At 37.9% G+C, this 68,533-nt stretch overlaps 2 protein-coding genes across 9 annotated transcripts; one reads left to right on the top strand and one right to left on the bottom strand.

Moving 5' to 3' along the window:
* Positions 1 to 10,253: 10,253 nt before the first annotated feature.
* Positions 10,254 to 56,175, bottom strand: AP3S1 (adaptor related protein complex 3 subunit sigma 1). 8 transcript variants are annotated; one of them, XR_012627147.1, is made up of 8 exons: positions 55,931 to 56,160; positions 52,443 to 52,534; positions 49,910 to 50,021; positions 42,003 to 42,074; positions 31,768 to 31,875; positions 22,448 to 22,590; positions 17,407 to 17,470; positions 10,254 to 10,737 (listed from the first exon to the last, which is right to left on the bottom strand). XR_012627147.1 is itself a non-coding variant. In XM_074856520.1 (7 exons), exons 1-6 carry the CDS (start codon positions 55,997 to 55,999, stop codon positions 22,462 to 22,464), a joined length of 582 nt encoding a protein of 193 aa, XP_074712621.1. In that variant the 5' UTR covers positions 56,000 to 56,160; the 3' UTR covers positions 10,254 to 10,737; positions 22,448 to 22,461. The 8 variants fall into 8 exon arrangements, 7 of the variants coding, with proteins under 7 accessions (XP_074712621.1, XP_074712623.1, XP_074712622.1 ...); XM_074856520.1 differs by lacking the exon at positions 17,407 to 17,470; XM_074856521.1 differs by lacking the exons at positions 10,254 to 10,737; positions 17,407 to 17,470 and adding an exon at positions 21,285 to 21,791.
* Positions 56,176 to 56,260: 85 nt separating this feature from the next.
* On the top strand, positions 56,261 to 60,256 carry ATG12 (autophagy related 12). Its single transcript, XM_074856527.1, has 4 exons — positions 56,261 to 56,465; positions 56,623 to 56,759; positions 59,382 to 59,444; positions 59,814 to 60,256. The coding sequence occupies exons 1-4, from the start codon at positions 56,297 to 56,299 to the stop codon at positions 59,871 to 59,873; spliced, it is 429 nt and encodes a 142-aa protein (XP_074712628.1). The 5' UTR covers positions 56,261 to 56,296; the 3' UTR covers positions 59,874 to 60,256.
* The last annotated feature ends 8,277 nt before the right edge of the window (positions 60,257 to 68,533 follow it).

The following is a 68,533-nucleotide window of genomic DNA, read 5'->3' as shown; positions in this document are numbered from 1 at the left end:
GAGCTATGCCTCCTGAAGCATGTCACTTTCTTTCCCCTTGGTAACTAAGTTTCTCTTAAATAATTCTGAGTTACAGTGTTTTACTCCATTCTCAGTTTCTTTACTTCTCTCTGTTCACATTCCGTACATTATGGGATCAATCCTATTGCTAGAGAATCTTCTCAGACAATGAGTAATTTTTCAAAATAATATTTGGGGAGATATCCCAAACAAACTTGTTGGACCAAATGCAGCTATACAGGACTCTGCCTCTGAATAGAACAACTGCATGTATTCACTTTGATAGTTTTTATTTCTCAAACTGGGAATATTTTCAAAGTTTAGTTAACACAATGGTATTTTAAAAGAAAGCAAGTGAGCCAAATCCCTGACAGCATGCCACTTTTGTTATACTACTTAATCATTCTTCCCTTCATTCACGTAATAGATACTTCAGTTGCATAAACATATTTTATTGTATCATAAAATGACGATTTGGGATCGCTTCAAATATCTTAATGGTTCCTTGTTGTGGGTAGAATGTAGCAGAAATAATGATGCTTGGAGTGCATCCCAAGAATTATCTCAGTACTCCCCAAATTCATTGTGTCATGTGTAAACAAAGTGGTGTGATCATAATAGGCAAGAACTAAAGACTTCACCATGGGGAATGGTGACTTCATTTTAACATTATGACTGTCCTGAAACTACAACCAAGCTGACTGTTGTCCAACGACTGTGTTTATTGTTATGGCCATCTCTGTTGCTGTGCTGTATCCCTTATTACCCTCTGTATCCCTTAGCCTCAGAGAGGGTTGTATCAGATATGTTCCCCACTACCCCAGCACCTCACGACTCAACGGACCAGTTGCTACTACAGCACAGGGGAGATAGGGACAAGCTAAAAGGTCGTCTAGGAAACATCTTCCACTTGCACAGTCATCAGCTTTCCTTGCCTGAGCTCTCATTAGAGCATTGCTTATATATCCAGTACTGAAAAACAACTCAAAATCTTTATTCTAGAATCATAGAATGGTTTGGGTTGGAAGGGAGCTTAAAGGTCATCTAGTTACAAACCCCCTGCCATGGGCAGGGACAACTTTCACTTGATCAGGTTGCTCAAAGTCCTGTCCCACCTGGCCTTGAACACTTCCAGGGAGGGGGCAGCCACAGCTTCTCTGGGCAACCTGTGCCAGTTTCTCACTCAGTAAAGAATTTCTTTCTTATATTTAATTTAAATCTACCCTCTTTCAGTTTAAAAGTGTTACCCCTCATCCTATTCCTACGCTCTCTGATAAAGAGTCCCTCCCCATCTTTCCTGTAGTCCCCTTTAAGTACTGGAAGGCCGCTATAAGGTCTCCCTGGAGACTTCTCTTCTCCAGGCTGAACAACCCCAACTCTCTCAGCCTGTCCTCATAGGGGAGGTGCTCCAGTTCCCTGATCTTCTTTGTGGCCTCCTCTGGACGCACTTAAGCAGGTCCATATCCTTCTTATACTGGGGTCCACAGAGCTGAACACAGTACTGCAGGTAGAGTAGTCTCTCGCTAGAGTGGAGTAGAGCGGGAGAATCCCCTCCCTCAACCTGCTGGCCACACTTCTCTTGATGCAGCCCAGGATACTGTTGGCTTTCTGGGCTGTGAGCGCACATTGCTGCCTCATAGTCAGTTTTCCATCCGCTACTACTGCTCCCAAGTTCTTCTCTGCAGGGCTGCTCTCAAACTACTCTGCCCAGCCTGTGTTTGTGCTTGGGATCATCTAAGTATCTATCTACCAGTTGTGAAATAATGATACTCACCAGCAGTCCAAAGCGACCAGCAGGACTCAGGAAGCAAAACAAGCCTATTGCCTTATCTACCATCAAACCTGCCACAGAAAAAGTATCTATCTAATCACACACAAATGCCCCACATGCAGAAAACTGAAGGTACCCAGTGTGGTTGGTGGAGTGGTTTGCCACACCAACACTTACCATTGCCATGGCTGTTGTGCCAAAAAAAAAGGCTTTCCTGAAATTAGCAGAAGGGGAAAGAGGTGGTGAGAACTGAGTGACAAATTTGGAATTGGAAAAAAGTATGGGATGAAGGTACTGTGAAGCATGAATTTTATAGGTAAAAGGAAGGTGTCCATGTAACTCTAATTGAGGAATGTCATAGATATCACCAACTGAGACAGCATAAATTTATAAGAATCCCTTTTTAGAAGTTTAGCATTGTGCTGCTGTAAGTATATATCCATTGTTATTTTTCTGCTGGCTAATCCTGAAACAGATCTTAGGATATCTTTACAAAATGCCACATTTTTTGCACACACTTGATTATTTAAAAGAAAAACATTGAATGTGAACATACACAGGTGGTTACAGGCATAGAAAGATTCTCTTATTCTGTATTGCAAATACTGTCAGCAAAGCACTTTTGTTCTCAATTGCAAAAGAAAGAGGCAGACAAGCAGTAAGATGACATTTGGAATTTTTAAGTTAAAAACAAGAATTCCAGGAATGGTCCAAACAATCAGAGAACTGGAACAATAGGCTTCCAACAGGAAAAAAGAGAGAGAAATTCTGAACATCTGCTCACTTATTTACATTACATGTTTCAATATGTGTAGAAAGATTGTTGCCTCAAAACCAGAAGAGAAACTAGTAAAGTTCTAATGTTATACCTTTTATGCTAAAAACTTCATGCAAATACACTCCTTTCTAGTTAACCTTTGCTTACTCTTCCAGAGCCTCTCAGAACTGAGCTGGCATGCTCAAGGTGGAATCCTTAGCTTTACTTTTGCCTACTGTAAACAAAAGTTCATAGGTACAGCTGTTAGCACACCTACTGAGGCAAATCTTGCTGCATAGCATAGCAGGGTAGAATATATGTGTATCTTCATCAGCAAACAGGAAACTAATTTTAGTGAAAAATACGAAAATCAAACTTTGAGTTAATATGAAGTAAAACACTTCAAAATTATTGGACTGTATTATTTCAAAATTATTTCAATTTTGAAGTGGTTTAAATTGTTCACATTTTAATTTATAGTCATTTTCTTTGTATTATCTTTTTTAATATCAGTTATGAAGCAGTGAACAAAGAAATACCTGAATATAATTTCCTAACCTTTGTATTTAATTTACTGAATAAAATTTAATAGACCCAATATGCCTACAGTAATTCTAATAACAAAAGTAATTATGAACAGAAATATAATACAATGATAACTTAAAAATATATACTGTAAAAATAAGGAATAAAAACATATCTGCAAAGCTCTAAATTAAAAGTGAAGCATTAAAATTTGGCAAAAACACTTCAGCTAAAGTGAAAATAAAAATATGTAGAAATGCTGGAAATTTTCACCAATTGCATTTGTTTTTGCAGCCAGCTATGTGCTTTCTCTACATACAGGCATTACTGTCACCACATGACTCTTGGTACGTTAGGAAATCTTCAGCTCTCTGGTATCAAGGAGGGTGCAATTTCATTTTACGTATCTCTAGTGGCAACACTGGTTTTAAAGTTTCCCATCCTCCTTCAGTCTTGATTATTTATTCCTGCCCTCATGTAGCTGTTCACTCCCTCCTGTGCTGAGCCAATGTTATGGTCTGTGAGAGCAATGGGAAATAATACAAAACCCCCCATCCCCTTAAAGAGGAAATATAGAGAGAGGAAGAAGGGAAGCAATGATAAAGTGTTGATTGTGCTCTTTCCACTCATTTTTAATTAATTATTTGCCTCTGTAAAATTCATGTAAATATTGTCAATGCCTGTACAGTATCACTCTCTGAGTGACCATATGGCATGGTACTCTTCCCACTTAAAATCTAGACATCTGACAAGCCGGAGCAAACCCCAGGTTAGCGTAACAAAACTGGATTCTTATAAAGAATATTAGGATAAAGTCTAATTAATGTAAGTGATATGACTTTGACTCCTAAACTTTGTGTTTAGACTCTGTTGAATTAAGGAATTAATGACCTGCATGGGGGTTACACCCACTTCTAGGCAGCATTGGCTGAAGAAGACGCTTGTTAGTTATAGTATTAAAACAAAGAAGGAATTCTCAGAGAAGCAGATGGGAAAGGAACCGAATCACCTTTTTCTCAGTCACATCAATATTGCTATTCCTCCTGACCCCAGAAAAGACAAGAAAAAATACTATTCTCCACCTTTGAGGTCTCTGGCTGTAAAGCATTATAGGAATCCTACATAAATTATCATTGATTCTTAACTTATTGTATGTTGTTATAGAACCTACAATGAATACTTCATGTCAACGATGCTTATATAGTCCTAAGATTTCTACAGCAAAGGTAATAAGCTTGAAGAATATTTTGCAGAATCTTATTCAACTGAAGAAACATGGTGTAATGGATGGGTGTTTACTTTTCAGCTGAAGTCACTGTAAGATAAAAGACTTTATCCTAATGCAGATATAACAGAGAATGGAAAAAGTAAACTATCTGTCTGTGAAAAAATGTAAAGGATTTATGGAATGGTTGGAGAGACTTCTGCACAATGTATAGGCCAAAGCAAGCTTTTGTTTTTGATCAAGAGACAGGATATGCTGAAACAGCTACAGACTCTTTGCCAGCACATGGTATGAAAAACACATCAGTTGGTGGAGACACAATTCTGACTTTACCACGTGTTTGGAGACACTTGATCCCAGACCTATTCACTTTTGTGTTTTAGCACTTCAGCATTTATCATCTTAGGCTCTTTAACAGAGCTGTACCATAGTCTTAGATATATTTAAACAAACCAGCTGCATGCCCAAACTTCTCAGAAAGATTATACAACATATACTGCCATATGAGTGTCAGAAGAAAGTCCACCATTTGAGTCTCTACCTATCAGCTTGCTGTTGCTTAAAATAGATGACACAAGATTCAGAAAAACACATAAAAATTGCTCCAGTAAAATGGATGATTCATTCAGTTGTAATACCAGGAAAGACAAGAGGTCCCTTTGGGTTCAGTGATCCTACAGTTAATTCATCTGGGTTTGATAGGTGAGAGTAAGACTGTGGTCAGAGGCAGCAGGAGGTTTTGCAGACCGGAAATCATGGGATTAGAGAGTCTTGAGAAGAAAGCTTAGTTCAAGTTTTATGTTCCATTATTGTTCAGTAACAGATAAATGTTCTATTATTATTCAGTAACAAATAAAGCCAAACCCCTCAAAACATAGCTAAACTATACAGTAACAGGGCATGCTGTATTTCACAGGTCAGCAACTCTTTTCTATGCTCTGGGGTCATGGAAAAGCAGAGATACTCTTTGAGGGCATATTGACATACTCCAGGTCCTATAAAAAACTAAGGAGCAGCACAAGGTTGCTGTCTTGAATTACCCTTTCACATTTTCTGTATTGCACCTGTTTCTGCATCTCCTCTCAGGAGTCTCTTTTCATTTCCACTTTTTCTTGTGGCTTATCTGCCTTACCCTTGCACTTTTTAATTGATTGCTAAAGCTGAATTCTCCCAAGACCAGAGAAGAGAGACAGGAGACACTCTGACACAATCAGACAGCACAGATCCTTAGACTGATGAGCAATCTGTCAAGCTGTCATACATGAATGTCAAAACCTAGGAGGAGACCTTATAAAGGTCATGTGTTATGGTAAAAGCTATCCAGTTCTGAAGGGCATCTTATGACATGGACAGAGCAAGTGGCTGTCCCTCTCCAGGCAGGTAAGTCAAAGTAGTAACAAGTAGAAGCAACAACTTCTAAAGGCTACTAAAATGGCACAATGGACATGGATAGTCCATCCATTTGCCGAACAAAATATCTGGTACAAAAGGAAAGAGAAGGGAAGAAAATATAGGGCTTTTGAGCATTAAAAAAGCAATCAGAATTTTTCACCTGCACAGAGCAGTAGATTTTGCTGTAGTCTTATTCAGAGAATGAGTTATCTTAGTTGAAATAGATACTTAATTTTCTCCATAAATAGAGAGAGAGAGAGAGAGAGAGAGAGAGATATTAGATAGATAGATAGATGGATAGATAGATAGATATTTAATTCTCCATAATTTTGAACTCCGTTGATGGCAAAGGGCTGTCTATTAAGTATCTTTGTCATAAACAAATGACTGAATCAGAAATACATTTGATCTGTAACTGCTGTAACTGCAATTGTTAAAAGTTATTTTGTGAGCTGTAGGAAATGCACATATAATTTTGAATTTTTGAAGTTAGTTGTTTTTATGTTTCCATTTCCATGGTATTGTACTGAATAGCTTATACTTTTGGATCCAGTTCAAATAGCCACTTTTTTAAGCATACAGTCTTTTTTCTTGAGACTCAAAATATAATTGCTCTAGCCACATGAAGAAAACTCTCCCAATGTGATCAGCATGAAAAAACCTCTTGAGAGTAATCAAGTTACATCACTTACAGTGATGTGGATTATATAAACCAGATTTTAATCCTAGAAAGAAATAGTAGAAAGGTCTTAAAATAAACCATTTTGTTATATGAAGATCCATAGTGACAGCAAAAATTACGGAGGATGGAAGGAAATAAATTCATACAAGAAGAATCAAGATTGGTATTCATATAAGGGTTAAAGCACTCATTTTCTCCTTAGATGAAATTATAATAACATATGCAATGTGGTTATGATATCACGACTCCCATAAACACAATCTATTAGATTTTTTTTAAATGACTGCATATACCAATGTTTATTTATTAGAATACAGTTGGCATGGCTGAGTGATGGAAAACAATTAAAACTTTCCAAATCTTAAATAGATTTATCTGGTCCTAAATAATAACTCATCTGGAAAGTCAGAGATAGTTTATGTTACTGCATTAAAGAGGGCAAAAACTTCAAGAAAAGTATCTGTAGAGCTTGAATTTTGTTCTTTATGCATATATGTAATTAAGGAACTAAGAGCAGACACTAAGCCCATTTACTAATTTACAAATGAACCCTCCAGCTCAGTGGCACAAGAGGGCAGCCTGTTGGCTTTTATGATAAACTTCATACCCACTGAATTACCCAACTCTAGTAGATTACTCATTTTTTTATTTATCTGGGTTTCCATAATGCAATCATTACAAGCCATCCAAATATCTCAATAGCTTATGTTATGCCTATCAATGCTAAATGGCAGATAATCTTACTAGTATTATCAGCATACTTGTCCAAAGAAGAAACTTTTTTCAGTCTCTCCTTCTTCTCACTTTTGAACCTGTTGACCCATTTCAGCCTGTTTGGCAAAACTAGACATCTCAAAGATATTTAATTACCCAGATGTTACTTATCTACAGAAAGAGAAAATAAAAACTGGTGTTCTTGCTGGGGGAACAGCTATTCCCCGTTCCCTTTGGCGTGGGGTTGCTGGCCATTCATCCCATGTGCATTGGCTGACCCCTTGGCACATGGCACTGCCTAACTCATTATCTCATTGCTAATTCTAGCTTGTGTTTCTCCCCTCACCTTAGAAACACAGGGGAAAAAAAAAAAACATAGAGGCAAGTGCTGAACTGGATACACTGCCAGCACAGGAAGATCTCAAGTTACTGAGATGCAGATCTCATGGGATGCTGGAATGGAAACTAGCTTATTGTAAGAAAAGGTGTTAGGTGACAGAGCATACAGATTTGGAGGCAATCAGGCTTCATTAATTCTGCTGGTCATGGAATAACTTGTCCTCCCTTCTAGTTTACTTACTGTGTTTCAGCAAGTATGTGGAACAACTATTCTGATAGCATCTTCTGAACTGGGCAAATATTTAGGAACTGCGTTCTAACATAGGTTCTCTTTTACTAGTTGGTATGCATTAGATGGTGGTGTCATGCGATACGGCTGCTCAAAAGTAATGCTTGGCTAAAGTAGTTCAGATAAGAATGGGTGATCATTCCAGTTCCAGGAAACAACACATATGTCCAGCTGTGTGTAAAGGAGGAAACAAATACATTTACAAATTCCAAATAAGGGAGGTTTCAACTTCAAAAATGTCCCTGTTGCAACATGTAACTGCCTTCCCACCCTTAAAATAGCTCAGACAGATAATTTCTCCCTTTTACAGTCATTTGTTTACCTCTATTTAACAGGAAATCTGATGAATATCATGCAGCTGCCTGCATTCCCCTTGCAGCTGGAATAAATTTAGATTTATTCAGATTATTTAGGACTAGAAATATTAGTACACCATCACTCTTCTCAAAATTGAATGTACCAAACTGACACTTTAACCAACATATGTTTTGTTTGCCTTCATAACTGCCAATCAGCTTGGCAATGGACCAAATCCCAAGTTAGGGTGTGCCAGTGCTCAGTGAAATGTGAAAAGCACCAGGTCAGTAGGAGCTTCAGGGTATGCAGCACCTTCCAGAACCACCTATTTTGGTGTCATGGATGTTTGCATCTTGTCACTGAGTGGTTAACAAGGGTATACTTGACCACATGATATGCTCAGGAAGACACATTGACCCAGGCACTGGTTGTTGGGCTTGCTTTAACACTTAACCCTCATTTCTTTCCTCAGCACCTCTAGTGATCATCTTCTCATGTATTACCCTGCTTTGGTGGATAGACTCTCGAAAGCCTAGCTCTCCAATCCACTGGAGAAGAAGCTGGGCTGTGAAATCCAGACAGCAGGAAGGCACTCCAATCCTTTTTTCTTGTTCTAAACCTTGTTCGACATTTGCATTTTTCTGAACTCTGGAAGCCCAATTCACAGAAGTAGGTAGATGGAGACCAGCAATTCCTTGTATTAAGGCAGAGCCTCTTGTTAGTACATTCATCTACAGCTGTGTAGAAAACAGGCAGGTATTTTTTCTGTGTGAAGAGAATTTTAATTTTGACTGCTTCTCTGAGGACTTTACTGTTTGGAAACAGAAACTGCTACCTAGAAAAAAGAACAGTAAAAGCAGAGCTCAAAGCTAGTTTATGACCTAGGCTTATGGCAATAGTAGTTAGGTGTTCAAATGCCTTTTAAACATGGCCTTATGGACCTTCTTGTCTTTGCACACACAGCCATGTTTTGAACCACTTAGGAATGTTATGATTTGTGGTTTGATATGGCCTGTGGTTTCAAAATGATGCTGAGTTTGTCATTGAAATTATCCTCAAGAGACAGATAGATCTGTTTAGATCATTCCTTGCCAGTCTTTGCACTCTTTAGAGGAGTTTGTGCAAACTTTAACATCTAAGACGCTTCCAGAATTACAGCAGTTCCAAAAGAACACAAGAGTACAAAAATGCTTGGAGCAACACTGGAAAATTTGATCACAGGGTTCAGCCCTCCATCCTACTTTCAAGACCCTTTATGAAACTTGCATAAACCTTAGTCCAGTTAAATAAATACTCAGTTAAATAAAGTTACACTAACTTCACAGCAAGATCTAGCTTTCAGTTTCAATCATTCCTGTCACAGTCCTATGCACTGCATAGGATGCAAGGATGACAAGAAAGCTGGTTCGATCAGTACTGCTCAGTCTCAGAAACATAAATTGCAGGTTTATTGGTTTCCTTCCCAATGCTCAGCTACACAGACTGATAGCTCCCACTGATTCTGTGTGGAGTCCTGAATGGTTGACACTGCTGAAAAGTTCGACTCTGTATTTTGTTAAAACTAGTGTGATTTTTTTTTTGAAACCCACATCCTCTATGGTCAGTGCTCTGGATTTCCTGATCCCACCATTTCCTGGTACCAAAGACCAGAAAGAGCAATTTGCAGATGGTATAAACTAGCAAAATCAAGTCCGTCTTGTAACCTCTCCCTACAACCTTCATACCCTAAATTAAGTTAGAGGAATATGAAGAGTGATATAAAGATATAATTTTTTATATAAACAAATAATGGTAACCATAAGCACAGCCACCTTTCTCCCTGTATAACATTAACTGCCACCTGAAATTAAGAATCTTCTCTATCTTTTGAAAATATTGGAATTTTGTTATTGCATTATACAGAAAATAAGAATGCTCCACTTGTATTAACTTGAGATGTTACATACTGAAACAATAATCTTTTATAGTGGTTTTAATACAAGATAGATGAATGTGGTGGATGATGTATGTTTTCAAACGGAGAAAAAAACATGCAAATTAAGTGAAGGTCAAATTTCTTGTGGTTGAACCCATGAAGGAAATACAGAACATGTTTTGTTTGTTGGATCTTGGGGGAACACACTGTTTTTATGGTGGAGTAGTCATATTACACTAAAGCAGGCATTGTAATGTACTACATTTCAAAATCACATATTTATAAAATAGGGAATGTACTGACATCCAACATAGTCACTCTCAATCACAAAAACTGGAAACACTTCTGAAAAGTGAAAACTTGAAAAATCGCACCTTTATTTTTTAGTTGATAAAATACAAAGGAGGAAAAACCCTCCACTGAATGCTGATATAAACCTTCATATCACTAGGATCTAATAGTGAAAATCTATCATACATGACTTCCTTACATGAGTCTAAATCAGACGGGTCATTCAAAATGGCTACGTTTGAAACATCCTGTCTTGCTAAACCCCACTACCCTCTTCATGATCCAGGTCTTCATGATGCAGTATTTCACCTTACTTGTGTTTCATTAGAGAAATGTATGATAAAAATAAACATTGTACATCATCTTTATTGAATATGACTTGGCAGGCATTTTGTAACTTTTACTAGCGAAATTAAAAAAGATGATATCTTAAGACAATTACAGTTCAAAAGTGGTTAGGAGGAGAGGCTGGAAACTTTTCAAACTTTGAAAATTGTTCCTGTTGCATTCAGGGAGAAAACCAAGATCCTCCAAAATTTCCTGCAAAGAAACAGAGAATGAGAAGCTCAGAGTAGAGAATAACATTTTGTTATTGGCTCTACTATTTGACTGCACAGCATCAGCAGTCCATGCATAGGTGCTGCTTTGGGAGGTCCTTTGGTTTTAACCAAAAACTGCATGCAGTGAGCACCCTCAGCAAGAATTCCTATCAACTCTGATTCACTCAGTAACAGCTGTGGCTGCAACTAATCACTATTTTCCAAAACTCCAAATTTCAAAATTCCAAATTTCCAAAACTCAAAAATTCCTAACCTGCTGAATGATGCTTCTCTTCCAAGATAAACAAGCTGTTCTGCATTAATTTATGAGTGGTTGCATTTGGGAATTACTATGTAGTAGGGAATTACGACATTTCCAAATAAACAATGATGCTGAGCATGAAAATGCTGGCCTCTGTTTGTGATCCATTGAAACACAGATGGATCTGAATATTCCTAAAGGAGAAGTAAGTCAAGCTCGTTAGTTTTAGGGATACAAATAAACACAGTGTGTTTCTAATCATATCAGTGAGTCACAGGAGAGTGTTGAATTAATAGGATACTTTGTGAGCCTGAAGTCTGTCAACCTCTTCAGAAAACAGTGTGCTTGTCCCTCATCCTTTCCCCAAGCGCAGATGATCACTAAACAGCATTAGTCCATCATCACATACAAAACAGTTTAGGTTATAATTCTTAATCTCCTTTATACAGGTACATTTATACTGTCACTAAATAAGCACTGCACAAGGAAGTAACACAGCCTCTTTGCTGGTTGTGCCAAGTGGTATGAGTGCTGTGTGTGGTGGAGCTTAAGAAGGGTACTACTACATAAGTAGATCTGAAAACATGCGAGTCACACCTACTCAGATCACCTCAAGCTCAAAAACATTTAAAAATCTAATTTTCAAGATTATCCTCATAATAAAAGGTACAGAGAAGAGAACATATTTAAACAAAACTCAAACTTCAAAACAGGGATTCAACTATGGTGGTCTTCAAAACTTCTTACAGATCAACGTTTTTCAGGCAATTACTTCTTCATTAGGGACATATGATTTTTCAGATTAGAAGTACACTTTAGACAGCTACAACTCAAACTTCCTGATTGCTTAACTTTTGTAAGATTCTATTCATTAAGAAAACACAGGAAATAGAATAGAGGTTACCTAAATTGGAAGTTTTGTGTGGGTATCTGTTTTGGGGGGAGGTTGTTGTTTTAAACTGCAGAGACACCATGATAAATTAAGTTTAATGATGACAGCTGTGATTATTCCTCAGTTGCCACATTATGGTAGACCATGTGTACGTTGCACAGTCGTCTTAGCAAAACTGCCATGTAAGTAAGGCTGTGGTTTATTCAGCTTGGACAAAGTACCTTTTCACAGTTAGAAAAAGAGTTTAGAGAAGTAGTAGGAAAATAAATTATTGTCCTTTTATCTATCTATCTATCTAATCTCCCCCAAGACCACTCCTTCACACTAGTTTAGAAATTTCACAAGTTAACAAATTTCCAGTAGATCTCTGATCCCATTTTCCTCCATAAGGATCAACAACTTCCTTGCTTCACATTCCTCTCTCTGCTAGTCCCTCTACCCAAACAATTCCATAACCAGAAAGACACATGAAATACCATTTAACTGTAAGCTTATACTAAAACAATGCACTAATAAAACTAACACAACTTTTACATATTCACTCCAAGACAAAGAAGTTTTATAGTTCTCATTTGGAGCTGCATACTTTGGCAAATACACTAGCATAACTCATGCAAATTCTCTAACATTAATAAAATTTATTTTATTCTAGAGCAATTACTGTATTCACAAAATAGAATAAATGCAGGTTTCGTATTAAGACTTCATTTATGGTGGAAAAGTCTTCCACCTGGAGAAACATTCCAGAGCAGTCTGAAGAGAAAATTTCCCCCATAGTCCTCCGCAGTGGCTTGATAGGATCTATATTGTTTATCCAATCAAATGGCTCTGCAGCAAAGTCACAGCCCTTCCTGATTTTCTTATCTGGCAGTCCTCCAGCAAACTTCACCCTGTGCAGCAGAGTCTCCCAGTAGCATTTTCATTCTTACTCTCCCATCCTACATTCGTGAGTCATTATTTCTTTTTTTCTTCAGAAATTTCTTCATGTGCCTGTTCTTCCCATGACTTTCTCCACCACCTCTCTCTCAAACTATTCTTCCCAAACTGTCCTCAATTCCCATTCTCTCCTTTTCAAGGAAGTCCCTTTTTTGTTTCTACTCCTATCCCAAAGTTTTCCATTTCTTTCCTTTGAATTCATTAAATTAATGTGTTTTGTCAAAAACAGACTCTTGCCCGATTCCAAGCAAGGAAGCTAAATGGCCCCTCATGCAGAAAAACTGGAGTTACAGTTGCCTTTCCAGCTAAATGGGGTGTCTGCAGCTCCGCGTGTGTGCTGTGAGCCAGCAGTTTAGACAATCTGCCTAAACCCTGTGAACCCTAGCTGTCCATCAGACCACCTATCAGACAATGCTCCACTTGAACTGCCTCCCCAAAACTCTTACCTGCTAAATCTTTACAAGGAAGGATAAGATCTCTAAGAAAATTCTGAAGGATGGAATAGATTTTTTTTATACTGAAACTCAGAAACTCTAGGGAGGGGAAAAGAGAACAACTTTCTTAAGGTAAAGGAAACATATGGTGTAATAATTAACTTGGGGACAACATAAAATCATATTACAATATATTTGCACTGGCCCTGTGCTGCAACTCTGTGTGCTAAATAGGTCTTTGTTTGGTCATTAGTCACTGAAACTCTCAAACACTCAGCACAATGTTTAAATGTAATAAAAAGACCAAATAAGTGGAAAGTCACTGGCAGCACATCATCTGGCAATGGACTGTCTCTTTTTTCTTTACTGTTCTCCCTAACTTGAAACATCCCACATTCAGCCTCCCCACTGCTGTCCAGACACAGCTCTGCTTTTGCCATCCATCGTGGGGTGGGTCTGAAGTGTGAAGCCACAGCAGCACATCCTCAGCCCTTGTAGGGTTCTCAGTGTCATGGGGCTGCGTGCAGTCCCCATCTGAACTGGAAAGAAAGGGGAAGAAGAGCAATTGCATGACTGAACCACAAGAAGCAGGCAGACACACACACATGCTGGCATTGCAGGGCTCAACAGAGGCTGCAGTTTCCTTAGCTCTCCTAATCAATCCAGTGCTAGTGGTGCCATCTCCAGCAAACGGAGATACAACCCACAGGACCAGCCTGGGAGGAAGTGTGTGCTTTCACTTGGAAAACTCACTTATAATCCCTTTCGTCTCCATGAGTGATTCTAGTCCTTTCAAATGGTGCAATCTTCCCAACATATTTGAATGGCTATTTGGAATTTCATTGCTAAAAAATGATGAGGAAGGCCAGTGGGAATGACAAGGAGAGGCATTTGAAATTCCACAAGCATGTCCTCCTAAGAACAGGTATGACTGCCACAGTGCACGTCAAAGAGCGAGTGGACATTATGCACCATTACAGTCAAACTCAGAGAGGAACACATAACAGCTGAATTGCTAAGTACACCTCTAAAGTATGAAACGACCTGTTATTTTCATTCTTGTTTTTGATCAAGAGACTTTGTGTTGCTTATATGCTTTTATATTTCAGTTCTTAGGAATCTAAATAATACCTAAAAACTTAAAAAACTGGATACCAAGCAAACTTAGTGACTTTGGAATATTGTTTATTCATTTCGTGGACAGGAGAGAAATTTTCTTAAAGGGAAATACCATTTGGGAATCTCAGACTCTTGTCACTGAAATGAACATATCTACTGAAGGAATCCAACCCTCCTCTCCTTTTAGCCTGTAATTTACCTAGTAGGTAGTACTAGGGTAGGTGGCTAAGGGAAAGGGGAGGCTAGGGATCTCATCTGTTACCACTATGCACCTTGAATATTCACACCACCAGCAGCCCTATTACATGTTTTGAGTCAACAAGCGCACAAACATGGTGTAAGTAGTATCTTAGGTTTGCAAACACTTTGAATACTGTGTAGTACTAAGAAACAGCAAGTTTTCTCTTTTCCTATATTCAAATCCATTTGCTTCCTTCTTGTGTCTTTCTGTTACTGCTTCCTCATCACTCAAGCCAGATTTAGATACCTGTTTGTCAGAAAAGTAAAATTAGACCAACCAGCAACTGCCAGAAAAAAACCACCTATTTTAGAAGCAGTTTAAAGCTCACTGCCTTTAACTGAAAAAGATCTGGTTTTGCAAAGGTTTGTCAATTTTCCTATATATATCAGTTAACCTAACAAATTATTTCACAATTCTGTCACACATTTATCCCTAGATTATAAAATAACCTGTTTTAGCTCCTTCTTCTTTTACAACCTTATCCTTTGTTTTCCTTCTGGCTTTTCTTTTGGGCAGCACTGTTTTTAAGCTGCTCTGCAAACTACCAATTTCTTTTCACCCAAACCCTCTCCTGAATACTTCCTTCTTGGAAAAACTAAGTGAGATTTAGCAGGAAGCCCTTCATTGTACATAGTTATGAAAGAATGAATCATGTCTTCATGCATGATGCAAAGCCCTATTGAGTTACTACCCTATCATCTTCTCTTCCCTCATCCTACTACCTGTCTTACTATTGTCTTGGTTTTGGTTGGGATAGAGTTAATTTTCTTCAAAGTAGCTCCTATGGCCTATGTTTTGGATTTGTGACCAAGCCACCCTAGATAGCACATCTATATTTCAGTTACTGATGAGCAGTGCTTACACAGTGTCAAGGCCTTTCCTCACGCTGCCCTATCAGCAGTTAGGCTGGGAGTGCACAATAAGCTGGGAGGGGACACAGCCTGGACAGCTGTAATCCGTGTTATGCTAACCGACAACACTTGGATATGAGTATTTTAGTAAACTGCAATCTAGCTTAAACTAAAAAGATACTATAGTGCCATTAAACTACTGAAATGGGCTATAGCAGATTCCTAAGAACTGAAATTTCCAGGGCCAAGGGGACTTATTTAATGGAGCGATACTTTTCAGCTTTAGGAATCTGTTGCACTGATGCCAGGAGGAAAAGGATGAGCACTAACTATTTCTTACCTTGCTACAGATTTCATGGATTACTCTGAACTGTAAAATGTTTTGGCTGTTCCTACCTGCTCTTGGTTTTTTCCTGAAGATCATCTCAGTGATAGCACCTCTTGCTGGAGAGCTGCAGTTCAGGCCTTTGTGCAGCCTCATACCACCTAAAAGGACACCTCATCAGGTTTCCTCAGACAACTAGTCCTATACTACAAACTCACATCTTACCCTCTGGCAAGAGGCTCTCATATTAACCTTCTCCCTCCTGCAGGACTCCAGCATGCAGGTCTATATAAGGGCTTGTCCCTAACCAAAGTTTATCCGTCCTTGTTTTTAAGTGAGTGGGAGAAACCTGAGCCAGGATGCACATGCCTATATTAATAGGTTGTTATATATTTCTATATAGCAACATATTCTATATCTTGCCAGGGCAACCACATCTTGAATGAGTGCACAACACCTTGCAGAGGGACAGCAGCCAGGATGTGCCCTGCTGGACTTTGCTGGAGGTATCTGTGATGATACCTGTCCTGAAGACACAAAAGAATGACAGTCAACGAGCCCTCCCTGGTGAAGCAGATTTTGTACAGAGACGCAGGCAGGCTAGTCTACGACACGCGAGATGCCAGGGTGTCTCAGGGAGGAACAGAACCATGAGTTCTGTCCTAGGGTGACCCAAATGATTTCTGACTTCAACACACTTGGGAACGGGATGACTGTTTCAATCATGAAAGATCTCTGCTGTCCTGACACACATCAGCATAACAAATTACTATAAAGACTATTTTGAATGCAGAGTCCATACCAGTTTTGCTTCTCTTTATGCACTTTGGCAGACTGCTTGGTCAAATTTGTTGGAATGGACCTTTGGTGGTGACGATGTGGGTGCCACTTAACATGGCTACACCAAAGGCAAAAGTTTCTTAGATGTCTTGTGTAGAGTACTGATCATGCAGGTATCCTGCCATACACATGGGTCATGCAGGTACACTGCAGACATCTGAAGCTGTGAAATTCAACTTGTGTCTCACAGCAACTCTGCTGGCTGATTGCTGAAAATTGTACCAGAAGAGAGTCTGTGGATTGGACTGTGAAAGCCAAAAAAACCCAGGAGACTATACACTTGTCCACCCAAGCATCTCACAGTCACCGATACAGGCCTACTTCTAGCTCCACCTCTGGTGACGTTTATAGTCCTGTTCGGAAAGAATCCAGATCGGGATTTGCTCCACTCCTGGTGCAGTCTCGTTGACTGGCTAGACAGCAGAGCCAGCCAAGAAAGAGACACTTGGAATCTGTGTATGCTTCCGAGTTTCAGAAGAGCCAAACTGGGCAGGAAAGCAGTGGAATATGGCTCAAGTGCCTGTCACTCTACCTCATGGGATGGATGACAGATCAACTCAAATGTCTCTAGCACTCAGCCACAGGCACACTCAGTCTGCACAAAGAGGAGAGGTATTGACCTCTGGTTCCTCCCTGGTCAGATCACACTGTCACAGAACTCCTAATGCACCACAAGCCCGAAACCTCTGCAGACAAGAAATCCGGTTGCTAAGCGGACATTGCAGTGTGACCTTTGCATTTCTACCATGAAATGGAGGCAGTAACATTACCTGAGCTCATAGAGCATTTGGGGCCAAACACTGGACACCAAAAATTGCAAGGATGGATCATTTCCTTAAATGAAGAAAGGAAGAGATATTTACAATTTGCTATGATAAGCATAAAAGTAAATAACAAAAGATTATTTTTTGTGAAGTTAACTGTTCACCTTTAGTCCATTTTGGCAGTACTTGGCTCATGCTTGCTTTCCTTGCTCGTAATAAAATTATGAATACTCTGTGAAGTTGAGAAATATATTTTGTGCAAGACTTAGGCTCTGTTTTTCTTTAACAGTTATAAACAGACAATTTGATCTGTGACATCTTAATTTCCAGTTCCTTCAGTATTTTATGCCCCGCATATGCTATAATTCAGTATCAAAGAGCTTTATGAGGTAACCCTGAGAACATTAGCAAGTTCCCATTCAGCTATCAGCATAGGCCTAAGTAAAACTCAGGATACTTTCAGCATATATTGGAATGTGCTACTAGAAAGAAAATGTCAGACGTGCTCACAGGAAGGCAGCGTCAATTTGAGTTTCTGGCTTGAAGCTGTTTCTCCCTTGCAACAAGTCATACTTTCCTTCACCCATTCCTGTCAAGCAGAATAAATCAGAGCAGCAACATCTGTTTAAGAAGAGGAATTTTGTACACGCTTGTAATGTTGTAATATATTCCCTCTTCCCAGAATATATCCAAAACAGGGGAGTGCATTGACACAGTACCTGTACCATCTGGGCTGTCAATACCACAGAGAGCATTCTCAGTTGATTCTAACATGAGATGCTTCTCTTTTAGCGAAAAAGAGTCAAAAGATTTTTTCAGCAGTACTCACTGCCCCTGCCCCAGTGGGACAACGAGCTGCTCTGTTTCAAGTCTATGGAGGCAGCTGGGAATGCCCATTTTGTGAAACTCTTATAATTTCTGCCCTTTCTCCATTTGTTTAGAAGAATCCATCTTGCAAGAAGGAAGAAAATTATCTGTCTGCTTCACTTGAGCCTTCAGAGAATGTCTTTGGCTTCTGAAAGGAAAATGCTTCATATTTTTTATCTCAAAACTTGATAGGGAATCTATATCCCAGAAAAAAAATTTTCTTCTCAAAGACAAAAAAATTACTTGTCAGAACTAGCAGTTGCTCTCACAGGCTAATCAGACTTAATCTCCCCATTACTAAGTTTCACAATAAATAGCTCTGAATTTGAAAGGTGTAATTCATCATGAGAGAGACAACCACAGTTTGGAGACAAGTGATCTGAACAGCCACTACATACAAGCCTCAAGCTTGCTTTCTGAGGACACTTCACCCTGCATCCCCAGAACACAGACAAATGTGGAAAATAATTACCGTGTGGACTATTGAGACAAGTAACTACCTGTGATACAGGGACTTTCTGACAACAGAAAAACAGGTGTGGGGAAATGCAGGAAAAATAGATTAGTTAAGACATCCTGAAGGTTTAATTACTAATTTGTATTATTAATGTTACAGTCACCTTAAAATTAACTCTGTGCATTATTTATCAAGGACTATCAAAAAGTAGTACAGATAATACTTGCTACAGTTAAATAGCTATGATCACATGAAAACGTCTCTCCCCAGAGAATTTCACTAGCAGAGAAACTGAATAGGAAAGAAAATCTAATGTGGGAAACCAACACATGAGGTGCCTGTCTCAGATACCTTAAGTACCAAATAGTCTCAGCTACTGTTTAACAATGTTTAATTTGCAGTTCTAAAAAATGCCCAAAGTTAGGAAAAATGCTTTCAATGATTCATTTATAGATGCTGGTGCCCTGATGAACATCACTTAAAAAGCTCTATAGAGGTAGAGTATTGCAAATTCATTGCCTGGCTTCTGAAGCTAAAGGATGACTCAAGATATCTTCTCCTTTTTAACAAAAGCTAGTGCAAAAAACTGATGTTTATATACACATATATATACGTATGTTAAGCATTGGGGGTTTTTTGCGGTTACAAAAGCATTAAAAACATTTAAATTTATAATCAAGAACTTAATCATTTACAACCCACAGCCTATTTCCATTTTAAATCCTAAGCAGTAGTTAAGAGGACACTGGTGAAATAGGAGAAAGAATTCAAAAGGCACATCATTCTCATGAAGGTGATGAATACAAGCAGATCAGCATTGTGGAAAACCTCTGAGTATCCGCAACACAAGGCAAGCCCTAGAATGTCAAGAGTAAGAATACCATTTCCATCATTTCTATCAGTCAAGTATCCCATCATCTTCTGACTAGTTTTAGTTTAAGGCCTGGCAGTGTCAAATGACATGGCAAGAGAATAATATCTCCTCTGACAAAATACAGATACTTCTCCTGCAATGCAGTGGCAAATAGGTTCAGCTACCCTGAAGAAGTCCACATTGTCATACCATCTGTTCTGATTAAAAAAAACTCCACCTACCATTCAGGCTTTCTGTACAGTACCTCTTCTGTGTGCGAGAGAGAATTTCTCTTTGAAAGAAGTGCAATTTTACTGTGAAAATCCAATAAAGAATTTCTTCTCATCTAAGGGTTTTTTGAGTAAAGAAGCACCAGTTGTTAGTCACAGCCTTGCATTAAATATTTGCTGGCCAGTCACAAACAGAGAAGCTTCTTGAAAAATCTGCTGTCTATGGAAGAGTTGTCCAGAGAAGAATCCTTCCTGGCAGAAGCCATGTTGTCAGGTAGGAGAAAGGTAGTATAAACAACAGTAATGCAAAACACAAAGCTTAAAAAAAAAGCTTTAAAATAGTCATATAATTGTTAAGAGATAAGATGTAGGTCACTAAAATGAATGAAATCCTAGCTATTATTGACAGATAAGAGGTGAGAATTTAGTCTGAAATATACTTCATGTCAAGATGCATCTCAGACATTCCTTCTCTACAGATTTGGAAAAATATTTGATTCAAATAAACCCAGAAAAGCTTTCTCTGTGATGAATGAAAAATGTTTTAACCACATAAGCTTACAAATCTGAAAATGAACCAGAGGGAAAAAAGTGAGACAAAACATAGAGGAGTTGGAAGAATATCTGAAATTGTGACCTCCTTTCACAAATAGCCAGAAGAACTCTCTGTAAGCCAGCTGTTTCAAAATTTCCTATTTATGCTTCAGCAGCAGCCCTAACTAAATCCTCACAAGGGGAACAATGTGGAAGATTTTCAACATCTTTACTTTGAATGTCACATGGTCTATACATTAAACAGAAAAATAAAAGTTGGCAAAAGCAGGTGAAATTATTGTAACAGTTCCAGATTTGTACTAGCTAAGCTGTGTAACTTGGGAATACAATGAATACTCTACTTCATAGGGAAAAAATGCTGCATGTTTCACTCTCTCAATTCCTTCAGTGGAAATGAGAAGGTGGCAGTTTTCTACTTAAACCCCGCCTGAAATTTCCTGAAGCCTCAAACTAAGAAAGTTAATTTGGAAGAATGAATATTCTTTAAGCGGTATGAAGAGGACAATTGTGTTATCAAAAGCATTTATAAAATAGTGTTACTTGATGCTTATTAAATGTAATATGAACAATATACATGAAGTTTCTTCCCCCCCATAAGAAATACATTAAAATTCCTTGGATTGTATCAGATTTTGTACTTCAAAAGTAATTTCTCTTTTATGTTTTTCTTTCTCAAATGGTCTCAAAGGACCATGATAGTTACTATAGATTAAGCAAAGAATATGATGTGATTCCAAGTTTATCCTATGGATAAGGATATCTTAAGGAAAAGAATGCTTGGTTTACATCAAATCCAAATTTCTGAAGTAACACAGAACGTTTCAGACTAGTCCTGAAATATGTTGTCCTTGATACACTATTATTGTATTTTCATATACCGTATTGACTACATACTTTTTTGGAGAATAAAACTGTACGCGAATTCTTAAATATCCCAATGATATTTTTATTGTTCATTTAAACAGACTTGTACATCACACACAGCTTAAGAGCATGATTATAAAAACCAATCACTATCCCCCTTTATTGTTTTTAAATCACAGAAGAGTTTAAGAGCTGAGCAACTTACACAGAGGTGATAGCACTTAGATTTTCTGAGGTCTTGACAATACTAAGTATCTCATAAATCTAATTCTTAAAGTAGAGAATCACAAATGTCACCAGGCACAGAGGCCCTACTAAAGTATCCTCATTTATCTTTCCAGAGTGCCTTTATCACATTACTTGATACATTCACATTTACAGTTCTGAGCTGCCCAATCTCCTCAGCCCATTCTGTACTTGTCGCAACACACACAGCAACTGCAGAGACAGTTTTTACCAAAACAAAGTCAGACCGTCAGGGAAAAGTCTATCTGACTGTGTAAGTATCTTCTCAACATCTATATGTAAACAGAAGTCATTGGATCTTCAGTAAAGGCAGTTTTTCCTTCAGAATAATAATGAACAGCTTTTGTGAGAAATGTAAAGAGCCAATATGTTCAATGCAATACCCCCATGTAATTCCTTCAGAGATTAAACTACAACATTAATGCTTGCTACAACAGTATTTATATATAGGCAATTGGCTCCATAATAGGAAATAACATGATTTATTGCAAAGAGTAGATTTCAGACAAACAGGTATTTAGAAGTCCAGTTTGTTAAGGGTTTATTAAAACAAAACAAGAGTTTAATGTTTTCATGCAAAATTTGCATTAAGTTTTAAATAATCATGACAAACAGCAGAAGTAGTTAAAGAATGCACTAATTATAGACCTTAGTGAATATACAAAAAAACTCAGCATTATAGGTTATACAAAGTAAAGAACATCTTAAATACTTTCCCAAAACACTGCAGCAACTGAGACACAGTGATATGCCTTACAAGGGCATAGGAATGTAATTTAGAAATCACACGGGAACTATCCATATCCTTTAATTTCACAAACAAGACAAAAGCAACATTCAACTCCACACACTGATTTTTCAAATTATGTCTATACAGTACCTTGAGTTTTATCCAAATAGTAAAAGTTAGACATGTCATTTATTTAGTAAACAATTATGCGGTAAATCTCTATTACATTTTTTCGTTGGTTTTACCTGGCGTAGCCATGTTATTTAAAAGAGGGCAGGTTTGGCACTTTTATACTGATGTCACCAATATTAATATTTCTTGGGATCTCTGGCAAATTCATATTCTTTACAGCTGAAACAGCCCGGGCTGGAGCTCCTGCTAAACCAGCCTGTGTATAAAGTGAGGAAAAATGCAAGTCAGGCAAAGCTGATAAAAAGAAGATTTACTAGCAATATACACAGACAACTAACTTTTCAAGTACTTCCATGGTTACACAATTAGAAAGACCAGATGGTAATTGTGTTTGGAATGAAATGGGTTATTTTGAAATATTAAAATCAGAAAGAGAAAACAGTTCACACATTCCTTTTTATATGGTAAAACATGTAATGTCAACTTGATGGAAAAGTATGCGGGGACAAATAGGAGGCTTATCCAAGCATGCGTCATGTGTAGGTTATAGAACAGACAGTCTTGAGGTATTTGAAGTCCAATGTGCTGTCTTTGTTTCTTACCTATTCTAAAAGTTCATATGGTTCACAGCTGACTAACACTGGTTACAGGTTCAGAATATGTAACCTCAAAGTAACCTGCTACTGAATGTCAGCTGAACCATATTACTTATCTAAATGAATATACATAAAGTATTTCAAGGTGGCTTAACCTAAAATGAAAAAGATAAACACCTTACATTTGTGGGTGATATAGAGCATCCAGAGAGATCATTCCTACAGACCAACTGGAGTAATCTGTTGTCCCACATATCTAATTATATGATAACATATCTGTGGCCCCCAGGCACGCTGGAACATTACATAATAACCTGGTTATGCCAAATTAAACACTGAAGCACCTATTTTGTATTAAAGTCCTCTACTATACACATTCTCTCTTCATCTAAAGTCAGAGCCTTTCTGTATAAATATGCAATTTTTACAATATAGAAGTAAGTTCAATACTGACTTCCATTCAGTTCTGCTTTTCAGATAAAATAACTGCCAAGTTTACCCACTAGGGTATGTTACTGAAATGCTAACAAAGATGATTTACAGCTCAGAGGTCTGAAGACATAGAGAAAATGATCCTTCCCTATTGCTTCTGAAGAACACCTCTTCAAAACATTGTTATTTTAAGGGCTACTTAAAAAAGGCCAATAATTAAGTTGTTACTGTATTTGACACTGTGTAGAAACAGTACTATTCATTTTAAGCATGGAAACATTTCTCCTAAAAGTTCAGATTCTCTAAGCATATTTAGAATTAGCTGTGTGATTTTACTTCAGGCTTGCCACAGAAGTGTAAAAATAATTTTTGTTCTTGCTGGGGGAAAAAAAAAAGCCTGGAAGATTTTAAAAACAGAGCTCTTATTAGCAGAAAAAGACATCATATTCCAAATTCTGTGAACATGTAGAAAAATTAAGTTTTTATTTTGATGTTTTACAAGTAGGATTAAAAATATTAAAAAAGAAGAAAAAACACAAAGTGATTTTCAGAACTACTACAATTTTAGAGCGTGGCATCTTGCAGGCCCACTAAAAAGGAACCATCCACAAGAAACAAAGCAACATGTTTAAAACTGGTTAAACAAAAGACTAAACCTGTAGAAATGTAATGTCTTTCATTATAAGAGCATCAAAGACTTAAGAAACCAGTGCATTCGCAGATAATATAATTCTGAGCAAGAAATACAGCAAAACAAAAGAAGAAAAACTTCTGGAAAAGTTTGTGTCATATTTGATTATTAAATAGTGTTGGTAGGTGACTACCTCTCAGCATATAACCTTTTCAGATTCTGATTTTCACTGAAATTCATTGCAATTACAGGGTATAGTTACTGAGGAGTACACCTGACTTCCGTGGCGTCCACCCGCACTACTGCACAAAGGGAGACAGACACCCTATATACTCCTCAGATAACAACTCTACTTTTTGAAGGCTGTTCAAAAAAATATCTTCTCCTTTTTACTACTCTAAGAAATACATGTAAGGTCAAATTAACATAAGATTTCCACTGAAAACCCTACCTACTGTTCTCCTTGTCCCTTCAAAAACATAACCTATAGTCTAAATAAAATGGATTCAAGTTTTCAATTTTGAACTAACCCTTTTATATCATGTGGAAAGGCTAAAGCATCATAAATCCCTAGATTTTAGTCACAGGAGGATTCCCAGTACCAGGAACAGAGATGAGAAAGCCACAAGTCATCTGTTATAACATCCCCCTGCCAGACACTCACATATGAGACATGCCAAAGTTGGGAAAGGCATATGGGGGTAGAGGAGAAAGCTCAGGAAATCTTAAATCTCTAATGCAACCAAATAATTTGCTCTCACTTTGGCCCTGACATATTCCAAAGTATCAGTTCTCAGAAGTACAGGCTAAGTAAAACTAAAAAGGTGCAAAAAAGTATTTTCAAAGCCTCTTTTCTCTTGGCTTCCCCTAACATCACCAAGTCTATCATGTCATTCACTTCAGAGGCTGTTTCAACTGCAGTACCTTTATGAGAGGGAAAATCTGGATCTAACGCTAGTAGTATTAAGAAATGCAAGTATCCCTGAATCTACAATATCTGTAAGAGGCAGTATTAGACACTGCAATTTCTTGCTATTTAGTAAAAAACAGTGCAGAAGATATGAAGCTGCTCAACACTGTCCTTTTATATTTGAGAACTTGGAAATACTGATTTGAAATCAGGAGGTAACTACCAGTGAAGTTTAACAGATAAAACAATAAATGCATTTCCTTTTTATTTGGTTCTATCCTTTAAATTCTATATTCAGTAACTGGAGAAAAAGTGTAAGCACAACCAGAAGTGGGGCAATGTAAACTGTTTTCCATAGAGAAGATGAAAATACTAATAAAGTAGTAACAAAAGCAATGAATTATACAATTTGTAACTCAAACAATGGGAAATCAGAAAAATATTCTAAGTGATGGACATGGTCCACACAAACAGGCATGGCTGGCAATTCAAAAGAGAGATGCCTTCTAGGTGACTAGGATGGAGATTCCTTACCCTAATTTAATGAAAGTTAATTATTCTTAATGGACAAATAAAAAGTTTTAGTATAACTGGTCATTATTTTTACCTACCTGCAGCTATCCTCTTTACACAGACTTACAGTCCCTGCCTCCCGCCCCAATGGCATAGGATACAATGGAGACACAATTGAGAATTATTTAAAATACCACAATGACATGACCATTGCCCTTCCACCCCCCTACACAGTCACGACTTGCAACAGTCACATTTCATGAGGACCATTCTGGATCAGGACCAGCAAAGATCCCTGACAAAAGTACTATGAATTTCAGATTACCTCTTTTTTGCCAGCGAGATTGTCTTTCACTATCATATGCTGGAGTAGAGATTTCAAACTATTACATTCTCTTCTCCTGTAATTCTCTGTATTAAGTGGGTTTGTAATTCAATGTATACATAATATGCATAGGAGAATGCTATTTATCACAATTAATGTCAATCCTATCAAGCACAATGCAGTCATACAGTATTTTTAAGAGAGAGCAAACACTTCATAAAAAATGTCTAATTGATAAAATTACTGAAAAGTACTTAAACTCACAAACTCGATAACTAATACATTATTTCAAATGCTATTGTATCTGAATTTCTTTTTAACATGTCAAACAGTGAACTAGTATGCAAGTCCTTCCATTTATCTATAATTTCTTTTACAGAAAGTGAACTGTATTTACAAACACAAAGGTACTACAGGAAGTACTTCCAGCTCAGTGTGCTTTTAAGAAATTTTATAGAGGTACCTGATTAAAAGAGCCATCACTGTAACATTGAACTGGACAAGTTTCAACTGCCTTTTTTATCAAATAATTCATCAGGTAAGTTGGTGAGGTGCAAAGAAAAAACTGTTTCACTTGGAAAAAAAAAATACGTAGCAAGCTTTAAACATGCAATGAATGATGAACTGTCACAGCGAGCAAATGACCTAAGCAAGTGAAAATGAAACTTCTTAAGACACATCAATGAAATTTCAGAAATACAGTACAAATTGCATACAGCTAGCATTACAATAAACCCATACACCACATTTTTGCCACAGCTGCTTTGTATTCTCAATTTGTTATTGAAGGTTGTACTTCAATGTTGAAACACTGTATATTAAAATTTTAGGTTCACTTATTGCAAAAAATGGTTGTAAACATGTTCATATACTTTTAGAGTGAAAGAGCAATGCCACATATGCAAAACAATAATACTATTTTAAAGATTGAAATAGACATGTTTAATAACAGAACTTAATTCTACTGGTCTTAGTCTATCAGGTAGGAAATATGAGCTGTTGTTAGTTTACTTAGGTCATTATTTATCCCTACAGGAATCAACTTTCTTCAGACTTATCATCACCCTTTCTCATAATGCCCCACTGATAACTTTATATGAAAGTGATCCCAGAAACAATGTTTTACTCTTTAAAAAGAAATTCAGATCAACTGGAAAAAGTACTGCACATCACAAATGTGGTTACTATGCACATACAAATAGAAGAAAAATAAGATTCAAACCCCTTTCCCAAACAACTTTACACAGAGCTAGCTATCACTAAAATAAACATAAAAATATACAGCCTACCTGAAAACAAAATAATGAAAGCTAATGCTTTGCAAAATAAGCCACCCTTTTCCAGATATTTTGGAGGTACTAGGACCTCTCTGCTGCTGGTGTTTCATACCAATGTTTCTTTCCAGAACAAGTATGACTTCAAAGCAGCAGGGTTATGAAATCATGAAAGGATGCGATACATAATATAAAGGAATGATCATGTCCCCTGCTTATGAAGTTAAATAAATGAACATAATTAGAGAAAAAACAAAATGAAGTCTGCAAGTATATCAAAATGAGGCCAAACAGATAAGAAGACTTAAGACATACTCTTAGAAATTTTAAGCACTTGAATCACAAAGAGAGTAATGGATGGGAATGATTAATTATTTGCTTGTTTGCTTTTCATTGCCAGACCCAAAAATAAAAACAGAAAAAGAAAAGTAGCTTTGCACAAATAAAAAAAAACAAAACAAAACAAAACTGAAATCAAGCTCCCTATTGTTACAATGGAAATACAGATTATATGTTACAAGTGTTGACATATTAGGCAGAGGAAGGTCATTTTGCTTGAATTTCTTCATGTTCTATATCATTCTTCAAATTTAGGTAAAATGTTTCATACTACCCAAAAATATTTTAAGCTAATGCTTTACAACTTAATACAACTAAATCCAATTACAGAATTATATTTGTGAAATCTTAAAGTATTATATTACTTTATCCTAGCAAGATCATGTAAAAAAGAGCAAAGCTATTCAGAAATTAAATAAACTTCATCTGCTTAAGATTCCAGCTGTTTAAAATACCTGCAGTTTGAATACACAGATATTTAAAATAAGTGGAAATGAATTTTGAAGTACTGCAATTAACCATGACTGACATTCAAAGCATTGAGCTGAACTAAACGTTTCAAATGAAAATGACGGGGGACAATGATCATAATCTGAACGTCAAACATACATTCTCCTCCTCTTTTTTCAGTTCCTTGTTAATATTCATGTTCAGTGACTGCAGTTACCAAGATATCTTAAAGCAAAATCCAGTGATTCAGATCGCATGGGCAGCAAATGTACATCTGAAGGTGACTACATGCTGAGAGCCCTTCTCATTCTACTTAAGGTTGAAAGATCAACTTTGGTATTTCTACATCATCTTTACAAATTGCACTGATAATTTTATTCTCTATGTATAAAACCACTTGAATTTTGGTTTTGGTAGGGTTTTTTTTAATATTTTGTTCACCTGAAACGTTCTGAAACTTCTCTTTGCAAGCAGGTAAAAGTTCTTTGTTTTCATTTGGCAATACTAAATTGTGAAACAAAAGAGTTCATATTACCTATTTCAGATTATCAGGTACAAAATTCTCCCAAATAAGAATCATCGTATCATATTTTGTTATCTGTGTGTTCAATTTATTATTCAGATTAGTTTGCAGTTTTTTTGTTAATATTCATACAAGTTCATATTCCTTTGTTTCTTAAACAATGATACAAAGAAAAGTTAAATTCTAAAATGCAGGAAGAGAAATAAAATAAAAAATATGATGTCAATGGAAAGCTAGTAAAATACACTGTAGCCAATAAAAAGATGAGGGAGCTACAAGAAGGAACTAGCACAAAAAGTAGGCTACAAGGACTAGTATGGGTATTTTTACACAAAATTTTTGAGTCTGGCCTACATAATTTATTGCCTTTGACATCATTTTGCTTTCCCTTTTTGTTAAAAGTACATTTTTTTCTAAAAGTCAGCAATACCTTTGTCTACCTGTCCTGTCTGGGAGACTGAAAGATAAAGGTCTGTAAGAGAGAAGAATGGAAAGAGCTAGAAAAGATCAGGAGGTTCAGAAAAAATGAGGTCCAACTTAAAAGTCTAAATCACACACAGTTGAACACTCCAAATAGAGAAGAGGTAGCCCAGGTTTAACTACAAAACTTCCAGAGGCTCTGGATAAATCCCAATGACCCCTCACCCAAAAATTCCCTCCCTTAGTCACAATGATTCTTTGGCTTTAGGAGGATTGACCAAAAATCCATTCACAAATAAACACTAAACTGAAAGGTAGGGAAATGCATTTAAGACATTTCTCAAGGTAGAAACAGAATTTCCTTTGTAGCCCATCCAAGCAATGTAAGAGCTGAACCAGAAATCAAAGCTAGGGACCCCCTCATAGTGGTTTAAATAATTAATCTCTGTTAAAAACATTAACAAATTCTTTGAGTTTATAACTTTGCTCAAATATTTGTGAATTTAATAAATACATTCGATCTTCTTCACTAAATGCTAACTGAAAGCCTCTTTAGAAACCTAATACATAACTAAACAAATAACTGATGTTAAATGACTAGATTTTGTATATTAAGGGAAGCCAGGTGGGCACAATACAAAATTTAAAATATTTCTGAAAATGTAGCTCAGTTACAGCTTTATTAGCTTCATTATTTCAGATACAAAAGGAAATTTAACCTTAAAGTAGCAATTTTATGGATGCAAGAACTATGACAGAGATCTAACAAGCCAGACAGAGTAAAGCGAGAGTGTTGTGGCACAGGTGGCAGTCCTAAAACTACACATTATATCAATAATAATTTCTAAATTTTAAAAATAATTTAATTTTTTTTAGTTAAAGAAAACTGAGAAGATCCACTAGTTTTGATTTCTTAGTGACCAGCATTCAAAAATATTGTTATTACTGATTTTGATTTACATGAACTGGATTTGCTTGTATCTTGAACACATATGTTCAGGAAAGACATGTTGAAAGATTCACAATCTTTATCAAAAAGGAAAAATGAAAAGAAATAGCAATCAGGAAATTTCTGTGATATACATGAAACAAATGATTAATGATATGAGGAAATAGTTACCAGGTATTGTGAAGTATCTCAGCATTACAGTAACTGTTAAATTTGAAAAGAAACAGTCACTGAACTAACAAAAAAAAAAAAAAAAGGCATTTGTGGTGAGCAGACTGTCAAATGTTCTACTCCATCCCAGTCACCAAGTGTTTTAATTTATCACTGATACTTCTTTACTTTCTATAATTCATTGCTGAATGTAAAGGAACAAGTTGCTATTTGCCTTGCATATGCTCTGAGCTCTACATGGTTTTTTGTATCTTCTACCACCTATTTTTATACATAAGCATCTTAAAAGAATGGCTTACTGATGAATAATGGAAAACATCAAGTATTGCAGCTGGCTGCACTGAATTGATGTGTTTCAGATGACTAGTCAGAGACTGGTCCACTGTTGATTTGGTAACAGAATTTACATAAGAATAAATACCTTAATTAAATGCTTTTAAGTAAGACTGATATGCAAATAATACACAGTAGAACATAGCTGTTCAGCAAGTTCATCTTTTGGGACACTATGTTACTTTTCCACCAAATATAGAAAAATATATGTATACAGAAGTTACTCAAATATAGTAAAAATTTATGAGAATAATTCCAAATATTGATCTCTGTTATCAATGGTTCATTCTGAGCTTGAAAAAAATGTTAAAATGAACGTTCTGGACATCTTCATAATCTTCAATGCAGTCCTTCTGGATGTATATTGCTATGCACAGTATCATATCATACCTAGCTTTTTCCTGTTTTTCACACAGTGTTGTCTTGATCTGATACAGTGTGGAAGTTGCACAAAACAGACAATTAAATGTATTAAAAGACTTGAGGTGGTGCAGTGTGAGATCGCAGAATTAGGAGAACAGTATACATTGTACCACAAAAAAGCTGAAGAATTCATTTCTCTCTGTTGCACTTAAGTCAAAACTAGGAAGTTCTCTAGGTCTTCTCCTAAAATGTCATTTAGTTCATATTCATGCCACCTACAATATTTCAATCAGCTGACTTCAACTTTAGAAATAGTCTCCAATTCAAGCAAAGGTTTGTTTAGAAATTTGTATATTACTCTCTGAAAATCAGATGATGTGTTCTGTGGAATTACTCTCATCAGTAAGAATCAATCTCAGATTTAGCTAAGATGTACTAGCAGTATTTTGGCTTACAAGGCATGTGTGGTGATGTTAAAGGAACAGTAATATTCTGTCATAGCTAAAGTAATTCTAAAATCCCCTCTTAGTCTAAGTTTCTCTCCTAAATACAAATTCAGCAATTGTTGAATTGAAAAGGGATTCCCGCAACCCCTTGTTCAGAATGTTTTGGGCGTATACAGAATATAATTTTCTCACTCGAATCTACTCAACTGAAGACCACATTCAGATTACCAAAATGGTAGAATTTGTATTTATTAAAAATTGTGCTTTAAATTCTATCATCTAGTCTGTTTCAGTCCGATCTATTATTTTAGGTTGCAGTATCATTGTGACACTAAATATGCTGCCACTTATTTCAGGTGGTAGAAACATACTAGCAGACAGGAATATGCAGTCTTCATATACACGCTTTGGTTCTTTACCTGATTTCTTTTAAGTGTTATAGTCACTAGCCCAGCATAATGAATACACTGGAAATAAAATGTCTTCTGCAAGACAAACTTAGAACTCCAGAAGTATCTCAACAGCAATGGTGCATAATGCTATTAGATACAAATAGTAAAAACTAATCAGCAGTGACTCTAAACAACTATTTATGATTAAAGGTACAACATCCTAACCTAATGATATGTTGTAATTTCTTAGCATTATAAGCAAGCAGCTGTATATAGGTTGCTATTGAAGGACAAACAGCATTATACAGCATGCGTTTACTACATCCGTGTTTTTAGTTTAAAAACTACACAGTACATCACTCTTACCTCAGATTTCTCCAGTTTATTTTGAGCATCAATCTGAGTGACAATTTCATTCATGTTGGTCTCCAAAACCATTCCACCCATGACCATTTCAGCCAATATGTTATGGACCTAAAAGAGACCAAAAGAAAATTTTAAAATGCAAAATGTCCTACATGCATCTGAACAGATGATATCTACATTCCTCAACACAGGAACACATATATTCTGTAAGTCACTTAATTAATGTTAGCAATTTATTTAAAACCATTTGGGGACAAAGCTCATAACTTGATGTTCATTTCTGCAGTATCTTCTTTGCTCATATCTCTGTTACAAATTCATGAGCTATACCACTTTGCTTATCAATGCTAGAAGAAACTTTCACATTCATCTTTGAGAACCCATTTTTCAGGACTATGGACAAGAGTTCTAAATAGCGTCAATAGTAGTAATACCTCTAAGGAGCAGGTTCTACAAGATTGAACAAATTGCTCACACACAGATGTGTAAAAACTACTTTGGGCTACATCTATGAAGGAAGAGAGACACAGTGATGCTCACCCACCATGGGTACCAAGACTAGGCTTACAATTAGAATTAACATACGTGAGCTAACCCATACCCAAGCTACACCACAAACAGGGAGTCTTCGGCATCTGGGACTAAGATTGACAGCTAGGACTCAAACTGAAGGACTACATAAACCAGCTGAAGACCTTAATGAAGTGGGTATGTCTAAATATCCCTCTTTCCTGAAACCCTGATTTGGGAATGCGAATTCGTGGGTTCACGAATCTGCTTCAGAGCCTGTATTTGCACCTTATCTAAAGGCTGGGTTTTTTTTTTTAAAAAAGGCATGCTTCTACATACTTTCTAGTAAAAATCCAGAGATAATATGTAATGTATAATATTTTAATCCCATTATAATTCTGAAGACAAGGAACACTGTATTACTCTTCTGAAATAAACACATTGTACAATCTGATACTACAAAGCGCAATTCTGCTATTATTTTGGATATTCTTGCAAATTCCCTGTGGATCAAGGATAGATGTAAATCTCTAAATGAAACAATTCTAAAGATGAGTTGCAAGTGCTATATCAAAAAAGACCACACTTTCATTTTTGTGCCACACCTCAAGAACAAAATTGAAGAGTTGTTTCTCTGATAAATCATTAGTAAATTTCAGTAGAAACTTACAATGGATGTGTTTAGAGAGGCTGAGAACAGCTCTTCCTCTCTGCCTATTGCTACTGAGTGGAGCTTTAAGGATCAAACACTTATGAGAAAGATTAACAAACCCTGCTAAGCCACCCTCTTACACCTGGTATATATGTCCCTTGTAACATAGCAAGTTAAAAAGCATAATATAAAAGTGGTGCTAAAGGTTACTAGGTGAAAGTTACGAAGCCGACTAGGGCACACGGATCATGAATAGAGTTCCCTATTCTTAGAGAGGCCAGGAGAGGAGGCAGCTGAACTGACATCCTGGACTTCCAAAGGGCTGACTTTCTTGTTTAGGCACCTGCTTGAAAGAATTTCTTGGGAGACGATCCTGAAGGGTATAGGGGTCCAGGAAGGCTGGGCAATCTTTAAGAAGAAAGTCTTAATGGCTCAGGAGCAGGCTGTCCCCAGGTGCTCTAAGAGAAGCCACTGCCAGAGAAGGCCACCCTGGCTAAACAGGGAGCTTTGGCTGCAGCTCAGGGAGAAAAGGAGTTTACAGCTTTTGGAAGAAGGGGCTAGCGAGTCACAATTACAAAGAGGCTGTGAGGCTATGCAGGGTGGAAATCAGGAGGTCCAAAGCCCAGCTAGAAATTACCCTGGCTTCAGCAACCAAGGATAACAAGAAATGTTTCTATAAGTATGTCAACAGCAAAAGAAAGACCAGGGAGAGCCTCCATCCCTCACTAGATGCAGGAGGAAACATGGTAACAAGTGATGAGGAAAAAGCTGAGGTGCTTAATGCCTTCTTTGCCTCGGTCTTTAATAGCAAGACTAGTTGTACTGAGGGAATCCAGTCTCCTCAGCCAGAAGACAGAGACTGGGAGAACGACCCCCCCGCAATCCAGGAGGAGACAGTCAGTGACCTACTGCATCACATAGACATACACGAGTCTATGGGACCGGATGGGATACACCTGAGGATGCTGAAGGAGCTGGCTGGGGTGCTCGCCAAGCCGCTTTCCACCATTTACCAGCCGTCCTGGCTGACCGGGGAGGTCCCAACAGAGTGGAAACTGGCCAATGTGACGCCCATCTATAAGAAGGGTCGGAAGGATGATCCAGGAAATTACAGGCCTGTCAGCTTGACTTCGGTGCCTGGGAAGCGGATGGAGCAGCTCATCCTGAGTACCATCATACAACACATGCGGGACAATGAGATGATCAGGCCCAGTCAGCATGGGCTTATGAAAGGCAGGTCCTGCTTGATAAACCCGATCTCCTTCTACAACAGGGCGACCTGCTTATTGGATGAGGGAAAGGCTGTGGATGTAGTTTACCTTGACTGTAGTAAGGCCTTTGACACCATTTCCCACAACATTCTCCTGGCGAAACTGGCTGCTCAAGGCTTAGATGGGCACGTGCTTTGCTGGGTAAAAAACTGGCTGGATGGCCGGGCCCAGAGAGTTGTGGTGAACGGAGTTAAATCCAGTTGGCAGCCGATCACGAGTGGTGTCCCCCAGGGCTCGGTTTTGGGGCCACTCCTGTTTAACATCTTTATTGATGATCCAGACAAGGGGATCGAGTGCACCCTCAGTAAGTTTGCAGATAACACCAAGCTGGGTGGGAGTGTTGATCTGCTCGAGGGTAGGGAGGCTCTGCAGAGAGACCTGGACAGGCTGGAGCGATGGGCTAAGGCCAACTGTAGGAGTTTCAATAAGGCCAAATGCCGGGTGCTGCACTTGGGCCACAACAACCCCCAGCAGCGCTACAGGCTTGGGGAGCAGTGGCTGGAGAGCTGCCAGTCAGAGAGGGACCTGGGGGTGTTAATTGACAGCCGGCTGAACATGAGCCAGCAGTGTGCCCAGGTGGCCAAGAAGGCCAATGGCATCCTGGCTTGTATCAGCAATAGCATGGCCAGCAGGGACAGGGAAGAGATCTTACCCCTGTACTCGGCACTGGTGAGGCCGCCCCTCAATGACTGTGTTCAGTATTGGGCCCCTCACTACAAAAAGGACATTGAATGACTCGAGCGTGTCCAGAGAAGGGCAACGAAGCTGGTAAAGGGTCTGGAGCACAGGTCGTACGAGGAGCGGCTGAGGGAACTGGGGTTGTTTAGTCTGGAGAAGAGGAGGCTGAGGGGAGACCTCATCACCCTCTACAGCTGTCTGAAAAGAGGTTGCAGAGAGCTGGGGATGAGCCTCTTTAACCAAGTAATAAGTGATAGGACAAGAGGGAATGGCCTCGAGTTGCACCAGGGAAGGTTTAGACTAGATGTCAGGAAGTATTTCTTTACAGAACGGGTTATTAGGTGTTGGAATGGGCTGCCCAGGGAGGTGGTGGAGACCCCATCCCTGAAGGTGTTTAAGAGTAGAGTCGACACAGTGCTGAGAGATATGGTGTAGATGGGAACTGGCAGTGTTAGGTTAATGGTTGGACTAGATGATCTTCAAGGTCCTTTCCAACCTAGTTGATTCTGTGATTCTGTGATTGCAACACACGGGGGTAACCCATGCCAGAGCATCTTGGGAAGAGCTGCAGCCTGTGGGGAAGACTCATAATGGAAAAGTTTTGTGAAGGACTGTCCCTCTGAGAGGGATGCTACGTAGAGCAAGTGAAAGAATGCAGAGGAGTGCTTTCTCCCATCAGGAGGAAAGAGCAGTGAACTGACCAAAAATCCCCCATTCCCTGGTCCCACACCACTGGGGGGAAGAGGTAGAGATGTCAGGAAAAACTGAGCACGGGAAGAAGAGTCTGTCTTTTGCCCATGACCATAATAGGCGAATCACCCCTCCCTGTCCTTTTCACAATTCCCGAGCCTTTTGCTTCATTTTTCTCCTTCCCAGTGCTGGGGAAGAAGAGACGCGTGAATGGCGTGGTGCTCAGTTGCCCTCTGGGCTCAAACCACGACAACTGGCCATAAGGAAACCTTTCCCTAGGAGGACGGGGGAGCAGTGGAACAGGCTGCCCAGGGGTTGTGCAGGCTCCCTCCCTCTGGGAGCAACCTGGTGTGACTCCATGGCTGACCCTGCTGGGAGCAACATCTTGTACCAGCCATCCCTGGAGGTTTATATTTGAATTATCCTACAATTTTATAGTAAAAATATGCTGCTTCATGATGTGTAGAGTTCCACCAGTAAAAACAAATGCTTCAGAGCCAGAAACTTGCTCTATCCATTATAGGCAGGAAATCCAAATTTCTGGAAAAAGCTAGATGCAAAGAATTAGGGTCAATTTAAGTGTAATGCATATGTCAGCAATGTGAATTGTACCAAAAGTGTCTGTATATATACATATGTGTATATATATGGATAGGAAAGGGAAAAAAATCATGTATACATATATATGAAATTAGGAAAGACCAATTTATTGTATTTCTAAATACAATAGTTTTGCATCAACCAACCTCATAGAAGCCAGATCATGAAAGTGCTCAGGAACATACTAACACTTGCTACTTCTCAAGTGTAGTAAATGCTTTAAAGAATAACTGTGGAACTATCACAGACAGTTATACAGGTGTCCAAACAAATCTACAAAAGTTTTAGAAAAAAAGCTTTAGAAAACAGTATCATCCCTTGGATTGAAAGAGATACTAGACATCACTGAACATATTACTTAATGACACAGGAATTCACAACACATGCAGCAGTATCTTTGCATATGGTTTTAAAACACTGAAAGCATGAATAAATGCCTGTGGACTGAATTTGGCTGGCAGGGTTGTTGTTTGTTTGGTTTGGGTTTTTTTTCTGACCTGGCAGAAAATGCAGAAATACTGCTTAGTAGATGCCAGTAAGAGGCCCAGCTGGTAACATCGCCTTAAAACAGCAGTGGTGCAAGGTCTCCAATAAGTGCACATTATGTATGACAGTTCATGGAACAATTCTATGATATGACAATGTATCTGATGCATTTTGTATAATATGAAGACAGACATAAATTCAAGAAGTTGCCAAGCTCAAGCAGAAGAACTAGATCATATAGCCTCTAGAGGTCCCTTCCAGTATAAGTTACTCTAGGATTCTGAGAACAAAGAAGCTGAACTGTTTTACTATTTTATAAATTAAAAAGAAAAAAAAAAAGGGCTTCTTGAGCACACAGACCATTGAATATAAAGGTAAAGTTGTAGCACAATAGCAACAACAAAACAAGGCAACCATTGCATGATAGCAAGACAAAGAATTTGATTTACAGCCTCAAAGAATGCATCTCACCAAGGCAGCAATTGCCCTTGGTGTAAGTTCTGAAAGAAGTCTGCAACATGCCAGCAAGCTAAGATTAAGAAGTAATTGACAACCGAGTACTGTTTGCAGATAAAAGAAGGCAGAAGGCAAACTTCAGATTTCTGGCCAGCTGTAGCACTGATGCTATAACTGTATAGAATAGCAGAATACTTGTACGGCTGGCATTAATATCCAGTCTTTGGCAGTTATTGCCATTATCCTCATTATGACAGAGGCAGTGAAGAAGGATCATTAATACAATTCTGAATACAGCTTCTCACAAATAAAATTCCTCATAATTGATAGTGTATATGCAGATTTGCAAATATTACAATAAGCTCTGCAGACAGAAAGAATAGTGACGATATTTTTTTCCTAAAGCACAGTAGTCCACTTAGTATTCTACACCAAAACATTAAGAAAATACCTTCCTTAACGTTTTTAGTCATAAGGAAACTATCTAATTACTCTAGATGTTGGTGTTTTAAAGGATAGCTTTATTATCATTTTGCTCTCTGAAAGTCCTCTAGTAAGTATATAGTACAAATTAAAGCACCATGAATTACTGCTCAGCAGTTATTGCAGTATCTCATGTTCAGCATTTCATGTTACAGAAGATGTACATGATAACATTTATCTTTCTATCATGCAAGTTGCTTTAAAAACATGAGAGTTAAAATTTCTATTTATGCTCAAGCATGCTTAAAAACTTTAAGTCAGAGGCAAAATCCACCTAGTTCATTATCTGGTTTCAAAAATTCACCAGTTGACACTTGAAAAATTTATGCAAAAAATCTTAAGAGTACTATTTAACCTGATATAAATTCTCTGCTTCAAAATATCTCCAATTTAAGGATTCCTGAAACACAGATTGTTTGCTGTTTCTTGCTATATTATTGTATTTTATAGCTCCTGTCAGTTTTTCCTTTGGTTAATATGTCTAATCACTTTTGAACCTATTTATAATATTCTTGGCATCTATGATAAAATGCGACAATGGCAATCCATAATTTAATTATCAATCATGGAAAAAGACATTTTCTTTGTTTCAAACTTACTTCCTGAAATTTTATCTGATATCCCACTGTTATTTATTTCTGAGAAACAGTTGCTCATTTTCTTCAGGCCCTTCAACACCTTTTTTTATATACTTGTTACTTCTCTGCCTCCAGTATCTTGAATATTTACTTTAATCCATGCAAGCTGTTCCATACCTTGGATCATGCTTCTTACCTGTCTCTGTATTTTTTTTCCTACTTTTAGTATGCAATATGCAAGTCTACCACACAGTATTTAAAAGTGTGTATAAGGCATGGATTGACATAGTAGTTTAATAATTTTTTTTCTTGCCCCACTTTTCCTCTAAGGGGGTGATTTTCTAAATAACAGAATAAAATTAATTTTACTTGTTAATCTCCAATGAAAGGAAAACATGACTATGACCAATAATACTATGTAAACACTGTAATCCATTTACTCCAATCTCTTAAATACACTATAAGAATAAAACAGTACTAGCAAGTTTGCCCAGATACAAGCAGTAGCAAGACATAGATTTTTAATATTAACTTTTTCTTTTTCATTGCAAATACATATTAAACTAAAAAATACACATTATTTTCTCCATTTTAACAATTTCCCCTAATTATTTTGCTAAACACACAAAAAAAATTCTGGATTAAAAAAGCATTAAGTAGCAATGAAGTGCAAAATACACTTCAACAGTGTATTCAAAATAGCATTTAAATGAAAGACTGAAGGCACATGGAATACACCTCATTTATATTCTAAAAGAGATCAGACTGTTGAGAACATAAATGTTTCAAAATCTGAAATTGGCATTTTGTAATAATAATTTTGATGTTTTTTTACAAAAATCAAGAGTGCTTCTTACTTCTGTTCCATGTGCTGTGTAAAAGCATGAATGCATACTTTAACAAATGTGGAGAAGGAATGTATCAAGAAAAAAAATCTCACAGGAAAATCTGGCAAACACGTTTTCTTGTCTTCAAGTTGGGACCAGATTCTGGAGAGTTCACTGTTCTGGTCAGATAATAAGCTCTTAGAAGAGATTATGGTACTCCCAGGAATATTTCAATAGGTGCCAAAAACTTGTGAAAAAAATAAAAGTATTTCCTTAAATACCAAACAATGTATTCTAGTATTTTAGCTGTAAAAGATGCTTATGATAACTTTGTGATGTGTTTTCCATTAGAAAGCACTACACTTCTGGACTCAGTGTAGGAGTCAGTATAGGACTGACATCAACCTCCTCTGGAAAACATTTTGCTTCAGCTATAGCAAGTTTGGTTTTTTTTAATACAGCTGATCCATAAAAGAGAAGCCTAATTCTCTCCTGTGCAAACTACACTCCCTGACACCCCAAGTCCTCATCTGCTACAGCACATAAGAAACACTATCTCATTCCCACCTGTATTTTATTCTCCAAACGAATTTCTAGTACTATACCAATATTCTTCTTGAATAAACAACTCTCTTGGCTCCAACTTACTAAAAACCATCACTGGGTCCTGTATAATGATGGCTGCCTGACAAAGGTAAATCTTTCCTTATAGAAACACCACATAAAATGCTACTGAAGAGGCAGCACCTGCTGAGATTACAGAGTTTAGCTCTTATACATAAATGTTATTTCCTGTATTTTTATAAGAATGGCATTTCTTGTATTTTAGGCAGTTCTAGCAAGAGGATTGGAAGTCACCTTCCACAATTCCATCAAGAACTGAAGACACAGATCAACTCTCATCCAATTCAATCAGTCAATCCTCACTTTTCTCAACACCAGACCACTCACAATACAAATATTTGAAATGTTTTACCCCGAACAGCTCCCACATATAAGTATCCCCTATAACTGAGATTCTATCCAGACCAAACATCCAGCAGCAGGTGCTCTTTTTCCCTATTACACCCTTGAAATCTATTAACAGGCCAGGTCACAAATATCTGGCAAGAGAAAGTTAATGTGTTGTAACTCAGAAGACTCAGTGCATTTTGCTTCTTGACAAGGTGACCTCAGCAGCAGTTTAAAGACAATATAATGCTGTAATTTCATTCTCACAGATGTATACTCCTGTTTTTTTTCTTACAGATTTACAAGAGTACTAATCAAACTGTACCGAATCAAATGTTTTGATTCCATGTTATGATATAAACTAAGTCTTACAAACCAATTACACTGAAGAAATAAGAAAAAGGAAAAAAAAAAAAGAATGGAAATTACATCAGATTAGTCACAACTGAACAACTAATGCTACCACACTGCTAGTATTAGCCTTGCATTACTGCAGAAGTTCTGCTTTCTGTATTGTATTTTTTTGTTGACTTATGTTCAAGTTAGAAATCACTGTACTGTGATCATCACTAATGACAAGTTCAAAAATTTTTTAACTCAAGGTTTCATTTTATTTTGCTAAAATATCTATTTAGAATTTATGGTTCACATTTTCCCCAGAGTTTGAAAATTCTAGCCTAAACATTTATTGGAATTCTCATATAGTTTTTTTAGTAAATCTAATAAAACACTTAAATTTTAGTTTCACTTTGACAAATAGTTTTCAAGAGGAAAAGTATCATCTTATATCCAATACAAAGGAAAACATTCTTCAAGAAATGTAACATTTTGAAGCACCTAAGTTCTTTACATTTTATTAGAAAGATGTTTCTCCTATAAAGTGTAAAGGAGTACTTATGTTAAGGAATGCTACTGAATGAAACATGCTACAGAGTAACAGCTTGGACTGCATAGCAGCCGAAGTATTTTGCAGCCAAAGATAAAGAACAAATTCCTTGCCACAAAACGACTGCAGTGTCTGGGTTCTTTAATCTCAGAAGGCAATATATAAACCACTCAAATTCTTTTGTACTTTAGTCTGCCATTTTGGAAACAGCTAACTAGTTCCAGCCAGGCTAGAAATCCTAATGACTTGTCATGAGCACAGTATCAGTTCAAATACCTATTCAGGGTCATTTGCATGTCACTGTCTGGTCAAGGTACAAGTGTTTCTTCCAAAAGAACTTCCTGATTTTGAAACAAACCCAGTCAGTTCCAAATGGTTATTTCAGCTACTTAACTTGTTACTGGTTTTAGTTCACTTTTAGCAATTTTTGTCTTACTTTCCCTTCTCATCTTTTGCTGTTGATACAAAAAGTTGTTCACAGATGGGGAAATGTGAATGCACAGAAAGCAATAGTAAGCACAAAATGCAACTGAAGGAATAGATTCTGTATATTCAATTCTGAGCACTTTAGGTATTACCCCAAGAGGTGCCTTTTAAGCCAAGAGGGGTCCTTTTAAATGAAAGATTACCATAGTAATAGCATTTCTCAAAATTAGATTAATAAATAAAACATTTGTTCCTGATAGCTGGGAATATTCAAACAAGATAGTTTCTAAATGTTTGACAAAAGACATCATGTCTGCTTGAGGTTTAGAAGAGAAAGATCCACGCAGCACTTAAATTACATAGTCATAGCATTTGAAAGGCAACTGTCAGCCTTAACTGGAAAATCTCGTAACAATTTCAGTTCTGAGTAATATAACACCTGACCATAAACAAAATAGAACAAATTATTTCCTGAAACTAAGTCCTACTCTGAGAATATTCAGATGTCTCAAATTTGACAATTACATGTGCAATAACACAATGCAAATCTCCCACATTAGTTTATTTTTCCTCAGAAAGACATGCTCCACCATAGCTTTCAAGCTTAAAAATAACATGTTGATAGAAACTGTCTAATTTCACTGACAATAAAAGTAGAATCACTGCAGAGTTTAATACCAAGTGTCAGTTGAACCAAACATTTTAGTTGACAAGAAATATTTCAGGAGCTCGTCACAGTACCTTGTCTACATGGAAAATTAAATCCAGTTCACAGACATTTTCAAAACATTTGTCTAGTGTTTCCACAAATACCTGCAAAGAGGAAAAAAATCCAGAGGTCAAGCTTCAACAGAAACTCACTAGTTTCATTAAGTCTGAGGTTTAACAAAAGCAAATACAGAAAATAAACACTGGGCACATTCTAAGGCATTAAAAACATCTAAAGAAATTAAGAGGTTAACAGTATTATGTCAACAGTATGTTATCTGTAGAGGGCAAAATTGTATGCACATCTTGAAAAAACAGTAACATCATCTATGCTACAATTTTCTCATCTGTGATTCAAAGTATTCATTCCCATTTTGTTAGAACCCAATTATTAATCAAAAATCCACTACGTTTTTTTAATTATTATTATTATTTTTACCAATTACTACATTGCAGGCATCTCCCAGTTAATCAGACTACTATTAACTTTGCCACACAGAGAAACATGAGCAATGTAAACTGTCAGCATCTCGCAAGTTTGTCAGCATTATGGCTTCCAGCAACAGTACAGCAGCTTTCACCTGGTTTAGAACTGCTGAATCCAGGATGGACCAAACAAAAAGGTAGCTGTCTTAATGTCACATCTGCTGGTCCTGTCAGGCATACCACCCCATAAATTTAGAAAAGTCCAGCAGTTTGAACACCCAGGAAAATAACTCCTCCCTGAATTTAGAATGTAAGTGCACAAAGCAGAAAAATCCAAGCAGCTGCTGAAGTCCAGCCACTGATGATCTCTGTTGGATGTGGACTGTACATTACCCTGCTCTTGAGTACTTCTCTAACAGATTCCTTACTACTCATGTTAGCCAGTTTTGGTACACTACAAGCATCCCAGTCTCCAATTCGGCCAGATAATGAAAAGATGACTGTACTTGCACTCCCAAAGTTCCTGAATGCCAATCACCATGTGCTTGCGGTGAGTGCTGACAAAGACTCCAGTCTTAGAGAGGTACAAGCACAGTTCCCTTTATGCAAAGGATAACTCCTACTGACTTATATGAGATGTGTCAAGACCTCTAAGTTAAACATATGCTTGAGTTTGAGAGCTTAGTGTCCTCAGAATTAAAAAGACTTTCTGTAAGAATTTACAGATCATTAATGAGTAGTATATAAGCTGCAACTTGCGGGAAATTTTGATCTCGGTTTTCTCTTTCAAGGCTGTCTTGTCACAATATTTGTTATTATTATTGGTATGTAAATTATTTTTTTGCAATTCTAAACTCAAACCCTAAAGCAGCAATATGGAAGAAGTTAAATATCTTGTTTTGATTCTCTCTCTTTTCAACAAGGTTTATTAATCCCATCTTAGTCTTTGAGAGCAACCAGATTTCAAACTGCCTATGCCCAGAGAAATAGGAATGAGAAGCCATGTTCTGCTGACAAAAATAAAGTGGATAAAAGGCCTGCTTTTATAGATACATATTTATGTCTACAGACCTAGTGAAACAAGTCTACTTGACATCAGACATTTCCAGCTGTTCACCTTGCATATCAAGAAAGATTACTTTTACACCTGAATCCCTGGTCTCAGATCCTGCTTACACTATAAAAGAGAAGAGGATGACACTCTGCTGTTGCTATTACTACTATCATCAATCTTCATTTTAAAGTCAAACTACATCTAACAGATGTTCCATGCATTTAGAACAAAGATTATTCTTTAATACTATACCAATTCATAACTTAAACTAGGAACATAGAGCATTTTCACAGGCAGACTCAAGACAGTAAGGTTCACTGACAACAGTTAACTAAGTAAATGAATATGCTTCTGTTAAATTATACTGAAGCTAAGCGAAGCAGATCTTTTTTTTTTTCTTCAAGCCGTTGTTAATTTGTTGTGATAATAACAGTCTCCTATAAAGAAGGGATGCGAGCAAACAAAAAAACTTATATGTTAAGCAGAACAAACTACACAGTTTGCAACTACGTGCAGTAAGACAAATGACCGGAAATGTTCTCTTACTTTCCTTGTACCTTAGGAGAATGTGGTTACAAGGACAGTGTTGTTTGATATTAGCTGCAGGAAGAAGATTGGAAATAGAGTGTAAACATAACCTTTATCCTAATTTTTTAGTTACAAGAGCTAACAGTTTGACACTATTTTTGAAAGAACAGAAAAGATTCCTCATATACATCACCAAGTTTGCACATGAATTTACATGCTCTGATTTGACATCCATCTAGTTCCTTGGAAAACAAAGCAACACGTTAAAAACAAAACCAACTCAAAAATCCTCAAAAACAGCCCCCACAGATATGTGTATTTAGTAGCAGTATGTATGCCCACACATCAACAACACAGAAGTTCTACTTTTGTGACATTCTTCCAGAAACTAGGGCTTCTCCTATAACAACACTTGATTCATAGTTACATGGTTACTTTTAAACCTTTACCCATTAAGTAGTGACAACATCACACACAGAATGATCTCACAGATCTCTGCTTGCAATGCAAGACCAGTAATGCACACCAAACATATTTTAATCTAAGGGAAGTAAGCCGGCACTGAGTATTCTTCAGTGAGATTTTTCACCAGTTAAGGATTTCTCATGGAAACTTTGAAAACTTCCTCAACCTTTCATTCAGGATGGAGAATTCACTCTGAGTAATGTCAGCACTGACATGGTATACATGTATTATGAATAATTGATCTTTAAAAGCCTTAAGTCTACAAAGGAAACTAGATTTTTTTACACTAACATTCATTGACCCGTTTTAAGACACCTTCAAATAATCAATATGGTAAATAAAATTAGAGACACTTTCATCATAATTTTAGTTGAGAGTCAAATGAATTGCACACAATGACAAGCAGTGCTAGAATTTAAGTACTTCAGTAATTCAGATGCTGCAGACTTGTTAATCAAAATAACCAGAAAACACACCAATTGTTTTGGGACACACACCACACATTAGTTCAAATGCACCTGGTGACGTTATTGAAAAAGAAACATAAATGAGTCAAATAGCAGGAAAACAAGGATGCATGCACAATGAATTACTAGCTCCCCCTTGTGCTTTATTTTTGAAATCAATCTTTTACAGTTCAAAGAAAAACCGATGCACATCTCCATGCAAGTAAACAGAAAAAAAAAAAAAAAAGAAAAAACCCACACCTCTCTTTTGTAGTAAAAATGCTTTAATAAAGCCAGACACACACCTGGAGAGTAAAGTATATGAATCAAAATACCAAATTGTTATTGGATATATACAAGCCAAGAGCTCCCTATACTCAACAATATGTCAAAACACAAAACACCACCTTTGCCATGAAGGAGTGATTTTCTGATTAGATAAATAATACAACAAAGGAATAAAACATACATTAATACTGGGAAGATAACAAGGCTAGCAGAAAAATCAGAACACCTAATCAATCAAATGCATCTGGTGCTAGATCACGTCAAATACTACAAAAGCAGGTACAAAAAATGAAGTAAAAACAACAGGAATAAATCATACCAAGAATATCTCATCCTTCTTCCTAGAATAAACAGCAATAGTAAACCTTAAGACAGAATTTACTCAATCTGCCCACGGAGTCCTCTCTTTCACTGCTTTTGACTGTTCAAATGCTACTTGAGACCCCAACTCGTTTAGAACATAATACTGCGATCATATAGTCAGCTATCCACACACAACTGTTTTCTCTTCTGATTCAAGAGTGACCTTGTAAGTCATCGTTCACATATCACTGCAAGCATATGTGCTTCCACAGCCTAACTGGGAAATCCTTGGAGCAGCCACTGTGTTCTCCCACACTTACACTGACATCCCAGGTTTCTTTCAATATTTTTTTTTTTTTGAACTACTCATGGATTATACAGAGAATGCCAAGATTACAGTGTAGAGGAAAGACTGTACAAGTCCTGCCGGTTAGTCAAAACAGAAGTATGTTAGGTCTTTCAAGCAGACCTACCAGGACTTACTGCATTACCAATAAGGCTTTTTAGGTCAAAATGTTCTTTTTGTTCTTAATTCCAGTCCTTTACTTTACACCCAACTCCAAAATAAATAAATAGTGTTAACTGAGAACTAGTTACGGTTTTTTCTGCCAAAATAGGAATTCCAGTCACATGTCTCTTTTTTTTTTTAATACTTAATTAGCATTAAACCATCTCTGGTCAGGATGATTTAAGAACCGAGAAAAGCGTCTTTCATGAACTGCACTGCATTTCCCATGTGCATCTTACTGAACAACATTATCTTGCAATATATGCAACTTGTCATGGAAGACTGATCTCACAGATTCAGCTGCTTACTGAGTCAACATGCCTTGGAAGCCCAGCAATAGCTAAAATCCTCAAAAATGCTTACAGTTGACACAGGCTTTTAGTTCCATAAGCAACATTGTAAATATTACTCAGTTTTTCCTCATGGCAGTCTACAGTTAGTCACATTTTCTTATGTACTTTATTTCCATGCACTATAACCTTACACTTCACAGGCTAACAATAAGAATCTGAAATATCTACAACTCATGACATAAATTTACACAGAATCCAGAAGACTGCAAAATTTACCAAGTACAGCATAGACTGACCTATCTCCCATCCAATCAATCAAAAATAATAAACAGAATCTGTTTGTATTTTTTAAAAAAATAATGGATAAAAATTAACAATATGAATTTGCCTGAGGTGTTCAAACACATCTAGCTTGAACACAGTATAAAATCTGAGGCAGTCTATGATTTGTAACGCATACAGTGCATTAAGACTGAGCCAAGAAGACTTACCTGCAAAACAGTTCTGACCTAATAGTGATATAAACGGCCCTCACAGAACTATCTTAAGTATTACAACAAAAACTTTATACCAAAAAGAACTGCAGACTACCATATGTAATCTAATCTACTATAGATTTATTCTGTTTACAAAACAGAAAACTCTTAAGTGCTAGACTGAGTTCTAGGTTCATCTCACCAGCTTATTTTCATGAGATCATAAACTGACTCTCTACATAACTACTTATTTAAACAATTCAGTTTATGTATGATTCATAACAAACTCCAGATGGCTTACTCTTACCTGTGTTGTCTCTGAACTATAGTAAACAAAGATTTATTAAAATGGTTCAACACTTCTCAACCAAAAAAAAAGACAAAGCTCATTTGCTTGAGTAGATGTGCATATACTGCCAGTCTGCATTGCACATGGGGTTGAGATGTAATAATAAACTTTCTGAGGGTGCTTTTCCAGTGTAAGATACATTTAATTCTGATTAACATGGCTAAGCGGATTAAACAGATCCTTCTTGTGAGCCATACTGGAAATTAAAAATGTTCAATTAATCTCTGTATACTTTCTGCTATAATCAAATTGTTGAACTACAATGATCTAGAGAAGTGGGAATACTGAACAGCTGCAGGTACTGTGGTGAGGCTGTATGTATAAACAAAATAACATGGGTCAGAAAAAACTTAAGTATTCCTATAAATAGAAATAGCATTTCTATTATTTCTGCTTCCTTCAAGCAATCATACTGGCATGTAATTAAACACCAGGGTGTAATGGAAAGATGTGAAATATAAAGCCTGAGAGACTGAAATCCATCACAGTACTTCTGGCACAAGAAGCAACACAATTTAGAGAAAAATTTAAGATCTCCCTAATTCAGAGGGCTTGAGGGCTATAGAAATACAGGTAGTAGTAAGCTCAAGCAATTTGCTTCAACACCTTAAAAGTAAAATTTAGGTTATACTGTGTAACTGGAAATAACTGGAAGCTACTGATGTGACATTTTTAATATATCATAATGAATAAAATCTTAGTTGAACTTGCATAGTGGCCCTGAAAAATACAACAGGTCAGACCTATTATAGCCTTTCCTATCATTATTATCTGATTAAAAATATTTATAATATCCACTTTATCTGAAAAACATCCCTGAGTTATATGAAATATTAACATGCTTCTTTTCTCAATTCACAAATATTTTCGCACTTCCAAGTAAGAAGACATACTGTGCAACAAGCAGCTAAGCAACTCTGCACAACAAAATGCTAAGAAAAGGTAAGTCCATTCATTGCGTACCTCAGTAACTTGCACTGTTCAGACATTGCAGAATGTTTCCATGACCAATGATACAAGAATCTAGAAAAAGAGCTTCCTTCCCTGCTACCCACACAGCCACTCAGAAAGAAATTTGGATCTACTGCCCAGAAGAGCACTAAACACTGCAGAGTGTTCAGAACACTAATAGGTGACTATGAGAAGCTATTCAGCTTCAAGAAAGGTCTGCAGGAAATTGTGAGGCCTTTAAGGATCACAGTGCTTTCTGCAGTGACATAATCAATAGATATAGGCCCATGTCTCCATATACCACAGATTTTACTTATGTAATAAATCAATTATCTTGATGTACAAGCTTTTGAAAGGCTTAACAGTAAGTGAATCATACACATATCCGAGACCTATTTTATGTAGTGATATACATCACTTCATGGCGTGAAACTATTTTTTGCCATATCTAACAACCATCAGTGACATTGTTTATGTGCAGATTTTAAATTGAAAAAAATCACTGGTGTAATCAGGTCTCCTGACATAAGAGTGTTCATATTACCAGACATGATTTTTGTTGCTAGGTTGATACAGACATATTTAACAGTTTAAACCACACATGCTGTATTGGGGGCCTTGCAGAAGACATTGTATTCAAGGAATCAGTGATCTTGAACAGGTCATGTCTGGTCTACTGGGCTTGAGAAGCCTGTATCTTATCAATGTAATCTATAACTTACAATGTCTTTGGGAAAAGTAAACTGTAGGTGGATCAAGGAGTGGAATATATTGATCCTGACCATTGCATGTTTAGGAGCTGGTGATCCACATAACACTTAACTAGAGTAGGCACAGGCCTCTGCTCTGCTGCACAAATTCCTTAGCTGCAGGATAAACTCAGCCAGCTCACTGTAACAAAGACAACCACAGGCAGCCCCCACTTGGTACAGGTGATTACACCACCTGCATGGCCTTGCCTTTATCTCACAGTGCACCAAGAAGTTCTCAGGTGAATATTGGTTAGGAATAGAATTGTTTTCTTGTGAGGAAATTATGTAATAGCTCAAAGGTCCAAAAAAGAGAGGGCTTCTATCCATGGACAGGACCTGGTCTGCACAGTGCACCATGTGAAAATCCACCTGGGCTCCACTGGATGCTGCATGAACACAGGATGCCCAGCATCTGAAGGGGTGTAAGATTTACTATCTACATTCCTCTTCTTATTCTGCTTTACTAAACAGTTATCTTATTAAGCCACTTTGTTGTTGAGCTTTTCTTATTGAGATCCAGAAAGAACCTGTACCGGCTCTTTTTCTCCTCACCTCTTCCCAGCCACCCCTCCAGCACAGAACACATGCCTAGGGCAGCATTTGCACTCATTTTCTAAGGTATATCTGACCAAGAGCTCATAAGCCACATGGAAAGTTTCATCCAAGGAGGTTTTGGATGTGTTAATCCATTATATATTTGTGGCAAATACATATATACGTGTGTGTGCATGTATATACACACACACACAGAGCTTTATGTATCAAGGTTCTCATAATCTAAACTTGTCTACCAAATGTTTGAACTGCACCATTTTTACTTGCAGGCAAAACAAGGCCTTGAAAAGCTGCAGCAAAAAATAGTTGCCAATTGTTCAGCAGGTTCCAGTTTCCTTACTTTCTCATCAACTTGAGAAACAACTTTTTCAAAGACAGTCCAGAAAACTACAAACAATCTAAAAGTAATACTCAGCACTTCGGGTGTGTTCACACGATGAAAGCCACCTTCACTTCCAAATAGTACAGAAAAAGACACAGCTGAATATTGAAGTTCTAAGGTACTTAGAATTCCACTTATTAGAACAAAGCAGCAAAAAAACTTACTTGTATGAGGTCTAAAATGCCAAGCTCACTTTCTGAAGAATCCACACAGAAGACAAAATACAAGGTGGCATAGTGTCGGTAAATTAGTTTGTTATCAGATCCACCTATTAATCTAAACAGGAAAGAAAACAGGAAAGCTTAGTTTGCATCTCAGGATAAGATGGGCAAATCCTCACAGTTATTTCAGTTAATAAGAGGCCTATTGTTAATGGCTGGCTAGAGATTTCCCAAATCCATCACAACTTTTATTTTGCAATATAATTACAATGGAAGAATACTAAGTACCAAGACAGTCCAAGTTACATTTACCACACAAGCACAGTTATTGTTATCCATATGGATAATAATTACATCCACACATGCACCTTTTTATAAGAATCAATTAAAACAGATTATGCAGTTTCACCAAAAAATGGGTATTAAATGTACTTCCATTACACACTAGTGGGTGCTGTACAGGGACTAATCTGCTTTATAGATTAACAGAGTGTATGCCCATGAATCCTTTCCTGCCCTTCTCAGAGGAGCATCAACAGAAAAAAGAAAACTGTAATTTGGCTTAAGACTGGCATTTGACTTACTGAAAATTGGGTCTATGGACCACTTAATAACCAAGAACATATAACACTCTTGTGCTACAAAATGTTTTTATATCTTGAGAAATAAAATGGTACTATAAGCAATAGTTGTGAAGCACAGAATCCTAAAATTATCAATTTTTATGGATTCACTAATCATCATGTTACTAAACAAGGAGAGGTCTAAACAGGTATCTTCTTCCACTCATCTGCTATAGTCTTCCCAACAGAAGTACATAAATCATAAGAAATGTTCTTCAGATCACTGACATTTGCTTTGAGCAGGAAGCCCGCTCAAATAGAAATGGCTATGAACATCATAATTCTCTCTCTACCAGAACTGAATCACCTGTTTGGCGTTATCATAACTCATCCCTTTAATTTCTGCCTTTACCATTGGGAGAGACTACATAAATAAATAAAAAGGACAAAAAATCTTTTAGGTAACTTTTGCTTAAGCATGTTACATTGCATTAATGCTTGAGTGGGGCAAGAGGGAACCCTTTGTTCCTGAAAAGCAGGAACTATGTTTAAAAAATATCACGACAAAAATATTACAAACAAACGTGAAACTGGAAAGAAATGGCAACTGAAGTTTCCTCTTTCATGCTTTATTTTCCCAATTCTTTCAAATACTTCAGTACACAGAGTTAGTATATATAAACTGTTGAAGCCTTCAGGTAAACTGCAAATTAGAAAGTGATCCCTGTCCTGAAAAAAAAAATACTGAAAAAAGATATTGAAATGGTTAACTCTGGAATTGAGCAGTAGGAGGAAAGCCAGAATTGTGTCCTGTGTCTTTGTTTTTTTGCTGCACAGCTGTGATTATTTTTTAAAAAAGCTCCAAATGGCATGTCTTTCACTATAGAATTCAAGCCAGCATGTTTCTAGCTTGAAACCATCTCCGAGAACCTAACGATAGAATCAACAGTTGAGTAGTTGGAAGAAAATGATTTTGGTTTAAAAAAAATTTTAAAAAAAATCAGGGATCATCTTGATCAGGAAAGACATCATAGCTGACACAGTACAGCTAAGCATTTAACTGACTGCACATAGCAAATTTAGGCATTAACATACTAACTTCCAATAATCAGAAATTTCCATAATTACAATATTTAACAGGCTACAACAATCTCTATGTTTAGACTGGAAATGCTGAGCTTGTTCCATCAATTATGATCTCTTTTCCTTGAAGGTGGCTTAGTGACTATTTACTGTTGATGACTAACATCTCAAAACTTTTCCATTTTAGAATTTCTTCACTTCAACTAAAGCAAGACCACATTAAAAAAGCAACCAAGATGATTCAAGGAAGAATATTTTGTGTCTTCTAGAGACAGAAGGCATAAGTCTGGCTTTCCTCCTACATTGCTCTACCTGTATGAAATTAAAAATATCTTGGTTGAAACTGCATTACTTAGCACATTTAAAACCTTTTTTTTTTTCTTCCTAGTTTATATAGCAAGCCTGAGCCCTGACAAAAAGCCTGAGTAATCCTACTATCACATACTGCCCACTCAAATTTTAGGAGCTCAAACCAAAGCAGCAGCTACAAAATATTTTAACTTTCACAATGCATATGGCAAATGCCAATGACTCTTCAAATGAGATCAGAAATCTTTAGCTTGATTATAGGGAAACTGGTTAGGTAGAATCTGCCTGTTTCTTCCCCATCTTGTGTCTGAAAGAATTATAGCACTAGATATGGCACTTTGTCAGTTACAGCACTAGGAGAAATCAGTTTTATTGCCTAACTCATTTTGATACATACATATATATATGTATGCTTCCACTAGGAAAGAGAATGTATACCTAGTGCAACATGATATTATTCTTTGTGTATTAAAATATCTCAAGTGACATGGCATTTAAAGTACAACTGTGAAAAGCTATATTATAATCAGAAGTAATATTTGCAAGCCAATAAGGGCATTTATTCCAAACCTGATACTTACAATCCTCCTTCTAGGAAATTACAGACATTTTCATCACGTTTCGATACTAAATGAAAAGTTTCTCTGATAATTTGTTGCTGTGTATCTTCACTCTATGAAAGAAAACATATTTTGCTATCAAGCTAAAATGGATTAACAATGCACAGCACACAGAGCTAATAAATAGAATACAGAGTATATCAATACCCTCAAACTACTTCTGAAGCCTTAAATCTGCTAATTAACAAGTTGCATATTGTTTTGTCATTTCAATATGAAAATACATTTTTACAAGTTGCAGAATACATTACTGAGAGACATCTGTGAAAAAAGTGATTAAGAAACTTCTAAAAAAAAACCCCATCTAAAAATAGTTTCTTCAAGTAAACAGGAAGTCTTCTCAAGTATTTTGCATTTTTTTTTTTCTATCTCCACCATAGCCTGAACAGCTACAGACATGCTTTGAAACTACTTTCACCCATGAACAGAGGGGGAAACAAAGTTTCAAAAGCCTGAAGGGGGTGGGGAAGTTGAAAATCCGGTAATACATAACTCTTTCAGAAATAGCTTAAAATACAATGGCATCATGAGTAACAGGTTCTCCTAAGCCATTCACTTTCCTTATAGCAGATCAGAAATATCACTTCCAAGTTTGAATTCGCTTGACTCTTCTTGAATCCCCACTGCAACTCATTCATTCCTGCACACTTGCTTTTGCTACCCTTCTCTAAGAGTGGACTAATTTTTAACAAGTCTGTATTTCCATAGTCAAAAAAATGTAGATACAATTCCTACAAGCCCGGATTTGTTTTATAGCGCAGAACCCTAAAGTTATCAAGCACAGATATCCCCCCATCAGTGCCCAAGCATGTAAGTCAGCATTTTAAAACATTATATGAACAAACACTAAGCAAAACTGGTGCATGTGATTTCAGCTAGAACAGTGCAGTACCCTGCATGACTGTTAAGCAAACAAAGCCTGGCATCTGTGTGGTTTGCATTCATCACCTTAAATTCAAGTGTTGTTTTATAAACAACGTCTAGAATCCACAAAGACATCAGCAGAAAGCTCCTGCAGAAGTAAATTGCTCTGTAAAACACAGAACAAGAAAGTGCAGGTTCCTCTGCTTCTATAGTTTCTGTCTCTTAAATTGCGCCTGCCTTATTCTGCTGCAATTATCTCAGTTACTTCCCCCATATTTTCTATGGTAGCAGGAAGGAGACAATGTATCTTTTTTCCTTAAGAAACTGAGATACTGAGTATTTAAAATAACTTCTGTTTTCAGAATCTCCCCTTATTCACAAAGTTCTTCAGAAACTTATTTTTAACTTTGAAATTACAGCCACGGGTCTATATTCTGAAACATAAAACCACGGTACATATGTCTTCCTATTTAATTGCCATGAATTATTATTTTGCTACCTAATTGCAAAAGATTATTAACTTCATTTTATGCAGCAGGAACTCTTTCCATTCTCACATGTATCAGGGAAAAAAGTTACACATATTTTATAAGTTTTGGTATCATGAAGCAAACAAATACTTCTTTCACAGATCTGACCAATTTAATCTCTCTGGAAAGAAGGGGATGCTTCCACTTGTAGAAAAAACCTGAGATTTGCCTCCAGTACTGGTTCAAACAATAGTAAAGTATACATAAGTTTCAAAAAGACAATAAATAAACCTTATTGAAGTCACACACAAAAAGATAATCAAGACAATTGCACCTGTTTCTGTACATCACAAAGCTTTAGGGAAATCACCTAATCACATAACTTTGTCTTTTCATTTGCTATTCATGTTTTCAAAACTTCAAGGTGTTCTGCTTATATGGACATATGACCCTATCTTAAGCACCAAGAATTTGTTCTAATTCCAGTTATGAAAGTAGAGCAGAATGGAGTTTACAACAAAAATCTGGTATATTCCTGTTATTCACTCCTCTCCTTCCCATGCTTCTTCCCCTCCCAGAACTTTGATTACACAACAGTAACAGAAGACACAAAAAGATAATTACATTTGAATGGAAGATGAGAATGGCAGTTAACCGTTTCACATTAATGCAGCTTTTGTACACCTTTACAAAGTCTTTCATCTATGTACTTAATTGTTACCTCCACACCACAGGAAAAAAGAAGAGGGGAAAAAAACCCAAACTTCTTTAGTAAGTTACTAAAGTAGAGCTCTGCAATGGCAGTTATTAACAACAAAGTGGGGATGCACACAAGGGGAACACATCAATATAAGTAGGTGAGAATATATTGCATTTTAATTTTTAAATTACATATGGCAAATGAAGGACCTCTGCTTGGTAACCCAGAACTGATGAGAAAGAAAAAAAATAGGTTCACAAATATATATTAGAATTTCCCATATTGCCTGTCGAAGAAGGGATCAAATTCAGTCATCCATAGCAATGACCTATATGTTACACTCCTTTAATTAAAAGCCTGACAGCACAAGCTGAAGCGTCACAGTCATCACTTCTGCTCTGAGATGCAGAAGTAAGATACGTCCCTCCCAAAAAAGTTAAATATTACTTCTGTAATAGACAGAATTGCAAGTGGCCACAAATCCAAGTAAGTAATGGCACTATTAAAAAACTATTTTGTTTACATAATTCTGAGAAGCATCAGGTGTGTTTTCTTGTGTTTTAATGCTCAAGGTTAGCCCAAGCAGAGCTTAGCCTATAGGCTAGAAAATACAGTACATGATCAAAACATCACCTAAAAAATCTCTTATCCTTGAATTAAATCAACTGTTTCCACATTGTTTCTTAATTCCTTGTGGCTGCACTTTCTTTTGGTTCAGATCTAGTCTTTGTGCTGCATTTTCAGAGCTGCTTTGCTACTGCCTTCTCCCGTGTAAAAGAATCCACTTTTCTATCTCACATTTCTTTTTCATGTTAACCGTATTTTTATAGTACTCTAAAAGTTTCCAAAGGAAAAGGCTCTGCTTATTGAACCTGTGAGTCCCATAAAACTAACACCTCAAGCACAGCACGGAAACACGCAGCACTACATCAGAGACGTCGAAAGTCAGGCTGAAAAGCACGGCCGAGTTTAGAGTAGCGCTTCCACAAACAAGCTCAGGAAACCGAGTTCGCCGTTGGACGAGATTCACCTCCTTCACCTGCTGTACTACTAAAGGACAATTTCCAGTGAAAAGAACACTGGCTGGGAAAACAGCTTTCTTCGAAACCTCATCTTCCTTACTGACGGCTCTTGCCGGTCTCAGCACTCTCCATTTTCCCACGCCCTCGGCATACGCCGCTGCCTTAAGCGGTGATCAGCAGGCGGCACGACCTGCCGAAGGCGCCGGGGAGCGATCGGGCCGGTGGGTCCCCGTATACAAACACCCCCAGCTGCACCCCGGGACCGCCGGTCCTGAGGGAAGCCCGGGGACAGCATGGCGGAAACACCCGCCGCCTCAGGAGGACGGCCGCGCTTCCCCGCCCCCCGCCTCCGCCCCGGGATCCCGGCCCCGCGCAGCCCCAGCCCGCCCGTACATAGCGCTGGTAGAACTTGGAGAGCCGCGGCTTGCCGTGGTTGTTGAAGATGAGGATGGCTTTGATCATGGTGGGGCGGCGGCGGCGGCGGGAGCCGCCAGGCTCGCTGCGCCCCCCCCTCCTCCTTCTCCTTCTTCTCCTCCTCCTCCTCCTCACCGCCCTTCCCCCCTCCCCCCCTCCCCCCGCTCTCGGGGCGGCGGCAGCGGGTCGCGCGCACCACGTCGCCGCCGACCCGCAGCCGCTCGAGCCTTGCCGCACGTGACGCGCCCGTTCCCGTCACCTGACGGGAAACTAGCGTTCCGCGAGGGACAAAACACTGCGCGGAGCGGCTTCACGTGGCGTCATTTCCGCCGGTCGCGGAGCAGCATGGCGGAAGCCGAGGAGCAGGCGCCTGCCTCGCCTCAGAGCGACGGCCGGAGCGAGGTCGGGGAGGAAGCACCGGAGGGCGGCGCCGCAGCGGGGGCCTCGGACCTGGCTCCTCCTCCGGCCGGCTCGCCGGGCACCGAGGAGCCTGCCGGCGACCCGAAAAAGAAAAGTAATGGGGCGAGCAGGCACCGTCGGGGTGGGCGGGCTTGTGCGGTGACGGGCAGGTGCACTGGCCAATCGGTGGTGGGAACTGGTGGTTCTGGCCAATGAGGAGGTGGGGGGCGGGACCGCGGCCGGTGGCGTTAACGCGTGTCCCTCCCCCGCAGTTGACATCCTGCTGAAGGCCGTGGGCGACACCCCCATCATGAAGACCAAGAAGTGGGCCGTGGAGCGGACCCGGACTATCCAGGGCCTCGTTGACTTCATCAAGAAGTTCCTCAAGCTGATGGCCTCCGAGCAGCTGGTAGGGACAGGCAGCTGGCGGCCCGACCTGGCCCGGTGTGCCCTACGCGTCGCGGGGGAGGCTGGGAGCCAGCCATGGCAGGAAGACCTGCTCACCCTGGGTCCAAGCTGTCACAGCTTGCAGGAGACTCTTTGAATCTAGACTACGGCTTTCAGAAGGAAATTTGGTGTGGGTAGGAGCACCAGTAAGTCTATTCAGGGTACAAACCACAGTGTAATGTTGGGATGAGCTGTAATGGTGCAGTTTGGATGTGCTTGGGTTCTCAGCTCCAACCTTTGGGTTTTTTTGCAGTGTCTACGTTTTCTTGTCTGATGCTGCCGTGCAGAGCTGTGTGCATGTTGTGCAGCAGTGCATTTCAGTGAAGGCTTCATATGTACAGCATAACTGTGTAAGTCAGGTATATGGAAGGAGTATTTGGGAAAAAGTCTAAAGTGTTTGGAAGTGTTTGGGGTTGACTTTCTGAATATTGGTGTCCGCTTCTGTGGTGGTTTGACCTTGGCTAAATGCCAGTACCCACAGGTCACTCTATCACTTCCCCCCCTTCCATCTTTTTTCCCAACAGGGCAAAAAGGGGAAAGAAAATAAGATAGGAAAAAAACAGCCCTTGTAGGTAAAACAAAAGCAGTTTTAATGTAAGCAAAGTGAAGCAAAGGTCCACGCATGGAAGCAAAAAAACCCAGATTTATTCTCCACTTCCCATGAACAGGCGATGTCGGGCCTTCTCAGGAAGCAGGGCTCTGATACGCATAGTGGTTGCCTCGGAGGACCAAGGGTGACACTCCCCCCCGCCCCTTCCTCTCTCCCAGCTTTATACTCGAGCAGACATCATATGGTATGGAATATCCCTTTCGTCAGGTCGGGTCAGCTGTCCTGGTTGTGTCCCCTCCCAAGATCTTGCCCACCCCGTCCCACTGTGTGGGGGGGAAAATGTCGGAAAGAGCCTTGGTGCTGTGTAAGCACCACTCAGCAGCAGCCACAACACCAGTGTGCTATCAACACCCTGCCAGCTCCCAGCATAAAACACAGCACCGTGAGGGCTGCTATAGGGGAAATCCAATTCCGGCTCAGCCAGACCCAGTACAGCTTCCTTCTTCTCAAACAGTTTAATTACTGTCATAGGACAGTACTTTTAAAATGGGTAGCTTAGAAACATTTGCAGTTTGGAAGCATATTGCTGATATTGTTTGTGTGTTCCTTCCTGTGAGGCCCAAGTGGCCTTCTGATAACATTGGAAGAGCTGAAAGTTTCAGAAATATGATTGTACTTATTTTGCAATTAGCGGTAAACTCTTAACATCCATACACTTCAAAGTTTTCACTTAAGGTATAAATTTAAAGCTAGACTCATTAAAATAATCAAATGTGTAGCTAAAGTGTAGATGAAACCACAGTGTTCTTGGTCTGGAGGCTCTTGTTCAAGCATATAGGTGTAAATGGTTTCACTAGCCATCTCTTTCACCTGGAAATCATGTAGGGTTTCTTTTTCCCAAGACTCAATATCTCTAAGAAGAGTAATAGTTCAGGTATTTACTGTTCATGGATATTCTCAACAGTTTAATTGATTAACTGCCATCTCATTGTCTCAGGAAAAAAAAAAGGGAGCATGGAGTCTTCCAGTGTGATTTAAGCTTAAGGCCATACTTCAGGAGCAAAGCCCTAGGAATTTTATAATTCTTCTTTGGAAATAGCACATGATGCCCTACTACACATTGCCATCTTGCACTGCAGATCCCAAGGCCCTCTTTGACATTACAGACTAGCTCCTATATGCGTATATACGTTTGCAGCAGGATATGAAAAGAAAAACTTTGAAAAAGAACAAAATAATTCTAATTTCTGTGAGTGCTGTTCTCATTGAGCAAATTTGCAATTCTGGGAATGGTTTGGATACTTGAAATAAGAGTAAGAACTAAACCAGTGAGTTTACGTTGTGCTGCTGTATGGGAAACTAATGGGCCAGTTTGCAGGAGATGGAAGTCAGCATGCTGAGGAGCGATTGAAGGCACTGGGACTGTTTAGTTTGAGGAAGAGAAGGCTGAGGAGAGACCTCATCACTCTCTACAACTACCTGAAAGGACATTGTAGAGAGGTTGGTGCTGGTCTCTTCTCACAGGTGATTGACAGAACAAGAGGGAATGGCTTTAAACTCCAATGGGGGAAGTTTAGACTGGACATTAGGAAAAAATTTTTCGCAGAAAGAGTGGTCAGACAGTGGAATGGGCTGCCCAGGGAGGTGGTGGAGTCACCTTCCCCGGATGTGTTTAAGGGTCGTTTAGATGAGATGTTGGGGGATATGGTGTAAGGGAGAACTTTGTAGAATAGGGCTGATGGTTGGACTTGATGATCCCAAGGGTCTTTTCCAACCTGAATGATTCTATGAGTCTATGCTTGCTTTGGGTTGGTCTGATTGGCCAGTCAGAAGTGACTCCTTGAAGTCATGTTGCCTCTCCACAATGAAGTGAAAATACTGATTTGTGGTATTTTATTGTGGACTATAAAGGTTATAAAACAAATGGTGAACAGAGGACAGATTTACCCACCTCTGGCTGCAGAATGTTTCCTCTATGTTATCTGTGATCCATAAGATCTATGGGAGATCTCTATCTTCTGTTTTTTCTTGCAGTTCATATACGTAAACCAGTCTTTTGCTCCATCTCCAGACCAAGAAGTTGGGACCCTCTATGAGGTGACTTTCGTCTTAAATATCCTTTCCAAGTGTGCTTAGCAGAATTTGTCAGTATACTTCTGGCACTTGAAATCTGTTACTGCCCCTAGCTATGCTGGTAGTATCTTCCATTTAATGTAATGTAGTTGATATTTACAGATCTGTAAGAATATGATCTAAAGAGACATGACTTCATACAATCTCTGGAAATGCATTCCTTCACATGCAGTATGTTGTCATGCCTCCCATTATGATGGAGAGCTTTGTTACCAGTGACAGAATTCCATGAATCAGTTATCTGGTGGGGGGCTTCTTCATTTGTTGCTTCATGTATATGCTAGCCTATGAATAATCTAACAGCTCTTGTTTTGGTTTCTCTTTTTCTTGCAGTGTTTTGGAAGTGATGGCAAGCTTGTGCTACATTATTGCAAAACTCAGGCATGGGGATGAATGACAAGCAATTCAGTTGTTTAGGTGTTGTCTTCAAAAATGGAAAAGGGACTGACTTTTTTAAACTCAACATTAAACACACAGAAAGAAGGATTTTTGCATTTCTGCTTATGACTACGTTTATAAAAATGATGCCGATAAATAGCATAAAATAAGAGCTACCTAGGCTATCCAATCGTGTAGCATTTTCCTGATGTACATCTGAGGTACAGAAACAAATCTGCATCTGCCATCTGAGGGTAGAGCAAGCTGTCTTGCTGCTGAGTTCGCAGTTGCTGTATCTAAAGGGAAACTGTCATACTTGTCTGGAGGACTGACTGGACAGTTCTGTTGCCCTATATGTTGTACTGAAGATAAAAGTTCCATTTTACTCATCTTGAAAATGTAGTATCTCGTCATTTCAAGACAGTATTTTGATATTTTTTCTCATAATTAATATGTAGGTATTGGTATATAATCTAATTACTTCATCCTGTGCCGAATCATCGTGTCGGTAGTGGAAGTATCTCATGTATATGTCACAACATAATGATAGGCCTCAGAAATACTTTTCTCACACCCAGATTGTGTAGCGGTTTGTTGAAGGCTGAACACTTCAGCAGTTGCCAAGGTGTTTCTTCTGGCAAAGTTTAATGACTAGCGTCATTGCTTGAATGATGCAGCTAGCTGTTGCATCTTCAGTTAATGAAGAAACAGATATGAGGTGCTGAAAACCTATTCTGTATATTCTACTTTTGGCTGCTGTTTTCCTGTTTCACCAGCTGCATGTTCCATCAACAAAATAGAATGCACTTTACATTCTTTTGCTAAGTCATAACATAATGAGGAATTTTTTTTCACCCTGGAGAGGATTTTTTTTTCACCCTTGATACCTTGACCAGGGTACTGAACTTTGCTTTTGTGTGTTGGAGGGTTTTAGTGTGGGGGGTGTTTTCTGTCAGTTTATTTTAAATGTCTTGTACAATCTTTTATACTTGTTTAAGCTGAACTAAATTAAATGTTAGCTTGCAGAGTGTTCTTATGCTGGATGACAGTTTTGGTCCCTGACATAATCCACTTCTTCAGCACATACAGGCAAAACCTGTTCTAGTTTAAAGCATACTTGTATGGTAGTCTTGAGTCGTTTGTTGCTGTTTCATGTGTAAGTGGCTCTTATGTGGTCTCTGCAACCTGTGTATCAGGTAGTTCTCCAGAAGTCCTCTAAGGGTGGAAACAAATAGCTTAATTTACTGATGTTGCTGCAGTTTACATGCAGCCTGGATACATGGCACAGTAACACAGGCACATGCCCTGAATGCTTCCTATTAGAATAGCTGGATAGGTTTTACTGCCTTTTAAGTGGAAAACCTGGATTCATTGGATTGTTAACAAGGCAGAATTGGTTGTAAGCCTAAACACTTCAAATAACCCGTACTATTGCCTGCTCAGAACCCTGATCTCATGACTGTCTATTTAAGAGAACTATTGCAGAGGTAAGCACTCTGATTGTCCTGAGGAAGTGGTCTGCTCAGTTCTGTTACTGTGAGGCCCTCGTAACCTTGCACAGCCACTAGAGGGTACACAAGGACAAAGGTATTTGCATAGTTTTTCCTAGATTATTTTTTTTCAGTCTTTTTCGTAATATGTCCATTTGCCAGCCTTACAAATATAAATAGTTTGTTCTCCTGTGTGGCGGTATGTTTACTTAAGATAAGCTACTAGTCTGGCTCTCTTTAAGGAATGTTCTGTTGGTGCCTTTCACCTCATTTGATCTTAAATGAAACTACTCATATACTGCACATATGCTCGTCAGAAGTGATGCAAGAAGATTGGGGGATGGGGTGGGTGTGTGTGTGTGTGTGTGTGTGTGTGTTTTTGTTTGGTTTAAAAAAACCCAAACAAACAAAAACCCACTAGGATCTTGAGGTGAAGAACTGTGGGTCATTCTATCTTGCCAGCTAATGGTAGAAGGTTGTCATTCATGTTGAATCTATAGATAATTGTTATCCTCTGAAGTTGAAAAAAAAAATTGTCTCAATCCCTTCAAAGGTAATAGTAATGTAAAGGCACAGTAATGTAAAACCCACAGTAATGGTTTGGATTTCTTCTATTCACCACGTGCATTTTTGAACTTGGATAACTTAACTCATGCAGATCTGAATTACTTATTTAAGATTCAAGATTTATTCCAGCATTTTTCTGTTCTTAATTTTTCTCCAACCCCAACTAATTATTTCTTGGCCCCTAGTTTACCAGTATACAGTGTCTACACACCTGATCCTGCTCTTGCTTTCTGTTTCCTGAAAGCTCTTAGTGGCTGCCTTTATTCTGTTCCTTTCCTTTTAATGGCTGCCAGTTCCAATTCTACTAATTCCCCCATGTAGCTTCTCTACCTTCTTTATGCAGAGTCCTCCTTTTTGCCTCTTTTCCCTGTAGTTTTCTACCTTCTCACATCAGGGAGGTAGTCAGTGCTTGTTTATCTCTGGTTACTCCTTAAGGACAGTGGGCTCTCTGACTGGAGTCAGGGTGTGGCTGTTTCAAGTGGCAGAAACTTTTCCTTGTGCATGTTCTTAAATAACAGCCTAGACTGCAAACATGTCAAGTGGATAATGTATTGGGTGAACAAATAAATGATTAGCAGCATGTTGCTTGTAGAATTTACAAAAGACAGAGGTTGCAAAAGACATGTTAAATCTCATATTTTAAAAAGTGACAGTTACAGGTTCTGCAATCATAGATGATCCTGAAATGCTTTAAAATGTATATATTTACCTCTACTGAAATGCTTTAAAATGTATGTACTTCCTTTACTGGAATAATTCCAGTAAATTGGAAACATCAGAAGCTTAAGTAGAACATCAATTATGTTCTCTGTATTCAGTATGCCTTGAGCAAAAGTGTTGACTGTATAGTTTAAGTGACTTCAGTTGCTACAGTGGAAGGAAAAATGATATGAAAGTAAGGACTGACCTTTTGAGCAAGTCTGTGAGAGTTGTACAAGACAAAAAAGAAGTGTAGACTTACTTGGAAAAGTATTGTGTTCCATCCAAAGATGCTACAATACTGAGCTACCAATATTTGTAATATGATTTAATTCACTTGATTTTATGTAATTAACAGAATAAGCAAATTAAAAATTATTTTATTTACTGAATTTTTCAAAAGATTGATAAATAAGTATTGGAAAGGAAAATTATTATACTAGTTTTGTTAAAGACTTAGTACACAAAAATAGTGTTGTGCAAAATTCAGTTACCCTGTTTCCAAGATAATAGTCACCAAGTTCAAACCCTCTAACCTGGGAGGCATTATTTATAGAAACTATTATTCAGATAATGGTTTAGAGACTAGCATTAATTACAGATTTCTAATCTGTAGCTTGAACTAGTCTTAAAAGCACATGGAAAACATGAAGGAGCCAAGTGAAACTGAAGTTACCTGGAGAGTGAAATGATAAAATACATAGTCATGTCAACTATGTGCATATTGAGCAAATGTCATATTTACTTTTCAGTCTTGAAGAACTACCACTGGTATTAACAGAAGATGTGTCTGTGTTAATTATCCCCACAACATTATCTTAACAAACATAAACATACATAAACATCTACAGTAAATTCAAGGTGGGGGGTGAAAATTCACACATCCATTCTGCAAACTCCTCCTCAACTCTAAAGCAGCTTTTGTTTATCTGTTGCTGCTGTTCATGCTCAATTCGCAGATCAAATTCTGCTTTTAATTGCACAAGCTTTTGGCCTACCCTGGTCTTGACTATCCTTAAGTCTTCATTACTCTTCAGGGATGTTGTACGAAGGTTACTCAAGGCATTATTGTGCTACATCTTCATACTTGGAGATGAGACAAAAAAGGGGAAAAAATGCCTTTAACTCTGGGTTTTTCCTGATGATTATTACTCTATTACAAGCTTGTATAAAATGCCATGTGCATTGAAAAACAAAAAGTGTTTTCAGCCTTGTTTTGTACTGGATTATCAAGAGAAGAAGGAACATTTGACAAGAAAGCATATTAAATGTGTTTGCTTTCACTTGTGGAGACCATGCTTCAGCTTTGCTAGCATCATACTTAATATGCTCTGAGGCTAAACATCATAGAATTCTACATATTTTTCTTGTCCCTGATTTGCACTTGCTTCAGTAGCCATAATGCCATGAGTTGTCAGGTGCATCTCACTGTATTTTAGTGAGAAAACTTTTGACTTGGTGCCAGAAGTTTTTGTCTCTCTATATGTTGTTTCATATAAAAAGGTGGTTTAAAAAGGCTGAATGAATCTCAGTGTTGACTAAAAAGACTAAAATAAATACATTAAAAGCTTTTAACATTAAGCCAATCACACTACATCTGTGTCACTCAGCAGTGCCAGGAAATTTTCTGGGGCACTGTAGCTCAGTCGTCTGTACAGTTAGTTGGTAGAACAGTTGCTGGCACAGGTTTTGGCCTGTGCACAATTCAAGAATTGGCAAGGTACCATTTCTGGTGGGCACTTTGGACGTGACCAGCCTGTTCTGGAGATTAAAAGGTAAATAATGTGGATGCAAGCTGTTCTTTGCAAGTTGGCCTCTGTTCCAGGGGACAGTCCTTGGGATATTTGTTAGTAGATACACAGTCCCAATTCCAAGTGAGATTTGGTCCCTTGTATACACATTGAGAAGAATTAAACTTTGGGGAGGAAAACATTGTCCATCTTCGAACTTCAGGAGCAATCTTAGAACTTTTTTAAAATGGTTCTCCATCTTTCCCTCCATGTAATCATCACATATATGCTTTAAGTGCCTACCAGTAGCTAAATTCTGCGAGATTTTTGCTATGGATGCAGGTTATAGGTGGTGAGGAAGTACTACTTACACATCTCAATTCACTCATACCATTTCTTATCAGAAGTAGATGACAAACATTAATTAGTAAGATTTAGGAAAAAGTACAGGAGTCTCAGTGTCCTTGCTCTCTATCTTCTCATGATGTAATTCCACATGACATTTATATATATATATATCAATTGCCTGAGTAAATATAGTATTAAAATATAATAGCATGGAGGGCTTAAGCATTAAAAAAAAAAGGTTCAAGTTACATGTTGCAATTACAAAAATCAGTATATGACGTTAAAGCAGACAAAAATGTCTTTCTCTCAAACCAAGTTTGGTAACAGAACTAATAACTCTAGCAGCTCTTGGGAACTAAAACACATTAAGAGCTCTTCGGCTCTGAAACAGGAACCTCAAAGAAGAGAAGGGTTCCAAACAGAAACTACACAGTAAATACTGTCAGTGCAGAGAAGACCAGCCAGCACTTCAGCTTTCTCATATAAATACTGCAAATTGAAAGAAAAAGACATTTATTTTAAAGTGTTTTACTCGGAGAGAAATGTCAATATTTTATTTCTTATTTTTTATTTTGAACACATGCATAGTGTACTAACCTCCCACCAAAAGTGGATCAAACTGATTTGTTCTGAGGATCCTTTCCATGCTGTGTGGTTTAATGCCTCATAGCTCTTCAGTGCAGTTTATTTTTTTCCTTCAGCAGTACACATGTTGTTTAGCAGTTGTTAGTGTTTTCAATGTATGGCATGACTTAGTATGTGTTGTCCTTGTTTCTCTCATTGATTACTGCATTTTGTAGTCTTGTGATGTTTCTCTGCATGATCTATGTTTGACACGAATTGTTCTCAACCTTTTTTTGTGAATCACTGTGCAAGCAGCAGGTTCTCATGCAAAATCTGTTGTGTACTGAGGGGTCAACCTCACTTTCTAGGTTATATGCCTGAGGAACAGCTGCAATGCTGTTCCACAGCCCCAGAAGTAGTCATCCATCCCACTTGGATTTAGGGCTCCATATCATTTAGCTTGGTCTTCAGGATCAGAGTTTGGGAACTGCTGCTTTAGACGGTGCATTGCTTCCAAACAGCGATCTGAGTGATGTCTGCAACAAACATTTACTTATGTTTCCTCTTGATTATAACCCAAAAGGTCTCTTCCATGCAATTGGTATACTTCCAAGTGTTCAAAGACCTTCATGTGAAATAAAAGGGACAAAACTCTAGGCATCTTAGACTGAGGCACTTCAGGTTTTCAGATGCAGGATGCAGTCCTTAAATCTTACAAAGCTTAAGGAAAAGGCAGTAACCCTTTTGTAATGCTTTGGGGCTACACAACACAATACTGAATTTCAGTAAGGTGAGTTTCCATGGCACAGGTTATTAACCTTTTATCTGTATTATGATCTGTATGACAAAATTTTCTCTTCTTTTAAGCTTCCTCAGAGGGGCACTGCCATTGAGTCATGTGCCCCAAGACTTGCACTACAGCTGCAGATCCAGATTTTCTCTTGCAAAAATCCTCTCTGCAAACATAAAGAAACTTAGGTGAACAGGGACTTAATACCATTGGTAAAGAGGTGAAAATCCTAGTATCTGGAGGAGGAGATGTAAATGCTCATTGTTGGGTTGAAGTGCTATTCTCTGTCCAGACTAACAAGCCAAAGAGACATGGTATAGTTGTTTGCTGCAACAGCCTGAGGATTTGGACACCTTGGATCCCACTTTTGACTTGCCCACAATTTTTATTTGGGATGACAAGATGCATCATAAAGTCTTCAATCCCAAGCTATGTATTCAGGCCCAATACATAGTGCAAAGTGTCTAACAGTGGAGTTCATTAATACCATCAATCTTAGTTAAACTTTTTTCTTAATAACTCAGGAGAAAAACCCTATGAGCTGCACCCCAATAGGAGTTAAGGTGCCAATATATGCTTCGCACTTGAGCTGGTAAGTCTCTTGAAGTTAGATATCATGTCCGATGACTGCTTGAAGTGCTTACACCTTTCTTTTGGATAATAGTTGAGTTGTTGGGCATTTGTCCATAAAGCAAAGTTTCTGTGGTTGAAGCCCAAACTCCCATTTTCCAAGACAAGGTTTTAACTGCCAGAGTATCAGCAAGAGCAGTTTATTTGTTTCCTCTCTACCTCTCAGTGAAGTGATGTCTTGAAGAATACAAGAATGATTCACTTTCTGTGTGAACCTGCTGAGGTTCTGTGCTTTTCATAGGGGCTGCATAATGTGAAATACGGGAAAAGACCTTAGACCTTTATGCTTCTTCCCCAAAGCTACATGCTTGCTCTTTCTCTGTAGCCCAAAGAATATATATCCACTTTAGGCACTGTGGTATTAGAACACAGAAGTATGAAGTACCCATTTGTCATCCTGCGGATGTCATAGCATCATACAGATTCAGGAGAACCAAATGTGATTACGTATCTCCAAGAAACACCAAGGTATGCCATCCTTAAGCAAAGCTCAATAGCTCATTTATCAGAAACAAGGTGCGAAACCCTGATTATAGGAACTAGCAAATGTAATTCTTGCACAATTATTTAATGGGAATATAGTACTAAGTACCTGCTAATCATGAAAAGCGAAGGACTGAGAGAACTGGTGCTACTCAAAGATAAAGAGACTTAATTTGTGAGGCATATTGGTAGAGTAGAGTCTGATCAAAAATGATGTTTCTGTATTTTTTTAACCTTCACTGATGTGTGACTATCCATGATACCATTACCAGTGTGCAGTCCAGCTCCTGAGGAACTGAACACCAGCTGCATTGTTACATCCTGCATTGTAAGATACCTAGATGTAAATCACTGTGCCATTTGCCTCAAATTTGGACTTATTTTTCAAAGAAGCTTTAAGTAATTGGTATTGAAAGGGACCTAAGCTTTTTGCTATAAAGTTGAAAGTTACAACATTCCTTACACTTGTTGGAATAAAGCCTCCCACAGAGTATTTATAATAATAGAACAGTTGAGAAATATGCACAATACTTAACTTCTGTAGGGGTATAAATATATGATTTTCAGAAATAAAAAGAAATGGGTAAAATAACCGTACAGTCCTTTATAAGAAACACAACTGAGAATGTGAAGACAATTCCCGTGCTGTGCAGATTACAATGCTCTCTTCTTTTAAATTTTCAGTGACAGATACCCTCAGTGACTGAAGCTAGAATCTGTTAACTGCTGTATGTGCTCAGATCCTTGTGGCATTTCTGTCAATGGGGTATTAGGAAAAACAATCTGGAGAGCCATAAATACTGTTCTTAGTGATTTTTGTGCAATCAAGTAATCAACTCCTATAGAAGTTTTCAGGATCAACAAGTAATGTTGAACGATTCAAAATGAAAAATTGTGTAAACACTTTTGAATAGGAGCAAATAAAAGCATAAGATTTTCTATTACTACTAGAGAAATTTAAGGTTTTTGATAATCAAGGGAAAAAAACATTAACAAATTGGTACAGCAATATAGGTGAGCTATAATAAATAACAACAGCAGTTTGCAACTGCAGTAGGTAGATCCAGCCTGATCCCTTAGTTATAACAGAGGAAGGTATAAAACATCCTTTTGCTTTTACTAGCAGTATTTAGAGGCATCACTAATGATCCCATCAACATTGTGGCAAAGGAATCAAAGTTCTGAGACTTCTGGTATTAACAGCAGGAGCATAATTCATTTTTCTTCTGGATTTAAATATCAGAACATCACCAGACACATAGGTGTACAAACAAGTAGAGAGACATTAGAACTGCTGGAAAATAATTTAAATCAGATCCTGGGAATCTCTGAATAAAACAAAAAAATGTTTGGAAGCTTATCACACTGTTTATT

This window comes from Strix uralensis, chromosome Z (assembly GCF_047716275.1).
Source record: "Strix uralensis isolate ZFMK-TIS-50842 chromosome Z, bStrUra1, whole genome shotgun sequence".
In the NCBI taxonomy this organism is placed as follows: Eukaryota; Metazoa; Chordata; class Aves; order Strigiformes; family Strigidae; genus Strix; species Strix uralensis.
This window is presented reverse-complemented; position numbering and strand designations above follow the sequence as displayed.

What these genes read in the sequence shown, in the direction of transcription:
- AP3S1 (XM_074856520.1), bottom strand. Translation starts at nt 55,999, where the DNA reads ATGATCAAAGCCATCCTCATCTTCAACAACCACGGCAAGCCGCGGCTC. An exon ending in CCAAGTTCTACCAGCGCTAT is followed by an intron (nt 52,535 to 55,930) that starts GTACGGGCGGGC and finishes TTTCTTTCATAG; the next exon opens with AGTGAAGATACACAGCAACA. An exon ending in GCATTTTAGACCTCATACAA is followed by an intron (nt 42,075 to 49,909) that starts GTAAGTTTTTTT and finishes TCCTCTTTGCAG; the next exon opens with GTATTTGTGGAAACACTAGA.
- ATG12 (XM_074856527.1), top strand. Translation starts at nt 56,297, where the DNA reads ATGGCGGAAGCCGAGGAGCAGGCGCCTGCCTCGCCTCAGAGCGACGGC. An exon ending in TGATGGCCTCCGAGCAGCTG is followed by an intron (nt 56,760 to 59,381) that starts GTAGGGACAGGC and finishes TTTTTCTTGCAG; the next exon opens with TTCATATACGTAAACCAGTC. An exon ending in AAGTTGGGACCCTCTATGAG is followed by an intron (nt 59,445 to 59,813) that starts GTGACTTTCGTC and finishes TTTTTCTTGCAG; the next exon opens with TGTTTTGGAAGTGATGGCAA.